This window comes from Kogia breviceps, chromosome 4, assembly GCF_026419965.1.
Source record: "Kogia breviceps isolate mKogBre1 chromosome 4, mKogBre1 haplotype 1, whole genome shotgun sequence".
Taxonomy (NCBI): Eukaryota; Metazoa; Chordata; class Mammalia; order Artiodactyla; family Physeteridae; genus Kogia; species Kogia breviceps.
In genome coordinates this window covers 28826198-28893347 of record NC_081313.1, presented here as the reverse complement: position 1 = coordinate 28893347, position 67150 = coordinate 28826198, and the positions used below count along the sequence as shown (strand labels likewise).

At 37.9% G+C, this 67150-nt stretch overlaps 1 protein-coding gene across 1 annotated transcript; it reads right to left on the bottom strand.

The window, feature by feature from the left end:
* Positions 1 to 7158: 7158 nt before the first annotated feature.
* LOC136794158 (sperm flagellar protein 2-like) lies at positions 7159 to 56969 on the bottom strand. Its single transcript, XM_067033342.1, has 9 exons — positions 56691 to 56969; positions 46076 to 46178; positions 38318 to 38570; positions 34350 to 34490; positions 32793 to 32857; positions 27952 to 28138; positions 19609 to 19797; positions 15285 to 15472; positions 7159 to 9526 (listed from the first exon to the last, which is right to left on the bottom strand). The coding sequence occupies exons 1-9, from the start codon at positions 56746 to 56748 to the stop codon at positions 9337 to 9339; spliced, it is 1374 nt and encodes a 457-aa protein (XP_066889443.1). The 5' UTR covers positions 56749 to 56969; the 3' UTR covers positions 7159 to 9336.
* Positions 56970 to 67150: the final 10181 nt, after the last annotated feature.

Here is a 67150-nt window from a genome sequence, read left to right as displayed (position 1 = left end):
ACTGATGCATTTGGAAAAACAGGACAAATGCCTTTTATCCTAAGACAGAGAAAGAACCTCGTAGGGGATAAAACACACTGTTTTTGACACCTTCTAGTTTCCTTGAGCTTTCCTGAAATGCAATCTTCTTACTTATAGATGAAAAAACCCAACAACAGACAGATTATATTGATGCAATGGCCAAAGGACTTAGGGTGAAAGCTTCTGATAAACCAACTTCAAGAAACAACACAGGTAGCAACTCCACAAATCAAGGCTATGCCCCTTTTAGAGTACAGCTTACCAAGACATTGGAGCTACCTTAATTCTGCTTTTCCCATGGCTGGCTTTCTCTTGGCATACCACTCTGCAGGCAGTGAGGAAGAGATGACCCTTCGTGATACCTGAAATACAACTAAGGCTTGTAGTAGCAGCCTCAGGGGTTGTTGTAACTATCGCCAATCCTTAAGTTCCAGGGGACATTATACTTATATTCATCATGATGGACTTCTCTCTAGCCATTCAAGGCTTCTGAGTCAACAACTTCACCCAATTATTTATTCATCCTCCATTATTTATTGGTCTGAACGCCTGTGAGGGTACCTCAACCTGCCCAGCTTCTCTTGTTGCACAATTTCCACTTGTACTGCATCTTCTAAGACATTTTTTTTAACTCGGTCCTTCCATAAAAAGTACATTTTTGCATTGTTACCTAGTATTTGTATACAGGGATTTATAGAACAGAAAAGAAAAAGTTTTATGAAATGCTCATCCTTACTACCTGGTAATGTGCTTTATTTTCTATTATATTGCATCGCATTGTATTTCTCTTATTTTGTTGTGTTTTCATTTTTTAAAATAAATAATGGCTGTGATCTATAAGTTAATTATATAATCTAGTCTCAATCCATTGTTTGAAAAATAAAAAATAAAGGATCTTTTATTCGACAAGACATCAGGAATCCTCAATTCTGATTTCATGTCTTTAAGTACCACCTTGGATTCATCTCTTAGATATTTGCAAATAGGAAGAGTAAATGCTTAACTTTGTACTAATGATGACTCAAACCAGAGAGGTACAGAGTAGATATTTACTTATCAAATACTTGATAAGTAAATATCAAAATTTGATATTTACTTATCAAATTTTTAACATAATAATACAATTCTCAGTGAAATTTCTCATAATTGGTAATAATTAAAGATCCAGCTCATATTTTTAGATCTTATTTTGTGTGATTTAGATCTTAGTTTAGCTTGCTTATTTTATAGTATCTTAGAAAATAGTTCTTTGTACAATTCCTGTTTTTAAAAGTTTTTCATAATGTAAATCTTTAAAAACTATTACAATTATTTTTATTACTCAAAATGAAATAAAAATTTCAGGGCTGTTGGAAAACAGGCCAACTAATAGCTAAACTGTATCCAAAGGAAAAGTTTTCGTGAGTGGGAGATGAGGGGATTTGTTACCTCAAGACCAAACGCCTTGGGCAGGAAATGATGTCTTAACCAGGTACATTTGCCCAATTGTCCACTTATAATATTTAAATTCACCGGAAAAGCTACATATTTCTCTTTAAAGTTTTTTGGACATACTCAAGGTGATATCTTTAGCAGTTACTGAAAAATTCTGATGAGGCAGGTGACTCTTAGTTAGGACACCCAAAATACTTCCTGAGTTTAGTTTTGTCTACATGCTTGAAATTAAATGAAATCATGGAGAAAATACAAAGATAGGGAGAGAGTACAAGTATAAGCTCACAGTTCATAGGATTAGGTCAGTTTTGAGTTAATACCTTTAAACCAACTGACATCTACTCATATTTCCCAATTCAGTTGAAACTCATCCCTTCTAATGGGTCCCCCTTAACCTCCGTGTTTATCCATACTTAATATCATGCTCTGGAATGATTTTTCTCTCATCCTCACTAAATTGTGAGCACCAAGAGGGAAGGATCTCTATCTTAATCAACTTTATATCCCTAGTTCTCAGAACAGTGCTGGAACATAATAGCTGTTCAATATTTATTGACTGACTGAATGAATGAATCAATTAGCCATATAGGCTCAATATATGTGAACAGAATAAATGAGTAAACGCATGGATATTGCATTTTATTAATTTTTATTAAATACAAAGATGACTTAGTTCTCCAAATAAGATAGGCACAACCCAACCTAAAATCTAGGAACAAGATCAGAAAGTGTCATCCTCACAGATGGAAGTTAGCAAGAATCCACACACTATGTATGAAATTAGCTAACCCTGGAAGTATTTCCAGAAATAACAGCTGTAGTATGATTTTGAAAGAGCTTCTCTATTAAGTCAAGCCATCCATTTTTATGGCAGCAGAAAACATATCAGTTAAAATGTACTAAATTATAAATAATTTATAAATTGGGACTTGTAAGAAGTTCTGCCAGAGATTTTAACAGGGTCCAGAGGGGGTAAGGAGCAGGCTGAGTGAGTGGATAGGTAACGTCTGCTCTATGGCAAACTGTTATGACCTGGTTACTTTCATATTCCTAACTGGATATTTGTCTTGGGTCTCCTAAGCTACGTTGACCCAAAGGTGTACCATATGACTGGCAGATAATAAAAATAAGCTGCAAAAATTCCAGCTCTGTTTGTGGCAATTGCCCAGGGCCTCCTTACTTAACTTCCAAGCCTTTCATCTGAGTCCTGGCCTGTTCCAGTACTGCCTAGCTTCCAACCTGCTGGCTTCGTTTCCACTTTCTAGTCTGTTTCTTACCCAGTCTCAGCTTTGATCATTGACTTGCTCAGAGGACTTGGCTTGATACCAGCTCTGCCTCTTCCTGTGTCTGGCTACTTCAGGTAAATTATCTTGTCCACCTTTGTTCCAGCTCTAAGAACCCAACCCCTGGCTCTAGCTCTCATGGTTGACATTCTGTTGGGGTCTGTCCTGTCTCCTACCAGAAGGAATCAGATATAGAAGCAGATATAGAAGCACATCTATTATTATGGCAACATGGAAAGTCTAGTGGCTATATTCCAGTTACTGTGCTTGGGGAATTTGGTGCTCAGGAAAAAACCAAACTTCACAGGGAAGTACTGAGGTAAAACTTTGTAGCTTTTGGAGCCTCTGTTCTTTGCCTTCTCTTCCCAGGATCTTTGTCCTCCAACCACCCAAAACCCCTGAGAGAATCTGGAGGAACTGCTTAAATGTGTAATTCAGCTGTTAAAATTCCTCACAATTATCCATGGTTCTCAGGAGAAGAAGAAAGGATGGTTGGATATCTTGCCTGATGGGGAGTTCAGCTCATGTAACCTGGCAGCCCTACAGGGCTTCTTGACCACTGTGTGGGACCTGTTTGATAGGCCGGGTACTGGACAGGAGTGGTAGGGTATGGGGTCTTCTGGATGGGAGTATCCCTGGTTCTCAGCCCAACACATCTGCCCAACACCAAAATTCAAAGACTTTCTTGGATCCATTCAAGTTTCTTGTGGTTACCAACCCCCATGTATTCTTGTCATATTTATCTGCCAAGACATAGCTTTAGTGTTCAGATCCCCAGAGCCAGCTCTAAAATACTAGATGGGAAGTCTGAGGAATTGATTGAAGAGAAGCTGGACTTGAGGCATAGAAGCTGGCTTCCACAGTTGTCCAAGTAGGTAAAGGATGAACCAGAAAATCAGTGACAGGAAACCCAGGGAAGACTTGACCACTCTCTGTCTTGCCTGGTCCCAGATGAGAGGGAGCCTGGGAGAGAATTAGATTCTCTCTATTCTATGTGATCTAGAGCAAACAAAAATGAGTGGTGAACGTTTACTCTAGTCTCATTCATATCAGTCACCCGGGGATCTTCTTGTTGGCTATGTCCTTCTTACTCCTCTTTCCATTCCACTTCTATCTGGATGCCAGTTCTTTTTTTTTTTTTTTTTTTTTTTTTTTTGCAGTACGCGGGCCTGTCACTGTTGTGGCCTCTCTTGTTGCAGAGCACTGGCTCCAGACGTGCAGGTTCAGTGGCCATGACTCACGGGCCCAGCTGCTCCGTGGCATGTGGGATCCTCCCGGACCGGGGCACAAACCCGTGTCCCTGCATCAGCAGGCGGACTCTCAACCACTGCACCACCAGGGAAGTCCTGGATGACAGTTCTTTAACTCTGCAAACAATTTTTCAATTCTGGTCTAACGCCTTGAACCTGACATAATTCAACTATTCCTACCACGGTTTTCTAATGAACTCAGCTTGTCTTCAATTCTAGTAATTTGAAGCCAAATACCCTTCCCATGACCCAGGCTTCCCTTCTACTACACAAGACACATACCCGATAGACACAGCCCCAGACCCCTGCCAAGCCTACTCCAACCATCTGAAGTCCTTGGCCCACAACAGTTAGAAGACACCCTTGGGCCTAGGGCAACTATAGCTCCCTTTGAAGACTAATATAGTGACATTTTGTTTTGTGAGTTAGTATCACTATGCTTGATAACCATTCATCAGTATTGTAGGGCATAATGGTGATTCCACCAAGACACAGACACACAGTGAGGTCTAAGCTGAGGAAGCCTTACCATTAGAGGAGAAATTTAGTGAGAGCCTGAGTCAAAAATGTAAGTAAAGGAAGAGGAAAATTATAGCAATGAATGCATAGGACGAACCTGGGAACATTCCTTTCAGTGCCAATCTTCTTTCTTAGCTCCTATTTTGGAGGCTGATAATGGTTTTGTTACCTATCTTGGAAAATGTTTGTATTTTAGCAGATGCCTCTGACGTCTCCATCCATGTCTTTAGCCCACATGATAATGTGAGCCATCAGGTACAATGGCAGGCAGGAGTTTTAAAGCAGAATGGCCTGACGGAAAATCTCAACTCCCTTCATGTTAGCAAGTGCTTACTCCACCTACTTAACAGTAGCATACCTGAAAATAAAAGATATAACCATCATAAATTCACAGTTAAAAAGTAAGTCATTAAGACTTCTTAGCAGGGCACAAAAGAGGCCATGAAAAAAAAAATTTCATTTGAAATTAGGGGTTCCTTGCTTGACTAGTAAGTTTGTACTTTGTGACATTTTATAAGTCTCCTGAATAAGCACATATGTCATAGACTGAATTGTGTCTCTCCAAAATTCATTTATTGAGGCCCTAACCCCCACTGTGATGGTATTTGGAGGTGGGGCCTTTGGGAGGTAGTTAGGTTTAGATGAGGTTATGAGGGTGGAGGCCCCATGACAGGATTAGTGTCCTTTTAAGAAGATGAGAGATCAAAGTTCTCTTTCTTTCTCTTCTTTGTGAGGACATGACAAGAAGGTGGCTGTTTGCAATTCAGGAAGAGAGTCCTCACTGGGGAACCAAATCAGCTGGGACCTTGATCTTGGATTTCCTAGAACTGTGAGAAATAAATTCCTATTGTTGAAGCCACCCAGTCTACAGTATTTTCCTATGGCAGCTTGAGTTAATACAATGGGTATCTTTAAACATACATACACAACAAAAACAACAACGATAACAGCCACACACACACAAAAGATGATCTATTCACATGACCTTAAGACTCATCTACTAAAATCTATCACTGTGCTTGGGTCAGCTATCCAGTGACATCACTTGAGTGATACAGGCTTCAAACTGATATTCTATCCACAGGGAACTGATTAAATACTAAACCATGAAAATTTGGGTCATTCATTGGGAAGCCAGGGAGCAAGGCAAGAGCTAGGCTGGAGAGTCCACTGTCAGAAGTCAAATTTAAAAAGTCACTGGGTCAATGCCAAAGGCTGGGGTCGGAGAGTAAGAAGAAGATAGTATCTGGATAGTGCCTTTAGGTCAAACAAGTCAGATAAGACTTACATAGGAAGACAAACTACCCAAAGGTGCATTTAGTCCCACATTCCTATTCCTCAGTGGAAAAAGACCTCGTGATAATAAATGTCATTCTGTAAATAAATCTGGGGATGGGTAGGTATACATCTGCTGTAGTGACAAGAGTATGAATGTTAAACCATAACATATACAATTACATCTTAAAGTCTAGTTAAGGGAAAATCATAAGCCAAGAGTGCGGCTGATAAAAACGTGCATTTCAACACACGCTGTAGGGTTAGCCCAACAACCACAGCAAACTCAAGTGATCATTAACTTCAGTAGTAATTTTCATTAAAAACAAAAATAACAGCAATTAAAAACTATGACCAGCTTCAGACAACACGGATGATGTGTTGGACATAAAACATCCTTCCTCCAAATTGTAGGAATTCCAACTACAACTTGTTCGTAAGCATGTGCAGTAGAGCCCTGCAAATTGCCAAGTGCTTCGTGGCATGGATTTCTTAGAAAAATCTGCATCAGCAGGAAACCGTGGCCATGAGCTAATTTTAGTTTTTGAACACCCCATTTTAGTAACTCAAATTCATTCAGTAGATAACTGCTAATAAGCAACTTATGTTAAAATAAAATGCTGTGGAATTGTGAGTCATTTGCCAGAAAGAATCATGGAAACGATTTGCATTTGGGGGAGTCTGGGGTTTACCAGGAGGAGTCCACTGCATAACTGAGAACCAGTGGCTGCTATGTGGGGGGCAAGCTGTTAGCTGAACTGGAGCAGCTGGGCTCCTGGCTTAGCCTGCTGCCGGTGGTCCATAGCATTTCGGGACTCCTCCCCACTCTCTATTAAACAACTCCTTGTTATCCCATGGCGGTTGGCTGGGAATCCCAGTAGGGTTTGGCTGCTCCATGATGCTGCTTCTGCCTCCTTCTTAGGAGAGATAAATGATATTTTTGGCCAAACCATTCCTGGGCTACAGCTCTCTCACATGTAGCCAGTCTACAAAGAGAGTATGATGATTAGGAAATAATGTCATATTATTGGCAGCTATATATGACATGGACATGAGCGAAATTTTGGTTTTATGCCAGTTTCTAGGTGTGATATTTAACATTTTTAAACATGATAGCTTATTCTAACAGAGCTTTAAAAGTATGATCCCAAAACCAGGAAGCATCACTTCTACACTGATGGTGGGTATAGGCATTAATAAAATATGCTAAGAATGTAAACTTTTTGAAGATCAATTTCTAAGCTATGTGTTTGATTGACAGATTAAAAATCTGGAGCAAAGTTAGCACTTTGCTAAAACTGTTCCACGTTTATTAAGCCAGATGTGTTGATCCTCTGCCTGTTGTGAAAGACTATTTAAGCCAGATAATATATTTTCCAAGTTGAAACATTTATTTTTTACTTAAATGCAAAACATTTAACAAGTATCTGAAGAGACAAAAGCTTTAATACTAGGGAATGATAATAGGATAGTTTACAGTATATGCTAACACCTGTATGTGGTATATTTTCCATCATGTAGTCAAAATGAACACAGCATATAAACACATATCAGAAATCCTAAGGTAATATTCACTTCTAGGACAACAGCAAAGGCCATAAACAAAATAAACTGCATTATAGACGTCCACGTACTCCTAAAAAGTGTTTATAATTTCTTGCAAAAGAAACGTACCGGCTGCTTCAGGATGTGGGTGAGACAAGCATGTTCCTGTGGTAACAATTTCCCAAACAAGAAAATAGTTAAAAAGACAAATCTTTGCTAAGCTGCAGACTACCAGGTCTCTTGATTTATGAAAGCAACAAGATAGAGCTGGTTAAGAAATAACTCAGAAATAAATATTTCATGAATCAGCAAAATCTGTCAAGTAAAATGACTTTTGAATTTACAATGGAAAGAAATACCTTCACATAGTTTGACACTGTCAAAGCATTTTATTATGTAGCGTTGAACTTTAGATTGACATACTAGATCTAGAATATTCTACGACCATGAAAAATAAATATGCACATATATCCCGTAAGGTTCTGGCCAATCCTTAATAAATAATAATTATTTTAGTGATCCAAATATAGATTCATCCAATTAAAATATGGTGTACGTTTAGTTTCTCATAATCTCATTTTCTTTCCTTCTTTTTAAAATAAGCTTGTCTTCTTCAATAGTTACATATTAGTGCTATTTTACACTTTGCCCTGTTCATTGTCATTCATTCATGTTATTCGTGAATCCTTTCAACAAACATTGAGTATTTGCTAAATAACAGCAGATGATTGGGTCGAATCATCTTTTCTTTTTTAAAAAAAATTTATTTATTTATTTTTGGCTGCATTGGGTCTTCGTTGCTGCGCGTGGGTTTTCTCTAGTTGCGGTGAACCGGGCTACTCTTCATTGCAGTGCGTGAGCTTCTCATTGTGGTGGCTTCTCTTGTTGTGGAGCACGGGCTCTAGGCGCGTGGGCTTCAGAAGTTGTGGCACACGGGCTCAGTAGTTGTGGCTTGTGGACTCTAGAGCGCAGGCTCAGTAGTTGTGGTACACGGGCTTGGTTGTGCTGTGGCATGTGGGATCTTCCCAGGCCAGGGCTCGAACCCATGTCCCCTGCATTGGCAGGCAGATTTTTAACCACTGCGCCACCAGGGAAGTCCCATCTTTTCTTTTTTTCATGTTGAATTTACTACTCTTCTGAAACTCATTCAATAATATTTCTAATAAAAAGTCTCATTCTTCACCCCATTGCTGATGATCTACCCAGAACTTCTATCCCATAGCCATTCATTTCACATCTTTCCCACTAAAAGTGAGATGAAGTGGGTAGAGAGAGCAGGGTGGTGAGGAAAGAAACTGGTACATATTATTTGCATCCAACACTCAGCGCACTTGGTTAAGTGTTTAACACATATTTTCTTCGATAAATTTCACAACAACAAAATAAAGTAGTCATATTATTACCCCCATTTCATATATCGTGAAACTGAGACTCTTAGCACTTAAGTGCCTGGCCACCTAAGGTCTCACAGTTAGCAGTTGGCAGTGCCAATAATGGGACCTTGGCTTGTTTACCCCAAAGGTTTTTCAGCAGCTCTTCTAAGAAGCACAGTTGGCACCCCATACCTTTTAAAAACTCATTGAATAAAATTTTGTTTTCATCTATGCTACTTGGAAAACTCAGACCTCCTTTTCTTGCATTTTCCTCCAAAAACAATATGTATTTAGATAAATTACTAGAAAAATACATTTAACCAGGGGTTTTGAAGCAAAGGTAGACAGCTCACACAAAGAAAATTGCTAATGTATAATTAAAAAACTTTAAAATTCTGAAATCTACCTATTGTATTATGTGTAATGTTTTTTCAGACCACCCTCTAGTATTACTGTAAGTAACAGACAATAGATTATGAATAGGTTAGATATTTAAAAGTTAGTACTATAAATACAAATTAAACCAAGGGAAAATGCAAACATAAAGTGCCCAGTTTTATTAGTAGAGATGAAAAGAAATAATATCACAAAACTAATGCTAAAGCAACACTATTTATTATGTTGCATTCTCTTTAATTATTCCACATCAGTAGGTACCTTATATTCTTCATAATCACTGTTATCTAGCAAGTCTCTTTTCTCCAGTTCTATAAGCTGTTCTGCAGAGAGCTTAGCTGGCAGATGCTTAAGAGATGCTTGCTCATATATGGGCTTTCCATTAAAAAACAGTTCCTTCCAATCATGCATCAACTTATATGGAATCAGGCTACAGCAAAAAAGAAAAAAAAAAGGTCGAGAGGGATCAATGGTTAGTCAAATACACATCTTAAATCTTAGTCTTTCTATTACCATGTTCATTCACCAGGATCCGCTATTTGAGGCCAGAGGTTCCTCTTACTATGACATTTCTAAGAGCCAGTAAAATGGCTGAAACTTAGTAGGTTTGAATGAATAAATGTTACCTAAAGCCATTGGTTGGTTCTTCAAATTTTCTTTGATTGTGCACTGAAAGCACAATATATCTAAAAATACGACTATCACAAAACTTAGGTTCTTTGATTTCTGTCTGTGATGCTAAATGGCTGTGCAAGCTTTGGAAATCAGTTAAATGCTCCAATATCAGTGTCCTCCTATGCAAAATGAACAGACTGAATACTTTCCAAGGCCTCTTTAAGGTGACAGTTGGTTTACATATTTGCAAATAATTTGTAACAGGAGAAAAATCTAATGTTATGGTAGTCTTATTGTCATTGCACGTTTGGTAACCTGTGCAATTATTTTTCAGTACATTTTCTATTTAAGTCAGACGAATGACTTGGTAATCAGGACAGAATGATGGGAAAGTAGTTCCCAGAGGAACAAAATGTGCAAATGAAGGAAAGAGCCTGACATGATTCAGATGCATTTCTCTAAAAATAGTGGGACTACACCTTGAAATTGCAACTTAAAAAGTTGTATTTCATTCTGATACATGCTACAACATGAATGAACCTTGAAGACATTATACTAAATGAAATAAGCCAGACACAAAAGGAAACATATTGTATGATTCCACTTACATGAGGACCCTAAAACAGATAAATTCATAGAGACAGAAAGTAGGACAGAGGTTAGCAGGGCTGGAGGGAAGGGGAATGGGGAGTTATTATTGTATCTAATGGGTACAGCACTTCAGTTTGGGCTGATGAAAAAGTTCTGGAGGTGGATGGTGGGGGATGGGTGCACAGCACTGTGACTGTACCTAATGCCAGCGAACTCATAAATGGTTGAAAACCACTTAAAAACGGTTAAAATGCTGAACTTTATGTTATGTATGTTTCTCCACAATAATAAAGTAGTATTTCAATTAAATGTGAACTTCAAATATAATCATTGTTTTCCATTAATAAAATATTTATATTTGTTAAAGATTACTTTATAGAGACATGAAGTTTCGAAATTAATAGCTTAGGCATAGAAAAATTCTTTTTTTAAAAAAATAAAGCCCTATCTGTTTTTTTTCTGGGTTTTTTGTTTGTTTATTTATTTGTTTGTTTATTTTTGGCTGCGTTGGGTCTGGGTCTTTGTTGCCGCGAGTGGGCTTTCTCTAGTTGTGGTGAGTGGGGGCTACTCTTTGTTGCGGTGAGTGGGCTTCTCACTGTGGCAGCTTCTCTTGTTACAGAGCATAGGCTCTAGAGCGCAGGCTCAGTAGTTGTGGCGCACGGGCTTAGTTGCTCCGTGGCACGTGGGATCCTCCTGGACCAGGGTTCGAACCCGTATCCCCTGCACTGGCAGTCAGATTCTTAACCACTGTGCCACCACGGAAGTCCCACATAGAAAAATGCTAACATCAGAATTATTGAAATGGCATTGGCTCCTCTAGTGAAGTAAATGGTTAACAACTTATATATTGTCCAAAGCTTAATGTTGCAATTACTGAATTAATATTCTATTATCTGAATATCAATTATTTTATTAAGGAGCAGTCTTAACAAAAGTCAGTTCATGTATGTAGGCTGATACCAATAATATCCCTGTGCTTTAGAAAGAAATATCTATTGATAACATCTTGTTTAGGGAAGTACATAGAGAGAATAATGTGAGTTTATCTCGACTGTTAGTAGTGTAGACTAAAAAGATCTTAACATATACGTGTAATCATTGTATTCAGTTGCAAGTAAAAGACACATAATTTCAAAGTAAAAGACCCCTTCAAAGTTTAGGGTATTGGGGCTTCCCTGGTGGTGCAGTGGTTAAGAATCCGCCCGCCAATGCAGGGGACACGGGTTCGAGACCTGGTGTGGGAAGATCTCACATGCTGCGGAGCAACTAGGCCCGTGAGCCACAACTACTGAGCCTGTGCATCTGGAGCCTGTGCTCCACAACAAGAGAGGCCGCGATAGTGAGAGGCCCGCGCACCGCGATGAAGAGTGGCCCCCGCTCGCCGCAACTAGAGAAAGCCCTCTCACAGAAATGAAGACCCAACACAGCCAAAAATAAATAAATTTATAAAGATGGACTATGTAGATTATAAAATGTTTGAAAAAAAAAAGTTTAGGGTATCAATACCTTTGGAACTTTAAAATTTTTTGTATTTTTTCATTAAAATAAAAATGGCTTCATATAACCAATATATTCTCAATATTAATTTTCACGAAGCAGGATTTATAGAGTAATAAAAGGCAGACTATATATGAGTCTGTGAAATATTATATTAGTCAAACTCAATACACACAGGAGGTCCTCAACTTACTAATAAGTTGTGCTCTGTAAGGGGATTTTTAGGTCACCTATTTGACATAGAAATAATACTTCTAGGACAGCTGGTTACCATCTGATTCCTTTCATGCTGGCCCCCAGCCAGTGCTACTGGGACTATCTCCACGACCTCTCCCAACAGAAGCATTCACGGAACTGGGATTTGAGGATTCCTTTTCCCACAGTCTTCTTTCCAGGCCCTCCCAGGCTGGTGTCCTGGGGATCTCTGGCATTCTCTGACTGGCAGCTGCATGACCCTCTGCCGTCGTTGTCACGTGGTGTTCTCCCTGTGTGTCTCCTCTCTACTTCTTATAAGGACACCAGTCATATTTAATTACGGTCCCATCCTACACGAGTATGACCTTATCTTAACTAATCTATCAGTAATGACTATTTCCAAATAAGGTTACACTCTGAGGTATGGGGGATTAGAACTTTAACATATTTTTCTGGGGGGACACGATTCAACCCATATATGAGCATCTATATATTGCCTTTTTAGACACTTACAATTTCAAAGTATTAATAAAAGCTCCTGTAAAAATTTATGATACCTATACCTCTCGAACTTTAACTTTATATACTCAGTTTTTACATTCAGTTTGAGCTCTTCCTCGTTCTTGGTATGATGCATGAGTTGTTACTGAAGTCTGCACATTTGTGGATTATGTTGCAAGACTCTGAATCTTGCATAAACCTTCTGTTCTAGCTGTTTTTTTTTTTTTTTTTTTTTTAACGTTGCTCAGGCAAGGGAAAGAGAAGGGGCCATCGTGTTACTGGCAGGTGTGGACAGAAGTCCTCACGTGGCCTTCCTCACCACCTGAGGGGAGGGCATCCTTGTTACTGCAGGAGAAGTTAGCAGTTCTGGCCCTCCACATGGTCCCCACTGCGGTGCGGGCGGCCGTGTGACCACTGGGCGATGGTGAAACTCTTGACCCTCCCTAGGCTCCTCTAACACCGCCCCAGTAGGGAGGGGAGAAGTGGCCAGTACTGCCAGGTAGGGGTGGAAGTCCATGCTTCCTACTTGGCCTCTGGGACACCACCCTCGTGGTGTCCCAGAGGTCCCTCATTACAGCCTTGTGAGGGTGGAAGACAGGCTCTCTACTTGGCCTTTGCTGGCACAGGTGGGAATGGGGCTACATTTGTGTGTGTGTGTGTGTGTGTAGTATTTGGGGAAGAGTGGTTATTGTCTAAAAGTTTTACATCTTGCTAGGCTGCTCCTTAACTGGTTCTTTGACTAGAGACAGCAGGATTCTGTTGGGGGTATTTTTGTCTACACCACTGGCATGTCTGTTGCCAGAATATTTAGTTCCAATCTGGGATGTGTGAGGACAAGGAGAGCCCAGGAAGCTCACCACTGTATCCTGAGGTCCCCAGCCAGTCTCACTCCTTCTGTCCATCTTCAGAGTCTTCTTATGTTTGTTTCACAAACAATGTTCAGGGCTTTTCATTGTACTTAGTGGGAAGAATAGGGAAAAACGCATTCTGCTCCATTTTCCCAGAGCAGAATGGGATTTGCATTTATGTTTTAATTTGGAATTATGAGCCTTTATTTGTTGAGGGAAATCAATCTGTACTTTTTTCCCCTCTGAATTATCTTGTGTTATGTTTTTATATTTAAATCCACTATATTTATCTTCTGTAATTTAATCTATTTTTTTACCATTATAATGCATTGTATCACCTTTCCTTTTTAACCCTTTTATAGATTACCTTCCTCACAATTTTATTCTTATAATTTCTGAACTTTTGAATTTATATTAATCTGAAAAGTATTTTTAAACATTTACTCTTGAATTCATCTCAATTTTTAGTCTTATTTATTTTCTTTTCTCAATCTTGTACCCGTATAGTTTTATCTTTAAAATGTCCTCATCGGGTCTTCCCTGGTGGCACAGTGGTTGAGAGTCTGTCTGCCGATGCAGGGGACACGGGATCGTGCTCCGGTCCAGGAAGATCCCACATGCCGTGGAGCGGCTGGGCCCGTGAGCTACGGCCGCTGAGCCTGCACTTCTGGAGCCTGTGCTCCGCAACGGGAGAGGCCACAACAGTGAGAGGGCCGCGTAACGCAAAAAAAAAAAAAGTTATTTCATTTAGTAGTTTTTATATGGTGGTGCATCAGAAATATAGCTGTTGAGGTGAGAGCTGTGGAGAAAGCCCCTATCAAGTCCAGGGGTGATGGGATGGTTTACCCATCTTCTATTTCACCCTGAATATCATGTGGCTTTCTTTCTTTTCACTGTGGGTTCTCAAGAAGATCTCAGTCTGGGTAATATTAGAGGTCAAAACTTTAAGTGGAGTGACTTATCCTTGTCCTTGCGGAAATGCTTTCACTGAGATCTGTTGTGATGTCATTCCCCTTCAGCTTCCAGGAAAGGACATCATAAGAAATAGGTCTCTAAAGCCAGATGCCTGAATGCTGAGGTCATTCTCCACCAGACCTACTACACTACTCATTATACCTTAGGTGGGGCCACATGAGAAAATCATTATTCTAAACTGAGGACCAAGAAAAGTTTTGTATTTTGTAAAGAACTAGAATGGAAAACAGAAATCATAGGACAAACTGTGTTGCCCTTTTTGCTTTGGCCACCTGGAAGCTCAGATAAAATTTGCAGCTCAGTTGCAGTATCTGGCAAATCTACTTGTACCGGTATAACTGTGTTTTCATGTATTCCTTGTTTCTAACTTTCTACTTGATTTGAATTTTCTTTTTCTTCTTCTTTTTTTTTTTTTTTGGTCGCACCATGCAGCTTGCGGGATCTCAGTTCCCCAGTCAGAGATTGAACCCAGGCCATGGCAGTGAAAGCCTGGAACCCTAACCACTAGGCAACAAGGGAACTCCCATCCTTTGTTCTAATTTTGGCATATTCTTAATCTTTTTTGTATTGTTAAATGTTTCCTTACAAATAGGTTGACTTTTTAAGAAAGAAAGTGCAATGAAAATCGATTTAATGATTAGTAAAATAATCTTTAAGTAATTCCTGTCTTCTAGGAATTTCCTAGTGTTTCAAATAAATTATCATAGCTGTCTTTGTAAATTATAGAGAAGTTAGACACAAAGTTTAAATGTTAAAAGACATAAATACACCTTAAATCAGGCTAGTCATTGGATGAATTAAGTCTGTAATCAAGGTATCCTGGACCCCACGTCTTAGTCTTCATTTCACAAAACATTGTTATCTCTCTTTACTTATCAACTTAGTGCCTACATCACAATCTTACCCTTTTCTCGTTTGCTGTGGTGTCTCTATTTTATTAACTATTGTAGTAAAAAAAACACTTACTTATTTGTCAACGTTCGATAGTCTGCCACTTTAGTGGACAAATCAAGGATTTGATCCAAAATTTCTGCACATATTGAATAATGTTTTTTGTAATGAGCTTGAACCCTTTCCAAGGCAATCTGCTCATGAATTTCCTTAACTCTGAGGGCTTGTTCTTCAAAATCAATCTTGGCTTGTCTGGCCAAAGCCTAAGAAGCAAAGACATATTTTTAAGTCACTGTAATTGGGCAATGATTCAAGTAGAAATAATGTCATCATTTCAATAGCCAAAAAAAAAAAAAATCTCTAAGTAGAATGAAACTTCCTTTTATATCAGGAAAAAATAAATCATGAGAGAGCACTTTCTCCTTAATACATTAAGTACTGAGTGTGATGGCAAAGACAATATCGGAAATATCCTACCCTTAGCTGATGTTATCAGCAATACCCAGTACAGACAAAAGTGTGCTATGTGGATTAATGATAAGTTGGATCTGAAGTGTTTAAAAAGAAGTCCTGAGTTCATGGACTGCAAATACAGTTGGGGAATCACAGAGAAACAGGCAAGCATAGCTGGCTCCCAAGCATAGCTATCTCCTTTGTACCCATCTCAGGAGGCTTAACCTGACACATCTGCTCTGGCCAATGCCCTATGTCTTTTAATGGGAGACTTCTAGGATACTGATTTATACTTAGAAAATATTTTGGAAATTCCCTGATTATACTGGCTTGAGAATATAACACATTTGCCAACAAATGGTAAATGTGTTCAGACAACAAAACCTTCTGCTCTTACAGCCTTAATAAATAGATAAAATTCATTCACAGAGACGTGTATTTCTGCAGAAAGTAAGAAAATACTTCAAAAGTTTGACATTACCCTCTGTTTGCTTTGCACTATTATTTTGTTTCGGGAACCCACTCTTCACACTGAGTGCAAAGGTCAAACTTGGCATGACCAAACGTTGCTTTTCAAACAGTTATACCAACTCCTTGAGAAATTCTATCCTGTGCTAACGTGCTCCAGAAACAAGAGCTGCCTCCTGAAACTTACCCCAACAAGCATACAATGGCAGTAAACATGGTTCTGGAGAAGCCGTGCTTGAATTCAAGCCTCAGCTTGTACAGGTGTCAAGTACTAGCTGCGGAACCTTGGCCAAATCGGAGCTACCCTATGTCTCCACTTCCTCTCAGTGAAGCGGGGATGGTAAAAAGACTCGGTATGAACAGAAATTAACTGTCAGAGCAAATACCTGTTATCATGATACTATTCACAAGTAACTAAATGCGTGACAATGGGCTGCTACTGTCCACTGAACCAAATGGAAGCTTCATTTGGTTTGTTATTGTTGTTTTATTTTGTTAGTCTGCTTTATTTTTGTTGGGAAAGAAGTTGGTCTGGGTGACCTCTGAGGTCAATTCTGTACATTTGGCACGTTCAGGAATGACACCAGAATTTGTTATTGTTGTATTGTTTTATAGGCCCTGTTTTCACGGGAGAAAGCATCCAGTTTAAGTACAGAGCCTTATGGCATGCTTCATAAAGTGTGAAGAGTTCAGAGGGAAGAGGAATCTGAAAGAGTAGGAGTAGCCAGATGAGAATTTACGAAGCGAGCCAGTGAAATGGGTTGGGACCTTGGTTTACTACTGAGTGCCTGGAAAGCATGTGGAAATATTTAAGACGCCACCAAACCAAAACCTTGACGGGAGCCCAGGAGCACCCCCTGCAGGAATGGAGCAGCTTTCTCACAGTGTTCTCTCCCTCCTTCCCTGCTCCCTCTCTCCTTCCAGGCCTTTCTTCCTTCTTTTTAGCCATGGAGCCTGCGATTTCTACCCTCTCCCCAACCCCTGTGCTAAACCCACCACAATTTCCAGGCCCATTACACCAAAGTGGCTTGTAGCCCTAAATACAGAAAGAAGGAAAAGGAAAAAGAAGTCCGTGGGAGCTAGTAACCCTCAGCGGTGATAAGCCTGGACTTTAGACTCTGAGAACCGCTGTGCTAGGGCCACACCAGCAAGCTGTGCAACTTTGAGCTTTCTAAGTTCCATCTTCCTGACAGATGAAATGTACACAAGAACAGTGTCCACTGCCAAATGGTGCTGTGAGAATTGTAATGCATGTAATGAACGTAGCTCAATGCTGGACTCAGAAGGAATGCTCACGAGTGTTAAATGCTATTGCGATGAATTACTGTGAATAATAGTAGGTGGCACTGAAATTTCAAATCGGCCACTGTTTTAATTAATATAGAATAGATGCCCATTTGCCTTCAAAAACAGAGATCAGCAGATTTAACCTAAAAACCAAACCAAACAAACAAAAACTCCTGATGGTGAAAAACATGAAGTTCTCTTTCCCTTTCTCCCTCTCCTCCTCCCTCCTTACTTAGGAACCAGCCTAAGTAAGGTAATTGTGTAATTTTTTTTCAGGAGCTTCAGAGCCTCACAATTCTGGCCTCTGAGGCTCTAGCAGACCGAGTGTCCCAATCCTCTAAAGTGAGTCCAAGCCCAGGTAAGGAAAGAACAGGTCATGCTTCTCATCACAGTGAGACCAGCCCTGCTCTGAGACTGGTGCTTTACTATTTTGCACTGAATTAACTGGGCTTGTGAAGCAAACATATTTAGCAAACAGGCACTTAGTTCTAATGTAAGCAAATGCCACTCGATCCATTCAAGTTTACTCTTGTCAAAAAAGAGAGATGAAACAATTATCCAGATAATTCGGCTATTAAAGGCACTTGAGATCACGCAGGTCAAATCCATGGCGTGTGGCTCCTCTCTCTCTACTCCTAACGTTTTGGCTATGTCTGTTCTACAGAGGCAAAAGCACCATTTTCCTGACTCTGGAGAATACTGTACTTTCCAAATGACATTTCTCAAAATTGCGTACTTTTGGCAAAAAATGTGTTCCACTTTCATGGAATATCACAGTGGAAACCATGATGCTGATAAATAAAGCATTGCCTTCCTATTTTCTGTAAGGTTTGCTCTTCTGCTCAGCCTGGTTTTATGAATATTTTATGACAGTAAAGACAGGCTATCTAAAATACCACTCACATGAGCTTGATATTTCTTCGGTCGAATCTGGCTTAACAGACTAAATAAATTTGAAACCACCCCAAGAGAAACAAGACAAGAAGTGATTCATATAAATCCCCTGATAAAAGAAATCTATTTTGGTTATTAGAACTGTACATATAAAGATAAGGAAAATGTTAATATAGCAAATAACTAAAAGATTAGATAATTTGATTTTCAGAGTTATAAAGGGCCTAGACACAATGATACCATGGTGGCCAAGAGCATAGCTGGCACACAAATCTTGGCTTCTGTAACCATTCTCAACGACAATGAACTAGGGTACCCTAGAAAAATGGCTTGCTCTAGTTCTGAGGAAGGAATAGTACAGTAAGGGCCTGCGAAATCTTGTTTTACCAGAAAGCAAGGACTTGCTTACTCAAGACTAATCGTGTCTTATAAAAAGGAGGCAGCTTGAAAGTGCCCTCACTGCCTGAAAATAGTATTCACTTAGAATAATGAACAGCAATAACATTCTAGTGAACTTAGTGGACTTTAAAGAAAAAAAGTCCTTTATGCATCTAGAAAACAAGAGAATGACTCAAGGAAACAAAATTTAGATTATCATTCTTTTTTTTTTTTTTGACAACACACTTTATACCTGAAGAAAATGGAATAATGTATTTAAGACATTCAAAGAAAGAAAATGTGCACTAAGGATTTTATATACAACAAAACTGACGAGTATAAAAGGCACATACTGTTATCAATATGCAAGCACTCAGGAAATATTGTTCCCATGAGCTGTTCTTGAGGAATCTACTAGAGAGCTTCAGACAACAGAAATGACCAGAGGGGCTTCCCTGGTGGCGCAGTGGTTGAGAGTCCGCCTGCCGATGCAGGAGACACGGGTTCGTGCCCTGGTCCGGGAGGATCCCACGTGCCGCGGAGCGGCTGAGCCCGTGAGCCATGGCCGCTGAGCCTGCGCGTCCGGAGCCTGTGCTCCGCAGCGGGAGAGGCCACAACAGTGAGAGGCCCGCATACCGCAAAAAAAAAAAGAAATGACCAGAGAGATGTGGACATAAGGACTGACAGTGAGCATTAAATATTTGTAGAATCAAGACTAAGGGGAGAGAGTATAGTATGTAGATGCTATGTGTGCTGTCAGTGCAGTTGTACAAAGATAAAAATGGGGAGATAATAGAGAGATCATACAAAAAATTAACTCATTAAATGATTGGCATCTCAACGCAGCCTTGTTTACCTTGACTTGGTAGGAAGGATCAAGAGTAACCTTAGGAGGATTTTTAAGGGATATATTGTTTACCGCTTCTCGATCGAGAGCATCCTGGAAATCTTTAAGCCGTCTTTCCTCATATTGTTTTTCTCTGAAAATTCTGTTTTGCCGTAAAACTTCCTTTTCGTGCCGAACGTGCATGAGCTGCACGGCGATCCTGCGCTCCTGCTGGGACTGTCTCATCAGCCGGTTGATCAGCTGCTGCTCCCGATAAGCCTCCTGGAAACACCATTGCGAGAGCCAATCATTTGTCAAGGTTATGTCCACATTTCCCACTGGGCTGAGAAGCTTACACGTAAAGCATGTGTAAAAGGCATAGTATTCACCTGCAGAATTGATATTCTGCTATTTGATTTAGATTTGAACATGGCAAAAACTGAGTTATAAAAATGAAAATTTCCACCGACAGTTGTATAATTTGGGTATCCGGAAACACAGGGTTTTGCAACTCCTTATTCTAAATGAATTATTACTTCCTTTAGAATCGGATCAAAAAATAGATTAGGTAATATTTTTCAAGGTTTTATAAACAAAGGGTGTAATTCTCCATTTATAAGCATGTTTTCAGAAACTTGGGATTGTGCTATATGCACTCCTAACATAAACACTGCATTTGTTGTAAAAACAAATGCAGACATCGTCTGGCTGAGGATGGCAGATCTGCTTAGTTCCCAGGGGGGCCATCTCAATTCCTACATGATAGATTGGGCAGATTGCAGAAGAGGCTAAGGGGAAATGACCTACATTGTATCTTAGAAAATCTGAGTGGTTGTAACCTGAGAGAGAAACTAGATGCACTCTCTTGGCTCCCTTGGCTATTTTAAGAGAACCGAAGGGGAACCAGTGAACAGTAGAAGAAGCGTCAAACTGGGAACCAGAGGCCCTTGCCAGTGCAGCCCCAACTGTACCATTAACTGGCGTGCAGCCTTGGGCAAGTAACTCGGATTTTCTGGGCCTGTTTCTTGACAGGGGAAATGAAGGGTAGAAGATGATCTCCAAGGCATCTTCAAGCTCTCTCACTCTGTCTAAACAGAGACACCATGTGGAAGGAGGCCGTAATTAAAGTTCTCCAGGGAGAAGACTTAGAAGAACATCTAACTAAACATCGGGGTTGTCCATTTTACACTCAACAATCGAATTGTTCAGAAAGAAAATCTGGCATCACTAGTGACACTGTTTCAGATTGTGGGAGAAATACTATATATATGTTCAGGATCAAGATACAAATAACAATAACACTCTGTGGAAAATACCAAAACTTGAACTTGGGGATTATATAAAAGTGTAGATTAAATAAAATTCAACTGAAAATAAATATGAATTTTTTTCTATTAATATATCAGATAAGAATAAAATCATGAACAACTTTGAAACATATGTCTCATCTAGTTACAACATTCTAGAAGCTTTAGTATTAATCATTTGTTTCTTTTGAGGTCCAATAATGGAGGTGAGGCAGAATGTAAAAATGGCCACAGAGGGCTTCCCTGGTGGCGCAGTGGTTGAGAATCCGCCTGCCGATGCAGGGGACACGGGTTCGTGCCCCGGTCCGGGAAGATCCCACGTGCCGCGGAGCGGCTGGGCCCGTGAGCCATGGCTGCTGAGCCTGCGCGTCCGGAGCCTGTGCTCCGCAAAGAGTGAGGCCACAACAGTGAGAGGCCCGCGTACCGCAAAAAAAAAAATAAAAAATTAAAAAAAATAAAAATGGCCACAGATTCTTCAGTTTTCTTCATCCACAGCCTCCAATGCTATCCTGCAGATATTCCCATCAAAAAGTAGAATCTATTTCTTCACTCCTTGAATATGGGGTATGGCATGACCTCTGACTTGAGCTCACCAATGGGACATTAGCAAAAATAAAACAAAACAAAACACTTGCAGTCTGACTTTCTTAATTCTCTTGCGACCCCTGCCACTGTCACCACAGTTTCTGCTCAGCTAGAAAATGAGAAACCATAGAGAAAGAGACACCAGCCTTCTCAGCTGGAACTAATGAAACTCTTCCAAGTCAGCCAGCCTCAGCCAACCCACCAGCCGACCAAAGACATCTGAGAGAAGCCAGGTAAGACCAGCAAAAGGCATACATCTGAGCCCAGCCCAAACTGCCTACCATGTTTTGGGGGTGGTTTGGGATACAGAAAGCATAGTCACAGCCATATTTTTTAAAAGTAGGGCCTTGATTTATTATTCCAAGTGAATTCTATATTGAATTTGGAATATAGTCTACATTTGTCTGTGTCTACATGGCAAGGCAATTTGGTTGCTGAGATGAGAGCTGGTCATTCTGACCCTGATGAAGAACTGGGTTGGTCAGATATGTCTTGGTTATTGCTTAGATGACAACACATTATGATTAAAAAGGAAGAGAAAAGAAATTACTGTTGAATGGCTGAGTCAATGCTATGTATATGAAGCTTCAGTATGAAGAACCATCAAGTGTATTAAGACCTGCAACCAAAAGTTGAGTGGAAAAGATTCTTTTTTTGTTCTGTTGTACAAGTAGTTCATATTTTGGAAACATACTTTTTCCCAAAGTTTCATTATAATTTGGGACACATTTTCTCATAGAAAAATACGTTACGGTTAAGTGCTTAGGGCAGCCTACAGATGTCTGTTTAACCCTTAACATAGGTGAAATAGTCTACATCTGCAATGAACAAAATAGAAAATAAGAGAAGTCACATTTCTCTTTTCAGTATATTTAATCATATTTGGGGAAGACTTATAGATACACAATCCAAAACATGCTCAGTTTGACTGCCAAGACCTCTGTCTTTCCCATGAGTTGGAGCTAGGAGCTTACTCTGGTGCATACCATTGCTTTAATTCTCCAAAGATGCCCGAGTGGTTCTCCTGGAGGAATGGGGCATGGCAGGAAAGACGTGGAAGCTAAGTATTCAAAGGTCTTTTAGTTAAGAGATGGGGGAGGTGTCTGGTGTTCAAATGCCAGTTCCAAGGAAATAATCCAGAAAAGGTTCTGGGGAGGTAGAGATACTTGTGCTGGAATGAATCCCAAGAACAAGCTAAGATGCTGGCCAAATGATCACACTACCAGTTGGGAGCCATATAGAGTTCACGGTCTGAAAATCTTCACTTAAATGCCTATGAAGTACTTATACTCAACAAGTCCTAAACTAAACTCACTAACTCCCCTTTAGACCTGGTCCTCCCCCAGTATTTCCCCATCTCCATTGATGACACTATAAAACTATGACTTGGTGACCTAAAATGTTAGGGTCATCCTAAGTCCATTCCTCTTGTCACCCTAATACAATTCTTGAAGAAGTAGTCTATTTTGCCTCCTATGTATGTTTTTAAATCACTGTCTACTCCATTCGGTACCTATTGACACTGCCCACTGACACCCCATAGTGGACCACATCAGCCCCTTCCCTTCCCTTGCCTTCCCCCCAATCCCTCTCCAGAATCTATCCTCTAAAAAAGTTAAAGTGATCCTTCTAACCTTAAGTCTCATCATTTCATTCACATAATGACATCTTTATGGGTAACTAGGCAAGATAGCAATCTGAGCACAGATCTCTGGCTCTCTCTTTATAAGCCCAACTAAAACAAGGGTCTGTAAACTCCAGGGGGAGATTGCAACAACTTGGTGGCTAGAGCAGATATTATAAGGCATTTCTGATAGATTCACTGCAAATGGAGCCAAATCAAAGTATCCAGAGCTGACACAAGATGCATGTCATGCTCCCGAAAAGCAGCAGATACTTGAGGGAAGCAGAGGAAATGCTAACCCTGACAAGTACCATTTTCTCTTTGGAGGAGAGGAGGATGGAAGGGAAGGCAGACCATGGCGCACATTCAACCGCTATGGAGCAGGGGCACTTGGGTCAGCGGCACAGGGAGGTGGGGACACTTAATGGGAAGGGAGCGGTGGGAGTGGAGGTCCCTTGCTGCATGATCCAGCCTGGTTCTAGATGTAGCAGCTTCCCCAACACAGAGAAGAAGCAGCACAGAGATGAGCTCCCTTGGTGGAAATATCATTAGTTGGAGCACCGACTTCCTTCAATGTCTCTTAGGTTGCTGGATCCCTGAACAGATCTCCAGCTAGAGCCTTTAAAAAATCAATGCTAAGAGCATCCTGGTTGAAAGTGAGGAAAGCTAGAAAGAATTCATTCACCCCACTTTCTAGGTAAGTATCAATCATGGATTATAAGCAGAAAAACAGAAAGAGAAAACCGAGCAGCCAACACACAACTGTTTTGTAAAATAAATGAAAGTGTGTTCAAATTCCCATTGCTAATTAACGAAACTTGAAATAGGTAGTTATTCTAAAATCTACTTTTTAACCATCTAATTGTCATAATTTGTAATTCTTTTAATTAAAAGAGTGACTATGAAGCTGACTGAGTAAAAATATATGTGAACCTGAAGTAAGAAATAACCTTTTAGCACAAAGAGATGGCAGAGTTATTCTCTGAATTTTTCACTAGGAAAGGATTGACCACATGGATAAACAGTTTAACTTCTTTATACTTACATGACGCTTGGATCTCCCTTCAGTTAACAGAACCACTGAGCAGACCAGATGTAATCAGGTGAATAAAAGAAGTATCTTCAAATGGTCTTTCACATTTCAGACATACAGATTTTATCCTATTTACTTTAACAACTCAAATCACCTTCCTCCCCAAGTGTGTTCCTCTTACCATCTTCTGTATCACAGCAAATGACTCCTCCATCCACTCAGCTGCCCAAGCCAGACACTGGGCCCCCCATCCCACATTTTCACTCCCCCATGTCTAACGAATCAGTAAGTCCCATTGATTTTACTTCTAAAATAGCTCCTGAAGCCACTTCTCTCCATCACTGCTGCCACTCCCCTAAATTTAAATGGGGATAGTTTCTTACCTGGATTACAGCAACAGCTGTAACTTGGTTAGACCCCCTGTAATCTATTCTTAAAACTAAAGCCAGAACCATATTTCTATAAGGCAAATCTAGCCTTGTCACTCTTGTTCCCCTTTGCACTCAGGATAAAATCTCCTATTTGCCTCTTTATATCTTACAATGCCCATTATGATTTGACCTCCGGTGACTCCTGCCTGATGACATTTAGTTTGCTAAAAGCCCTGAGCCTTTCCATATGATATTCTCTCTGGAGACACAGTTTGCCTTCCACCATTTTGGCTTCTGCTGGAAACTAACCCCCATCACCACCCCCTAAAATCACCCCCACCTTCATTTAGCTAACTCCGACCCTTCCTCATGCTTCTGTGCTATCCTCCTCCAGAAATCATCTCTGAACCAGGCCAGGGCTGGACTTCCCTCCCATGTGTCTCCTGTCCTTCCCATCACCCTCATGGCACCTCCACACTCCGATGTAGTTGCTTGTTTACAGATCCTCTCCCAAACAGCAAGGTCTGTGAGAGCAGTTTTCCCATTATTCTTGTTCACTTGTATCCCGGGAGTAGGACAAGTCCCCAGAGCACAGAGGAGGTTCAGTAAATATGTGTTCAACATAAGAGTTGATCAGTGATTCTCAATCTATAGCTGCATCAAATCACCTAGCGAGCCTGTTAACACAGATGATGGGACCTAATTATTCACATTCCTAAAAGTTTCCTGCTGATGCGCATGTTGTTGGTCCAAGAAGCACACTTTGAGAACCACTGGAGTAGATCAAACTGAGAGGACTAACTAATTTTCCATGTTTTCATTTAAAAGTTCCCTTTTTGATAATATCAATTGATACAGAAAAAACATTTGAAACATTTCAGTATCCTTCCATGATAAAAATTCTCAACAAATTAGGTAGAGAAGGAATGTAACTCAACATAATAAAGGTCATATATGATAAGCTCACAGTTAGCATCATACCTAAAGGTATGATGCTAAAAGCTTTTAGATTTTCACCATTCCTCTAACATCAAAAATAAGACAAGTATGCCTACTCTCACCACTTCTATTGGTACTGGAAGTCATAACCAGGGAAACTGGCAAGATAGAGAAAGAAAAGGCATCCAAATCTGAAAGGAAGAGGTAAAACGTCTCTGTTTGCAGATGACATGATCTTACATATAGAAAACTCTAAAGACTGACTAAAAAAAAAATGTTAGAACCAAAAAACAAATTCAGTAGTTTCAGTATACAAAATAAACGTATAAAAATCATTTGCATTCCTACACTACAATGAACTCTCTGAAATGAAATTAAGAAAACAATCCCATTTACAATAGCATCAAAAATAATAAAATATTTAAGAATAAATTCAACCAAGGAGGCAAAAGATCCACACTGAAAACTATAAAACATTAATTAAAGGAATTGAAGAAGACACAAATAAATGGAAAAGATATCCTATATTCCTGGATTGGAAGAATTAATAATGTTAAAATGTCCATAGTACCTAAAGTGATCTACAGATTCAATGCAATTCCTATCAAAATTCCAATGGCATTTTTTTACAGAAATATAAAAACAATACTAAAATTCATATGGAGCCACAAAAGACTCCAAACAGCCAAAGCAATCTTGAATAAGAAGAACAGAACTGTAGGCATCACACTTCCTGATTTCAAAATATATTACAGAGATGCAGTATTCAAAACAGTATGGTACTGACATAAAAACAGACATATAGACCAGTGAAAGAGAAGAGAGAGCCCAGAAATAAATCCACATATGTACAGTCAATTGATCTTCAATAAAGGTGCCAAGGCTATACAATGGGGAAAGGACAGTCTCTACAACAAATGATGCTGGGAAAACTGGATATCCACATGCAGGAGAATGATACTGTACCCTTATCTCACACCATATATAAAAATCAATTCAAAATGGATTAGAGACTTACACATAAGACCTAAAACTATAAAACTACTAGAAACAAATATAGGGAAAAACATTTCTTGACACTAGTCTAGGCAATTATTTTTTTAACATGACCCCAAAAGTACAGGCAACAAAAGTAAAAATAGACAAGTGGGATTTGATCTAGCTAAAAATTCTACACAGAAAAGGAGACAATCGAAAGAGTGAAGAGGCAACCCACAAAATGGGGGAAATTACTATTTGCGAACCATACATTTTGGTTAATATCCAAAATATGTAAGGAATTCAAATAACTCAATAGCCAAACACCAAATAACCCAATTTAAAAAATGGTCAAAGGACCTGAACAGACATTTCCCAAAAGAAGACAAACAAATGGCCAACAGGTATTTGAAAAGATGATCAACGGTACTAATCATCAGAGAACTGCAAATCAAAACCGAATAAGCTATCACCTCACATCTGTTAGAATGGCTATTATCAAAAAATATAAAATAAAAGCAAGAGATAACAAGTGTTGGCAAGAATGTGGTGAAAAGGGAACACTTGTAAACTGTTGATGGGCATGTAAGTTGGTACAGCCACTATGGAAAACTGTATAGTGTTTACTTGAAAAGTTAGAAATAGAACTACCATATGACCTAGCAATCCTAATTTCGGGTACATATCCAAAGGAAATGAAATCAGTATCTCAGAGAGATGTTTACACCCCCATGTTCACTGCAGCGCTATTCACAGTGGCCATGATATAGAAACAACCTAAGTGTCCATTGATGGATGAATGGATAAAGAAAATGTGAAACACAAACATACATACATATGTGTGTGTATATATATGGAATACTGTCAGCCTTAAAAAAGAAGAAAATCCTGTCAGTTGTGACAACATGTTTGAACTTGGAGGACATTATGTTAAATGAAATAAGCAGACATAGAAAGACAAATACTGCATGATCTCACTTAAATGTGGAATCTAAAAAAGTTGAACTTATAAAAATAGATCTTAAGTATTCTCACCAAATACACACACAAAAATGGTAACTGTTTTTTTTTTTTTTTTTGGTGAGGTGATGGGTGTGTTAATTAGTTTGATTATGGTAATCGTTTCACAATGTATTCATATATCAAAACATCACATTATACATCTTAAATATATATAATTTTTATTTGTCAATTATACCTAATAAAACTGGGATGAAAAGTTTCCTTTTACCTCTAAATGTAACAATAGATATACACGGTTGACATAGATTTTAGATTCCTATTTTGTCAGTATTTTTTATTGTGGTAAAATATGCATACCATAAAATTTACCATTTCAATTCATTTTTAAGTGTACAGTTCAATGTACAATTAAGTAAATTCACAATGCTGTATAACCATTACAAGATTTTAGATTTTTTAGTAAATGTTTTATGTAGATTTGTTTTCTGAATATTATTTGCTGTTATGATGTGAGGATGTGACATTGATTCACAGTAGCACAAAATACGTACATAAGATACACATATGTGTGTATAAAAGACTACATTTTGTAAAATCTTCCAGCACTATTATTCAATTAACAATTAAATATCTTACCTCTTGTGCTTCGTGGGCTATTAACTGGTCCATTAAGAGTCTCCGCCGTCTTTTCTCCCTTTGCTCTCGTGCAAAAGCATCTTCTTTGAGGCGCTTTTGGATTTTTTTAATGTAGTCATCATCCGAATAAGTGTTTAACAAATCAGCGGTTGTCTGGACTGTTGTATCTAAAGAAGTCTTGGATGCACTAAGGACAACAGTTATTATTTAAATTTTAAAAAATAACTCAATCACACACCACTACTTGTGACTGTGGAGGAAGACTTCTGGAGATGGCTCTCTTGAGTGCTCTGTTCATTTATTAATACAAGCATCGAAGCAAATATTAGAACTTCAGTGTGAGATCCACAGCTTATCAACAGATTCCTTTTGCCTCACCCCATTTCTGGACTCTGTATCTGTGAGGTCCTTAGCATAGCCTTCTTTCTAGGCCTGGCACCTACTTACTTACTCTTTTACTTCTCATGACCTTCACTGTGCCCAGAGATTCTGGATTTCTCTCCTTCTTCTTCCTGCTGGCTCTAGGCCTCCTGCCTCCCCTGCTTGGAGTCAAGAGTAAGGCAATATTGATAACCCAAGTGTCAGGGAAGGCATACTTCTACAAGAGTCGGCCAGGTACACTAATGTGAGGACCCTGAGAGTACTTCCATGGATGGTTCTGTCCATTACAACTCTCCTCTCACCTATGTGAATGCAAGTTGCTCTATGAGATCCCAGTAACTTTCCGACTCCTTAGGGCAGCAGCCCAGCTCTTACTAGAAGCTCAGCAGTGGAGAGTTGACTTGCACCACAGGTCTGACCTAGCCTCTTGCCTAAGTCCTGGAGACCCAAGTGAGAAGATCTACCTTGGAGCTCTTGTCCTACCTCATGTCCAGAACTTATAGATCGGGAAGAGTTGGTGGTCTCACCAACAGAAAGCAAACACACTGAATTTAGTGAGGCAAATGGTGGCTTAGTACAGAATTTATAGATCCATTCAAAAGTTGCCTTTAAAAGTAAAAGATACATTTTTATGTACATAGGATCAAATAATCAATTCTCATCTGCATACTCTTAAAAAAATAAAAAGAATACAACAGTACAATGGTATAAGATATAACGTTACTTGCCAAGAAATAATGAATTTTAATATTATGAATAACTATTATTCTTAATGTCATAAGTTATTGATGTATTCAGTTTAAAATATAACTTATAATCTTATTCAAAAGACAAGGACACATGATTATGGTATGTAGGGATTAATCAGTCATCAATTCTCATATAGACAGAAGTGTTCTTATAAAAGCATAGCTAATTCATGTTTAATGAATAATCACACATGTTGTTTTTAATCTGAGGCCATGCAGTTTCATTAAATCAAAGATCAAAATCATTTACATAGTTGAATTAAAATTCTTAAATTATAATTAGTTCTGTTTAATAATCACATATTTATGGTACGGATATTTTATTATAGTTCATTATTTGTACATTTGCCGCTTCCAGTTGAACTCTGAGTGCAGAAGAAAAGTATCCTAGTTTACTCTCCTGTGTCCCTGTGCCTCCTAGTCCTGACATGTAGCTAATGTCTGCCAAATTTCAAATAATATGCTAAGAAGCACTATACAAGTGTAACATAACGTAAGAAATCACACATTGAAATTCTGGTTATTTTATCAGCAGGGGCTCAACCTTCTATTGTATTCTGTCACTGAGAGTCACTGAGCAGAAATTGTGTAGCTAACAAAGCCTCAGTAAGATCAAAGACAAATTTTAACCCTATTTATTTATTAAGATTTAGTGCAATTAAGTATTTATGAAAATTGTGTCACATAACTTTTTCAGATCCTTCATCAAAATCCTTACTATATTTTTACTTAAATGTGTTTAAAAGATTTTGCCTCAGATTGAGCACGGATTAACAGCTCTCTCAACACTGTATTTATGCCACCAACAATAAATATACTTAAGATACTGGTTCTCCTTTGTTCATCAATCAGTCTGTCCAACCATCCATATGTACACCCATCTGCTGTCTTATGCCAATTAAGGCCTGAAGAAAGCTATGTGATATTTACTTGAATAAATATTCATTTTACTGAGATGTGGGTTTCTTGAGGGTAATAATTATGTTTTCTTTATATCTGTTTGCTTGCCAGTCCTCCATTGAGTTAATAATTGTACATATATGAATTATTAGTGATAGGAACCTTGGCCAAATTTGTGTGTGTGTATATATATATATATATATATATATATATATATATATATATATAAGCAGTTGCTAGAAGGAGACTAAGATAAATCAATGAATCCCAATGTCAGATTACAGCAGCCAATAGCCTCACCTAAAGAAACAAATAGCAGATGGCATTTATTATTTGTCTTAAAAAATAAAGAAATAGTTCATGTGGGGAAAAAGCAGCAGTAGTTGTTCTGGCATTGCTCTCACTGACACATCATTTCATTCTTTCACAAAAGAGAAAAGATAGACTTTGAAGTGACATTCCTGGGAAAGTCTTTCATGAGCAGGCTGTGAAAGGGGCAGCTGTAGAAATTGCTCCTAAGGTCAACCCAAGAGATGAATTCAGTGCTCTCTGTCATCAAGTAGTGTGAAGTTTCTGGAAAAGCCCAGAACATGCTTGATTCTAAGCTAAGGATTCAGAATGCACTAAAGAAGCAGTGGTCAATAACAGAGATTAAGAAAGACCATATTGTACCATAGCTCTTTTTTCTTTAAAAGTTTGCTCTAGACCAGTGCTTCTCAACATTTTTTGTTTGGGGGTCCATCAGAAAAATTGTCCTTTGTGAAGTGTGCTGGAAGGGATTTGGGGTCACAGATGGGGCTGCTCACAGCCACAGGTGACTGGTCCAGGGACTCTAGCTGCCCCAGGCCCTATCCTGCTGCTTTGAGAAGTGAGGATGTCCTTATCTCATGGGCCCGCAGTGGTAAATCTCTGGCAAGACCGAGTGGAGGCTTCTGCAGAGAAAGGACTTGTGATAGACACTGCTATTTCCCTCCCTTTCCCCTCAAAACAGAGCCACGGTTTTATTCAGGAAAACAACTTACCCAGCTAAAGTCTATAATTCCCAGCCTCCCATTCTGCTAGGCATGGCCATGTGACTGAATTCTGACTAATAAGGCATAAGCAGAAATGTTATATTGGGCTTCTGGGAAGGCTCGTATAAGGAGCGATTTCAGACTGGATATCCACTTTTTGCCTCTCCTCCTTCCTAATATTGTAACATGGGCCAAATGGCCGGAGCCTCGGAAGCTATCTCTTATTTGCGAATGTGACTTTGAAGACAGAAACCACACATGACAGTGGAACTAAAAGGAAGGCTCAGCCCTTGTTGACCTTGGAGCAGCAACACATGCCCTGGGCTGCTGACCTTCTGATTCTATTAATATTATAGGAGATAAAAGTAAAATATCCATCTAATTTGACCCACTCTGGTTTTGGGGTTTCTAAGCTAACTGATAGAGAGGCCTAGGTTCAGGTTGGGTTGGGAAAGCAATGAGGATCAGGGTGAACGTTCATACAGGAAGGATCTTTAAAACATTGAACCACGGACAGGGCAAGGGCACTCATGAATCAAAATGAAGGCTGGTACAGGGACTGGGAGATGCTGTTTTGTTTGGTGTTGATTCTGGTTGCTAAACTGTGTGGAAATCGAGGCGTCCCAAGAAAGGGGTGGGCTGAGGGGCTGCAGAGAATACCATTCACGAAAAGCAACAGACTGTTTCAATATTTTAAGATAGTCATTTTGGTGGACACCGTCTGTTTATCACTCTGGAGCATGTGGCCGGTGAGATGAGTGAAAGAGTTGGAAGAAGTGGAGTGGTTTCATGGGCCAAGGTCAAGGGTGGGCGTGGCAGGGGTCAGGTGGCAGCTGCATGGGGGAGTAGACTTGGGCTGTGGTTATTTTAGAGTGAGGTGAGCACTGATGAATAAGGGGGGGGGAGCTCAGAGTAGGGTATCAGGAGTTTCTGCAGAGGGAAGGGGGAAAGGCAATTAATATATACATTCTTCATTCTGCTCCACTTTCCTTTCACACTTGACTTCCTCACCACTTCTCCTTCTAGCTTATTCTTATTCCTCCTCATTTGACTCTATTCCCTCTCCTCAAAAATATTAATATGGAACTGAAGTATATAATTCATGTATATTTTTCTTCTTTAAGAGATTTATTCCCTATTCTATAAAACATAAATGAGTAGAGTTTAGATAGTTTCCATGAAAGAAATGCAGAGAAATTCAAGCTGTTCCTATATGTGTAGTCCCTAATCAACTATTTTCTGTGAGTCAGTGACCCCTAATAGGAAACAAAAGGGGAGAAGATCTTTATCTTTAGGAAAAAGAAGCCCATTAAACCAGGCACTTTCTGTAAAGAACTCATTGAACTGTTTTAGTGACATTCAGTCAACAAACTCATTCAACAACTTTTTACTGCTGGTCCCTGTGCTAAATGCTGAGGATGCAACATAACAGCAACCAAACTAGAGTCTTATAATGGCTTTTTTGTGACAAATGTAAATTAATAGTAACTTGAAAAAATGTTAGTGAGTGTTTAAAAAAATATGTGTGAACTTACAAGGGTAAGTATAACATAGAAACATAAATTAACCTCACATCTCATAATAGCCACTTTCCCTTTTGATCTTTACGAAAATTGTTAATGAACAACTCATCTGAATTTTAGCTCATTTATCTTCCTTAACATACGCTCTTAATGAAGATGCTACAAGGTGAAAACATCTTTGGAACAGCTATTTCAGGTAAACTATTTCTAAATATTCAAAAGTTAAAGTAGAACAGAATGCAGTTTTGTGATTACTGAGATAATTTGCATCCCACCTTTCTTTTGCTTGGAGATTCTTTTTTATTAATGCTTCAAACTTCTTAATCTCATTGGCCACATCCTTTAAAGGAAATTCATTATCAGTTTTTCACCTCTAAAAAAACATTGAAAATTTTCATTCACCACATTCATTCAAACTTATAAAGTGACATGCATTACTAATTCAAGCTAATTAGGAAGCAAGATCTGAAAAGTTACATTCTAGAATATTTTTCTATTCTGATTTGTTACTTTTAGACTAGGCTAAATATATCTAAAAGAAGGTGAAAATTGCCTAACCTGAATCATTCAGTTCACAAGTCTAGCTCTGACAGTACATCAAAAGGCATTTAATGAGAATAAAGATTATCAAACAGTAAGGATGTGCATTGTTAATTACAATTCTTTTAAATGAGAATAAACATTTTTTGGACATAAATATTTCTTTCAAATCATCTTGAGTGTTTTAAACATTTAAGGTTGTGCAACCTTACTTACACTATTAATTTGCTCTCTGAAAATTAATTTTAGCTAATCCTCTGCCTACTGTAAATCCTTATTAATAAGCTGTAATCAACTCAGGGAAACATGAGAATTAAATACCTTTACTAAAATGGGGTCAGAAAAAACGCCTCTGTGGGTAGTACTTCTTAGAATCTAACTATAGGATTTTTTAATATAAAAAATGTGAATTAATATAAAATGCAATGGATTAGAAATCAAGAGACCTCTCAATCTCTGCTTTAACAGCATTGTGTACTTGGGTAAAACATGTCACTTTTCTGAGTCTCATTTTCCTTATCTAAAAAATGGGGAAAATAATATCCTACTTAGAGAATTATTTACAAATTAAAGATGATGTGAAATGCCCAACCCACAGCCTGGCATATAGCAGATGATTAATAAATGGTAGTTATTAATCTTTTTTCTTAAGGGAGAGAATATTCCTAACAATCATTATAGTAGTATACAGTGTAGATTGCAGGAATGAGTATCAAAATGTAGTATTGTTCCCTTGTGAAATATAAGGAGATTATATCCTATTGGAATGATTGACAGCTGGTATGTTCTAGTAAAATATCAATAGTGTAAGTCTCTTAAATTTAAATATGATGAGAGCAAGCAAGTTGCTTAACATTCCTAGGATTCATAGAAAGACAGTGCAGCACGGGGAGGGGGTATTGAGGAAAAGCAAATAGTAGGAATGGCACATGCGTGGTATGGGTACCTGGACTGGCCCCTGTTGTACCCATGGGTATCATGACCCATTACAACAGCACCCACTCTGGCATAGTTTGTTAGTGACCACAGAATCCACAACACAGGAGCCACACAGGTTCTGTCATTTAATAGCATTTGCCATCCCTGTCCTAAAGCTACATTCTCTGTTTCTGAACAAATAACTATAAAATGGATTGGTTATGCATATGGTGGAGGAGTTTTAAATGAGAAGGGACAATACCAGAAATAATTTGAAAAGGAAGTAGGGAGTTCAGGGAAGTCTCTATGTTTTAGGGAAAGATCATCCTTTCATTAAGATAAACACAACACATTATTAAAGGGTTATCACTTACCTCTGCCTCTTTTTTCTTTCTCAACATTTTTTGAGTGTCAAGTGCTTTCACAATACGGTTTGATGCGGGTTTAGGAATCTGTATGACAGCTGCTTGGATTTTAGCCATTATTTCATTTTGTCGTCTTCTGCTCAAGTGTTGCTAAATATCCCATACACATTAGTTTAGTTATTCAGTTCATTAGAATAATATGCAATGTTATACACTCACAGGTACACAGATACACAAATTTTCCATTGAAAGTTTTGGAACTCAGCAATTAACCAATGGACTGGGTGTTACAACTGTGTAATGTTAGGAAGCAAGTGTCAATATAACTTATTTTGAAAAGTATGATATTGAAACACAATTTTGGAATCCCCAAATTATGCCGATCAAATGTGTGTAGTTTCATTCTGGGTAGCAACCCTCCCCCATATCACTAAAGCATCTGAAGCATTCATTTCTACCAGACAACTTAAAAAAAGGTCAAGTTGTCTCACTGTTCCAAAGAATGGCAGTTCTAGTTTTTAGCCGCAGGGAGATGCGACCATCAGCAAAGGTGGAGACAGAGAAAGGGGAAAAGTGAGGGAGAGAAAGGTGAGAACAGGCAGAGCATGAGTCATGTACCAGGAACTGGCACCTCGGGCTGGATTCATGCTTATGCAATGCGTAATATAGACATAAGTGGCAAACAATATACTATGCACTAATGAGTTTCTGGAAAAATTGTTCTATAAAACCTTTTAGATTTTAAAAGATCTTTGTTCTTCCTGGAGTGTTTGAAATTTTTCAAGTTTCTCAAAATGCATGTGGACAAGATTTCGTTCATGTGTTTATACTTTTCTTGAAACCTATGTGTAACCTGCATCAGATTGAAATCAGTTTGACGTGGTATCAGGTTTCTATGTCTCTAAATGAAGAACGCATTTCAAGAAGATTCCATTATTAGAGAAAAAAGAGTATATTGTCATTATAAGCACACATAAAATTTGCCTTCAAAATAAAATTTCTATGAATTACTACTGCTGATGGCTAAAGCAAATTCAAGTCCCATACCAATCACTCACACCCTTAATTGATGTAAGGACAATAAAAATGCATGATTTGAATGCTTTCTTACAAAAGTCTCATATATGCTTTTATAATTAAACTTTTTGCCCTGAGTTTAATTTTCAATGAATGGTATTTGTATCTTTACAAATACATTTTCATAAAAATAATTTATAAAACCAATTTCAATATAAAAGAGATAATATAAGAAGCTAGATTCTTTCCATTACTTAAGCCACTTCCTAGTAAAAAGTGAAGAAATAATGAAAACTTCCAGGCCACTGGCAATGAGGGTACAATAGTAAAAGAAAAGGAACTCTCAGTGATGATTGTGAAGTGGGACACAGAGCAATGGCTAACGTATGTAACTAAAACTTCTATATTCGAAAGTAATCTACTTAGAAGCTGTTGACTTCCTAAAAAAATTTTTTTAATGGCAGCATTGCTCAAACCATTCTTGGTTCTTCTTTTCTAAAACTGCCTCAGTAGATACTGACACTTACTCAGAAGATCAGTTAAGGCCCTGTGAGCTGTCTTTAAGCACTTACACACACCCGTGCTCTTTTCCCTGTTAAAAATGTCCTGGCCTCCATCTTCACAGTGGCAATGAACATGTAAGGTCCTTCAACATCCTACCACCCCACTTCAACATATATATATATATTTTTTTCCTTCAACTTAATTCTCTTTCCCCCCAGCCCAGGAAATATCCATTGAGTCATCAAATAGCCTGCTGTTAAATGTGTGGAGTCAGAGTGCCTAGGTTTGAGGTTTAGCTCTACTACCTACTAGCTTCATGAAGTTGAGCAAGTTACCTAATCTCTCTCAGTTTCATCATCTATACAATGGGAATAATAAAAGTACCTATCTCATAAGATGGTTGTGAAGGTCAAATGAGATAATATACATAAAGCACCTGGAACAGTCTGGCATCTCACTATGTATGTTCAATAAATCTTTTTCATCATTATTGATATTAATATGTAATAGACACCTGCATCTTCTTCCACTTATATCAAAGAAAAAGGCATCTCTACTTTTTTCATAAGATATCTCCTCCTTCATCTGAACCATTGATTCATTCTTCCTCTTTTCTTCCCCAGAGGGTCTCCTTCCACTTGGGTCCTCACACGACTCATCACCTGCCACCGATTCTTTTTCTCAACTGCCAAGTTGTCCCAGTCTCCATGTCCATTAAATGAACAAATAATCTCACACTTCTGTTGAGCTTCTCTCCTGCAGCTACTGTTATTCTCTCTTCTCCTTTATCTCCATGTGTCTTGAAAGAATAGTCTATAATCCATTCTTCCTCATCTCCACTGCAATCCACACCACTCTGCTGAAACATTTTTCTCTCCCCAAAATGTAAGCTCTAAGAGAATTGGGGTTTTTCCTGTACTACTCACTGTGTGAGTGCCTGGCATAAAGTAGGAGCCCAACAGATCTTTGTTCAATAAATGAGTAATTGACTTTGGAAGGTCACCGTGGCCAACATTAAACCCAATGGTTTTTTGTCTGGCCTCAGCTCCACAGCGCTTGTAGCACTTCTTTACATTGACTGTTTTATACTTTACAAAGAATTTTCTTATATACTGTTTTTCTTGAAGTTACCGAAAAACCTAACTCTCAGGCAGGTAGAGATAAACTTCCTTGTTTTTACAGTTGGAAAAAGAGACTGAGATTGTTCCAGGGACTGACCCAAAGTTAACCAGCTTGCATGTGAAGGAAGCAGGATGAGATACTAAGTTATTGACTTTCAGCCTAATCTAATTTCTAACTCTCTGTGGGGGCTGAGTTCATTCTGCTACCAGACTCATAAGGATGTCCACCAAGAGTAGACAAATCTAAAAGTGGAAGTAGCTCTTACATTTATTGTCATTGCTGCTTAATAAATTAAATTTTAAAATTTAATTATTTTCATTCATTTTTGTTCATTACATCAGTACAGTACTCCCCATTATCCTACAGACCTGGAAAAGTTAATGGCCTTCACCTATCATAAGGAAACAGCACAGGAACTACAGAGATTTGTCAACTAAAGAGTTGTATCAAATAATTAAGAGACATTTAATGAGTATTTGCAATGTTGAAAGCATTGTACTAGGCATATTTCTTGAACTTGAGGAACTAAAAATCTTGTGAGGCCATATGACAGATAAATAATGAAAGTTAGTCAATACTATCAGCAAGAGGAGGTTAACACCAAAGAGTAACAATTACCCGTGCCCTATGAGCTCCGCAGAATGTGTCCATGTATACTGGGAAGGTCGCACAGAGTAGACGGAGGAAAGTTTGGGGGAAGCGGAGAGAGGAGAGGGGTGAGCTTGGGTGGTAGAGAGGGAAGAGCAGAAATATACAAGTCCTATTCAAGGACAGGCTGCCAATCAATGTAGAAGAAAGACTTTATGTTGAGGGTTATGAAGAAATAAAGTTAGAAAGACAGAATGAGACTCTTCAGTGAAAGAACTTGGATGCTAGTCTACTTTGGTGACAAGATTATTTGTAAATTAGCAGGTTTCTGAGCAGAAGAAACCAACAACAGTGGAATTGAGGGCAGATTCACCTAGTGGTTGATTAACCTCCAGTAGAAAGCCTGAAGATCGGAAGCCGCATTTACTGCAGTAGCTCAGCAGGAGGTCTGAGCAGATAGGATAGGGGTAGAAATGGAAAGAGAGGAGCAGGCATAAAACGCACTGGGAATTAGGAGCAAACAATTGATAAGTTATTGGCAATTGGTGGATAGGATGGAGAGAGGCAAAAAAAATGGATAAATGAATTGAAAATATTAACATAAAATAAAACCCAAATATGGCCAATAACATGCATCAGGGACATATATGCCCGATGGGGCTTCTTTGAGAATGCAACATCACTGCTGTGTCCCTTTATCAAGCTTTATATTGTGATATGCTTATAATGTTTCTTTATGTACTTACATCTCGAAAAGTCTCGCTTTTCACGCTTTGAACTTTTGTATTTGTCAGGGGTTGCATGGTTTGCATTTCCACTCCAGTCAGCACACCTTTCTTTTTTCTCTGGAGAGCAATGTACAATTGATATAAGAGTTTCGTGGCCGCCCCAGGCTTTTCTGTGATTATATTGTGGGCCACATTTTGATCAAACTGCACACCCAGAAGATGAAGTGTGGGCTCCAAGCGAGAAAAATTATTAAGTTTGGCACTTGAAATCCTAGGCATTAAAATATTTTACATAATTAGACACTGAAATACAGCAAACAACAAATATCAGAGGTATTACCATGATCCCATATTATGAATTATCCCATGTTCTTTTAAATATATCAGTCCTCTCTAAAACCACTTAATCTTGTAGATACATTGAGATTTTGTGTATTGTCCTAAATCCATGCATTTATTTCTCTTGAATGGCTAAACTAAAACCCATTAATTTCATATACTCTTCTACTTAAATAGATGCTAGAATTTCTGCAGGAAGTCAGTACAAAAGCATAACTAAATGCCTTCTTCTAAATGGAAAAACTTAACTATCGTTTTGAAAAATATTTTACTCAGAAGACAAAATTGCAATTTAAATGTCCATTTCTTTAAGTGATGTCATTACTAGAACCTGAAAATAACCTTATTTTCAGTTGCAGTGACAATTCTCACAGTAATCCCCTCAGGCATTATCAGAAATATTTAATTAAATAACATTAGCTATACAACTAAATTACTTATATAATCTTCACTGTACACTTCATATTACTTCTTCAAGAATCGCTAAAGACTTTCTAAAATAGATGTATTATTGAATCACCTATTATCAAATTAGGCTCACATTTTAGAAGAAATTCATTAATTCGTTTATTAATTTACTCTCTCAACTATACCAATAATTTGTTTAATTTAATAAGTTTTTATAAATGTATTAAAGTCTTACAAAGATAAGACACCCTGCCCTTTAGGAGTTCATAGTGGGAAAACAGATGAATAACAAGTAGTGATAAACTGATGTAACTGTTGTGATAGATGTCTCAAATGACCTAGGGCTGTCAATAAGCCTATGAATCCAGTGGCAGAAAGAAAGCAAAAGATGTTAGATGCATTTTCAACTTTTGTGCCTCTCTGTGATCAAACTGCATTTAAGTGTCAATTTTAACCACTGGTCTATTTTCTCCTTACTTTAACTTCCAAAAACTCAGTGACGTTCTTTGATGGAAAAAAATACACTGAATATACTTAAATATAAGTCAAAGTCACATCATCTCCCTGAAAAAAGATGAAACTTTAGAACAGAGGGAGTTGGTGGAATTTCTAATATTATAGGGTTACTCACTCAATAACTTCATTTTGGACTACAATATTATTTGGGGAAGATACAATGACCTTTAATGACCTCAAATTAATGTTTAGAAGCTGAAAGAGATCACTTAGCACTTCTTTTTAAAATGTATTTAATGAATTTATTTTTTTTTTGTCTGCATTGGGTCTTTGTTGCTGCGTGCGGGCTTTCTCTAGCTGCAGCGAGCAGGGGCTACTACTCTTCATTGAGGTGTGTGGTCTTCTCTTGCTGTGGAGCACAGGCTCTAGGCATGCAAGCTTCAATAGTTGTTGCACGTGGGCTCAGTAGTTGTGGCTCGTGGACTCTGGAGTACAGGCTCAGTAGTTATGGCACACAGGCTTAGTTGCTCCGTGGCATGTGGGATCCTCCCGGACCAGGGATCGAACCCGTGTTCCCCGAACTGGCAAGCGGATTCTTAACCACTGAGCCACCAGGGAAGCCCAATTAGCACTTCTTAAACTTTATATACTGTTCCTAGTATATTATTTCTCAAGAGATAGCTCTCAAGCAGTGGTTCTAAACCTTTTTTTCTTTTCAATCACATATACCATCCTTTGGAAATCTGATGAGAGCTATGAAACCTTTTCCACAGGAAAGAAAACACACATTCATGCATATACACAAAATGTGTATACCATTTGCGGGTATTTGTGAACCTCCTAAAATCTAGTCTAAAAGTGCCTGTTAGCTGCCAAGGAGGTGGATCTGGGGAAATATATGAATGATTTCTAAATATAAATAAGAAGCCAGTATCATGGAATGGCCAATGTCAACAATTATAGTGACACAAGACACTGAATTCCTTTTCCAGTTCTGTGGTGTAACTTATTGTCCTATTTCCTCTATTTGGTTAAGTATATTTAGTACGGCATACCACATCAACCAAACTTTGAATAAAATATTTTAAATTGATAAAGAGAAACAGATCTTGAGGGGATAAGAAGAGATAAGGAATGCTACAAGGTAATCTTATCAACAAAAAGGGTAAAACATTTTTTTAGGTCTTCTCATGTCATGTCCAGTTTTGCAATTTGTTCCCCCACAAATGACCTTACAGTTTGAGATAACAAACACTGGACTAAAATGATTAGGGTACAGCAGACCATGTTTTGAAGAGTCTTATTGTGACAGAGGATGGTCAAATCAAAGACCTGTGTTCACATTCCTTGGACGGGCACCTGGCATCCCCTTTTGATCTTCCATCACAGTTCATCCTTTCATGTCTTTCCTATCCTAGGAGTCCTGTATGCCTTGTCCACTACACTTACTTGGAAAGATATGGCCTGACAACCACTTTTCAGAGATTTTGCCTGGGTCATAACCTTGGGCTTCAGAGAGCCCTGTACCCAATAAAAGTGAAGAACACTTCCCCTCCTCTTTCTTGTATTACACAACCCTCAGAATGCAGTGTAGCCTGCTAACACTAGGGTTCAGTGACACAGTAGGCTTTAAAATGCCTTTCACGGTCTGGCCAAAGTGTCCAGGTGTAATAGTATTTCCCTCTGGAAGCTTGCTTTTAATATATACTCTAAATTTCCAACTAAAATTTTGGGAATATAACTGGTGTGTAAATTGATGGAGTCCACTCTTGTTATAGTATATGCTCAATCAGTATAACATGATAATCAACAGTTGTTTTTGAACCCAGAGAATCTACTGGGACATCTTTGCTCTGAAGACATAGCATAGGATGTAAATGATGACCCCTGAGGGGATAAGGAATGTATTCTGGAAAAAGTCTTCTCCCTCTCTACTTGCAGTCCTTATTTGCCAAAGGATTACCAATCTCCTCTCCTCCTTGACACCTGGTGAGGGAATACATCGCACAAGGTTATTAGAAGCTGCCCTCCCAGGGATATCTATGTTCCTTTATTTTTTATTCTTTTAACTAATCTGCTCATTTTTCACCCTCTGAGATGGACTAAAGATCCCAAAACAGAATTTTCAGAGTTAGATGAGTTATTCTTAGGATTAAGTAATTCCCAAAGCAAATAACTTCAAATTATTAGTAACATAGATTTAGTTTACTGTTAACATTTTAGACTAAAGACCTCAGAAAATATTACATAAAAAATCCCCAAATCATGAGCTCTAGCACTAGCTAGCTGTCTAAAAAACAGGCTTTACAAAGAAGGGTCCTTTTCCCCACTAAATACACTATTACAAAGGTCATATCCACAGATTTACTAATTCTTGCCTTCTTTAAAATACCATGTGCCCTGGAAAAAATGTGGGTTGTTCCAGGAACTAAAGATGGATAGTATTTGGTTGTCAGGACAAGTAGGTCCCTCTCCCCATGTTAAGAAAGGTAATGACTCAGTGGAACAGAAAGTGAGTGCTTTGCAGTGAGTGAAAGGCAGGACTGCTATACATGATAATACTCAGGGCACACTCCTGTGCAGGGGTGGGGCAATACCTGGCATGAGGTTGTTTTATCCAAAAAGGGGCTTCTTTTTCTTTGCACAGAGGTCTCTCTGTTCACTAAGACCTGTGTCTTCACGGTTACCTCCATCCATAAGGGGTCCCTATTTCCATTTCACACAAAGGCCTTCCATGGCCTGGCTAACAAGAGCCTACTTAGTACACATGAAATACTGCATGCATGATCTGATCAGTATGGTTCTTTAAGTTTTCTGTACCGAACCAGATATACTTTCTGAAGTCATTCATTTATTTCATAGAGAAACATTATTGTGTGTCTGCTATGGTCCAGGGACAATGCCTGGAGCACAGAGAATAAACATACTATGCAACTTTGAGCAACTTTGCAATCTAGTTAAGGAGTAAACATTCATATATTCATTATCAAACATTATTTGGGCTCCTTCACGTGGCAGTAACTCTGATAAGAACTGACATATAAATAAACAATTATAACTTAATGTGATAAAAAAAAAGGGATGTCCAAAGTGTTATTAAAACAAAGAGAAAAAAAAAAACAAAGAGGAAAAGAAAATTAAATCTGCTAGGGGACCAAACACAGTTTAGAGAAGGGGTGGATTTTTAGCTGGATCTTAAGGATGAATAAAAGTTTCTCATGGTGGAAATGAAGGACGAATGTTAATATGCAAAGTTGCAAGGCATAACAAAAACACATGACATGTTTGTGAACCAAAGCAGTTTATGTTAGGGCTCCAGACCCGTGGAAAATGTGGCTGGAAAGGTGGATGAGGGTCACACAGGGAAGCATTTTGTAAGACAGGCCTTGAGAAACAGAAACTGGAATATCTAAAGTTTCTTAAGCTGATGGGGAAACCACACTTAAACATGTGGGTGTAGAGCTCTATCTGCCTACGGAGAAGTTCAAACAAGGTGTCTAAATGCAGGATTTATCAGGATATGCAGCCATTCATTAATTCAAAAAACATTAACTGAAAGCTAAACATGTGCCAGGCCTGTGATGGCCCTGGGGATGCAAAGAAAAATAACTCATACCCATAACTTTAAGGCACTTGAATGACAATGTGCAACGTGAAAGAGACACAAAAAAAGAAACTGACAACAAAGTGACCAGTGTTATAATAAGTAAATGTACACGATAACTTTATAACTTCCATAAAGGGATAATAAGCAACAACAACAAAAAAGGATTGGACACCTGGTTACATGCAGACCATCACAAATCAATCTGGTCATATGAGAACTTGTGAGAAAGCAAAAGGAAAAAAGAAGGGCATAGACACTAACTTACCTACCCTGGAAATCTTATACCTTAGAGGCTGATCCTGGCTTCCATTGGAGGGGAGGAAATTAAGGTAGAAGCAGAGTGGGCACAGGGCTAGGAGCTCAGGCAGAGGAGGCAGTTGGGGCTAAGCTGTGAAGCACCTTGTATCCCTTGCCCTTGAGGAAGAGATGTGAGACATGGGGTGTAGGGTATGGATTAGAATGTCACCTAGTACCCTAGAAGCTTAAGAAGTTGTCTGGGATTAGCAACAGAGGCTTATTTGGTATGAAAATTTATTTCCAATCCATGTCTCCTCTTGTATTATACTATTATTACCCGTACAACTAGCATAATCTGGATTGTGAAAGAATGACTCACCTCTAGAATGGAGGTACCAGATTCTTTTGCCTTAAAGTCTTGCAACATAGGTACTGCTCAATGGAAGCCTACCATTCCAAGCAACCAAAAACTAAGAAATACTTGAGTGGGAAATATCAGGTTAAAACATGGAGATGGAGCAGGATGTCAGAAATGGTAGAGCAAGGACCTCCAAAAATCCATTCCTCCATAAAGGCAATAATAAAACTGACGAAAATTATGAAAATCAACTTTTTCATAACTCCAGAAATTATCCAAATGCTTATAAGAATCTAAGAAGCATTTATTTAAGAAAAAACTTAATCTCAGTTAAAACAGAGAGCTTTTGATCGTTTCAACTTGCACTATTCCCATTCCCTTCTCCCCAGCTCTACAATAGCCTTGGAACAATAGAAACTGTAAAAACCAGCAGCCTAGCAGCCATCAGAGAGGACAAACAGGTTTAAACCTTCTCAAAAAGTCCTATCCTCAGGACATTGTTATTATTTGATATTTTTTAGAGCTCAATCATTGAAAAAAGACTTATTCCCAGGGTATTAGTGAAAAACAATCAGTGGCAATTGTTTAAGATCACAGCTACCTAAGGCAGTGATACCACTGGAGTAAATAAGAGCCTACCCAAAAACTTACGAGGAAGATATAAGAATAAAATATCCATTGGGTGTTCTGAAAAGCTCTGACATATTCCTGGAGATCTAGAGGGCCATATGCATGTGTAGGAATGTTTGGATAAGCAGAAAAGACAGAAGGAGGCCCAAATCTCTTACCTCTGGCTGATCTTGAGGTCCTGTACAAGCAGGAAGTAAAGGCTAAGGCAGGGTTGTAAACTGTGAAAGCATTGGAGACACCTCAACAAACTCACAGTCTCTCAGTCAGGAAAGATTTATCAGTTCAAGATATTTTAAAATATCTCTATTCATTTGCTGAGCTCTGTTCATTTGCTCTATTCACTAAGCTAACCAAGCAGAGTCTTCAGCTGCTGTACACAACAAGGAATACAGACTTTCCAAAATTAGTCCAAGAGAGTCATTAAACAAACAAGAAGCAGCAGCAACAACAACAAACCATGGGAAGGTGGGATAATCTGAGTGAACTCATATTATTTTAAATGTCTATTTTCAACAATTATGAGACACACAGAGAAAAAGGAAAGTATGGTCCATATATAGGGGGAAAAAAAGTCAATAGAAACTCTCTGAGGAAGCCCAGATGCTGAATTTATTAGACAAAGATCTTCAGTCAGCTATTATAAATGTTAAAAGAACTAAAACAATCCATTTTTTAACCATTAAAAAAAAGAAAGTATGAGAACAACATCTCAACAAAAATAGAATATCAATAAGAAAATCGAAATTATAAAAATAAGAACCAAGTGGAATTCTAAGGATGAAAAGTACAATAACTGAAATGTAAAAATTCAATAGAATAGCTCAACAGGAGGTTTGAGTTGTCAGAAGAAAGAATTGGTACACTCATAGATAGATCAATTGAAATTATTTATAGGAGAAGCAGAAAGGAAAAAGAATGAAGAAAAATGAACAGAATCTCAAAACACATAAACTCATTCTAATCATGAGAAAAAATATCAGACAAATTCCAACTGAGGAACAATGTACAAAATACCTGACCAGTTATTAATTTTTCTAAACTGTAAAGATTATCAAAAACAAGGAAAGTCTGAGAAAGTATGTCAGCCAAGAAGAATCTAAGGAGACATGGCTATAAAATATAATGTGGTATCCTGGTGAGATACTGGAACAAAAAAGACATTAGATAAAAATTATAACAAATCTTTGGTACAAAATGTACCATATGAATATAAGATGGTAGCAGTAGGGGAAACTGGATGTGAACCATATGGGAACTCTCTGTACTATCTTTGCAATTTTTCTGTAAATCTAAAACTGTTCAAAATAAGAAGTTTATTTTTAAAAATCAACAAAGCCTCAGAGACCTGTGGGATACTTTCAAGTATACCAACATACGCATAGTGGGAGTCCCAGAAGGAGAAGAGAGAGAGAAAGAAATGGGCAGAAAGAACTTTTGGAGAAATGATGGGTGAAAGCTTCATAAATTTGATAAAACACAGGAATGCAGGAATACAGAAAATATTAAAATGGGGCCCATCTAGAGATGAGGGCTTGCTGCAACTTTATACATTTCTCTCCTTTGTACTCCTGGGACAATGAAGTATGTATATGTGAGGAAGCAGCAATTTCCATACCAATGGATGCTTGTCTGGTTTAGGGGAATCTTGTGGTAAATGATTCTTCAATGTTAACTTTGGGCTAAAACCATCCCAATGCCAAAGGAATTGACCTTTTTTAAAGTAAGGAATAATCTCACTAACCTGCTTTCTGAAAATTCTGCAAAATCACCCTGAAGTGCAAACTTGTGCAAAACTTCTCCAATTAGATAGCCATTGGAAAATGCCTTCGCAAATGACTTGGGACCTGAATTTTAGAACGTAGAGATTAAAAAAATAAATATAATGTTGTACGTAGAGTTTATACATTTTCATTATGTACACATACAGTAAAACTTCATAATTTAACTTGAACTCAAAATGCCATGAAAATACTTCTAAAAACATCTTGTAATAACCAAATGAAAATATTGAAGTTTGACAGTAGACATCTTATAAAGGCCCCTGAATAAATGTAGATCAGTAGTTGATAACATATGACATTTTGAAGGAAAAGACAACTTTTGATCAAACCAAACACAACACAACCAATAAAACATATAACCTTAGATCTAAAAACAAACCCTCAATATATTTTATAAAATTATACTCTAATACCTTAGTTATCAGTAAAACCTGTGGATGGTGATTTCATATTCTGGCCAGGTAAGGTACAATCTAACTTCTTTAAACCTCGAAACTTAATTTTAACCATTTTGCAATGGAAATTTTACAGAAATCATCTGCACCTTCTTAAATAAAGCCTGCTGAACATAATCAAGCTTTTCCTTGTTGGCTCCAGGGTTTACTCCAGTCTAGTTCGTGTTCTGTGCAATGATGGAGACAGCCCAGAGGAAGACAGACTTTGGAGCCAGAGATATCTATGCAGGAATCTTGGCTCTGCCTTTTACTAGCTGTGCAACCTCTCCCAAGCTGCTTAAGCTTCCTGAGTTTCTGTCCCCTCATCATATCTATATCTATCTTGGAGAGCTATTTTAAAGATTAAAGGTAATGTATGAGAATTCCTTGGTACCATGCCTGCCACATAGTATACACATAATGATGAGTGCAGAAAAAGAAATGAAGTGTTAAACAGAATTTGCTTTCTTTAAAAATGTCCTTAGTTTGGGGTCCCTTGCATTTTTCTTATGAAGTGAAGGATATAGGGTTACCTGGTATTCAAGAATGATATACAAAATCGATACATAAAATAAATTATATTATCATAGGACAAAGCCATCATCTCTCAAATGACTTCAAAATCATCCAAAAATCTTCAATGTATTTCTATCAGAGTCCTTTAGGCAATAGCAATACTAAACATCTATAAAATATTATATATTATCACAGTGTCGCAAACTCATTCATACTGAATTATCCTCTTTTATCTATTTGACTATTAATAAGGTGGCTATCTGAAAATGAAGAAACAATAATTTCTTCATGATTTGTAGAACTGATGCTTGGTGCGTGGTTGCAGGGAGGTGAGTTGAGTTGCTCCATAAAGGCCACTGTACACAGACCTCACTCAGAAGACTTCACATTATCATAAGACTCTTGCATATTTGACACCAGCCCACAATTTTGCCCAAAGCTTTTTTAATATCTGTTCTCAAAGTATTTTATACTCAATAATACCCCAATTCTTAGGTTAAATCAATATAATTATAAAGCAGTTTAAAAAGATGTCAACTATTTTCACTGATTCTGTTTACTTGGGGTGAGCCCCTAAGCTATCTAGCACTAGAATCTATTGACTGCCTTCTGGAATCATACAGCCGTAGTCTTGGAAGCAACTGGAACCCAAATAGCTCCTTTTGCCCCCAAAAGGCAGAGGTGTGCCATTTCCTCCTGCTGAGTCACTGCAGATTTCTCCTTTCCTCGGAGACTCACCACTGCTGGCCTCCAATGCTGTTCCCTGGTTTTCGGCTGCTACCACTGTCCTCACTGTGCCATCTGGGTTGCTCTGGCTGTGCCTTGCACCTCTTCTGTCTGTTGCTTTCTCCTTTCTGCGTCTTTCCTTTTTCTCTTCTATATCCCTTCCCTATTCTTAGCTTTCTGAAGTGCCCCTGGACATACAGTCATTGTCAGACTATGGATTCCTACTAAGAATCTAAAGACTATTATTTTGTATTCAGGGGCTACTGCTATGTCGCCATTGGGTGGTCTCGTTCCCCCACACTCAATGGATTTTGCACTTTGCCTATTGTTCCTGCTGACTGAAGACCTGAAATCTAGCCTGTGAATAACTGGGGAATAACTGTATCCTAGTCCATCACTCTCAATGTATCAGGCAAATGGTCTGTAGCAAACTCTTTGCTACAAAAAGTCACTAGAAAAATAAAATCATAATTTACTTCCTTTGAAGTGGCAGAACTTATTAAAAGGCAATTCTGATACGGTTAAAATAGGGGCATTTTGGATATAAAGGTCAGAGAAGAACAGTAAACACATTATTTCACTGTCAAGTAGTTTACTATAAATAAGTATGAAAGCATGTGTCTGCAGCTCTGTGTGTATTAGACACTTTCAGAATTTTTTCATATTTTTTTTGCAACACAGGAACACAGAAGAGAATAATGAGTGAAGAGCTATAGCAAACAGCAAAAGTAACAGAGAGAAAACACATAGAGAAAATGAAAGAGGAGAAAAAAGAAGAATACATGCAAGAAATCAGATGAAGAAAAAGCAGATAAGCCAGGAATATGTAGATTAAAAAGTATGGAAAGGAAGATAAGAAGCCAGAGAGAGAAAGAGAAATGGAGAGAGGCGAGGGGAGGGAAACAGTAAGGAAAAAAGAAAACTCAAAAGAAAGATTATTATTTTCCCTTTGTTTTATCAAATTTTCCTTCCCAGTAAATGTTCCGGAATACCATGACTAACTTCATGATGGCCACCTCTATAAGTTAATTTGCACTCACAACTGGTATTACCTACAGGAAAGAAGAGGTGGGTTGACTCTAGGATAAGGAGCAATGCAGAATATGAGAAATACATGAACCACGGGAGCCCAGTGACGTTCTTCACCCTGAGCTCTAAAATGATGTACATCTGGGAAACGTTGTTCAGCAGCCACTCAGCCATGCCTCCAGTCTTCCAAGCCTCAGATCTGATCCCCATCACCAGTGATTTGCTGAAATCTTTGATGTGGGCCTTTGTCTACCTTAGGCTGGGACAGAGGGCAAAATGGTCTATGTGTTTCTCCACCTGAGCCAGCTGGAGAAAGCACAAAAGAAGATAAGCCTTCTACATTCCAAATGGTAATGAGGAGAGCACAGGCTCTGGAGAAATATTCTCTAGTCTGACTCTTTGACCATTTATAAGCCCCGGGACTTTGGATAGTTACACAGCCTCAGTGTCCTGTCTTTAAAAGAGAGAGAGTGATGGGTTCTACCACCTGAGAGCTGGTTTGAGAATTAAATGAGATAATTGCATGTAAAGTGCATAGTATAATTCCTGGTATATAGTAAGTGCTCAGTGATCATTTTATTGTTATTATTACTGCTTCCTAATCTAAGACAACAGGTTATATCAATTACACAATTTTTTTTTTTTTTTTTTTTTTTTGCGGTACGCGGGCCTCTCACTGTTGTGGCCTCTCCCATTGCGGAGCACAGGCTCCGAACGCGCAGGCTCAGCGGCCATGGCTCACGGGCCCAGCCGCTCCGCGGCACTTGGGATCCTCCCGGACCGGGGCACGAGCCCGTGTCCCCTGCATCGGCAGGCGGACTCTCAAACACTGCGCCACCAGGGAAGCCCAATTACACAATTGTTAAGCTCAGTAATAGATCCTCAGTGACTACAGTACAAACATCTTTATTTAAAGGTAACTCAGTACTCCGAGAACAAATATTTGACCCTAACCTTATATTCAGATACAGGCCTACTCTTGGGGCCAGATAAGCTATAACACTCTTGCCAGTCTGGGGAAGCACATGTAATCAGACATAGTTGATTTTTACAGCAAACCATCTGAATAGGAGAAATAAAGACAAGACGTAGCCTCACAGCATTTCTGGTCAAGTTTTGCCACCAAATGACTAAACAGATTTGGGGCTTTGGGGATTGTAGACAAGGGGCTATAGACCTACACATTCTATGCTAAGTGTCCTTTGCTCCTCCTTCACTAGAAGATCAAAGACCTAGCCTAGGTTATCAACCACATTTTAAAAGCCAAGCAAATTTACTTTCATTTGAGAGAGAGAAAAGCAGCTGCTGGTGGCTGGGTACTGGCCTGGCCCAATTAGGCCCTGGTGTTGCTAGGAGTTGGCCCAGCACTCACAGCTAGACCTCGGCCTTCTCCTGCTGGACATAATCAATTTCACATCACACCAACACTAGACAAGGCTACTCAGTGACCCTGATGGATTAAGACAAAAACAAAATCTCTCTGTAATCATGCCTGAACTCAGACCGAAACAGTATTGACCAAAACACAAAAAATGATCAGATATCATCCCCCTATTCTGACTGATATGAGTGGCTGCTGCTTTTTCTTTTTCCTTGCTTTGCTCTCCCCACTTCCTAGATAAGTTTTATTAAGATATCCAATCATAGAGTTGTCTATGCTCCCTTTACAGGTTCCAATTCAGAGCAAAGCGCTGCTTCCTTGAGCCCTTCCCAAAAAACACCTAACACAAACCCAAATGCTATAAGGCCTTTCTAACATCGTCTTCTTGAGATGCCCCACAGTTCCTCATGGTATGTGTTGCAACAAGTCAGTAAACTCAATTTTGTTCAACTACAGGTGTATCCTGTGCTCTTTGGCTGGAGAACATTGACAATTTCTTTTCTTCCAGTACCAGAACAGGATGATCAATTTTTATAATTTTATCCTTTGAAGACTTCATCATAATTCTCAAGATTTACTATCTGAAACAAAATCTCAATTGCTATATTATATAACCTTCTTTAATGGTTAAAATTTGGGGTGGCATTCTTGGAACTTCATATCTTACAATTTTGACATTGATTTATACAACACTCTTCTGTTATTAGATTTGCTGTCTCCATTTCCAGTCAACAGAGGCCAAATTTCAACAAGGAAAATGCTGCTGAACTAACCAGGAAATATCAAATAATTTGTTACATTACATGACAAACCATGTATTTCCTAATGACCCTGAAAGGCTAAAGTATGAGAAAATGTGTGGTTTAATAATACCTGGGGGAAAGAGGAATGAACTAAAAGCATACTCAGAATCTGCTACTAACTTTCCACTACCTAGTTGTATAACCCTAAACAAATCTCTACACGTATCTGATTTGATTTCTCATGTGCCAAAGAAGAATTAAATGATGCCTAAGATTCTTTTTCAGATTTAAAATTTTATGTCTCTATGATATGGTAAGGTCACAGGCTAATAAAAGGTCACTACAATACATTATAAAATACGGTATATAAATAAATATTCAATAGGATTTTTTGATATCTCTATTTTTTTCTTAAAATAAAATTTGGTACTTTTGAAAAAGTGTGGACATAAGACTTTAGTTAATGTACAAGGGAACCCAGATTAAGTATAGTTAGTGCACAAGGGGTTAGTTAGTCAGTGCACAAGGGGGTCCAAATTAAGGATGTCCCTAAAATTTGGGACATCAGTAGAAAATATCACTCTCTAAAACAAACACTACTGAGATTTAATACAAAAGGACTTAGCCACCTATAGAAACCCACTTATTAAAAAAAAACCCAATTAACAAGGAATATAGGCCATCTCTTAAAAATCACAATAATTTATCTATTTAAACTTTTTATGCATCATGTAAATGATAATCTTGAAATGTATTAGTTAAACTTATTCAGAATAGAGATATGCTGCAATGGAAGAAAAATACACAAATATCATAATTTTAGAAGCTTTTGTAGTAGTAGTAACACTGGAAAATATCATTGAACAGTATGATTTCCCCAAACACTGGGGGGGAAAGAGGAGGAGGGAATCTGACTTTAATCTAATCTAACTTAATCTAATCGAATCTAACCACTCAATGATATCTAGATAAAATGCCTCTAGAGCAGAAAAGTAAAACACATCAAGTATTAGCTTGATTTGAGGATTCTTTTGGTAATGTCTAATTTCTAACTGTCAAGGAGCAAACTGATCTATGCATTTGGTCTCCTCCTGAGTGTACCAGCCCACCAAGACTTGCATTACGTTCCATTGCCAGTATACGTTATTCCGCTGTCCTTTTGCACATGATGAATTGGTACTGTAGCTGATAAAATCAGCAGAATGTAATTTCTGTTAGCATGTGACAACTCCTAAGAAGTTGCTTTAAGTAATAAAGCAGAGCTTCTGAAATCACAAAAATGAGGATCAAAGCACCCAGGGTGACCTTTTCGAGATGAACAAATCCATAGGGTTCAGTCAAAAACAATACTTTACCCTATTTTTGTTTCACTCATACATTCTCATGTAATAAACAATTATTTACTAAGTGCCTATTATGTGACAGACACTATAACAGACATACTTCTAAAGTGAGAGGCAGAAAAGTGGTTGAAGTAATATTTGAGTATCTAGCTCTAGTATAGATAAAAGGCACTGTGGTAGATATTTTCCATTTGCAATCTCATTAGATACCCTCCCAAATATATAGCAATTATTATTATTACTTCTCAGGGTATAAAATTGGGACTAGAGATCATTATTTATAATCTGGCTACTACAAAATCAAGACTTAGGGATGCTAAACTTTCTTAACTCAGTTTTCTCTTTATTGGTTCCTTGTTACTATTGATAACAATGTTTAAGACATTGAAACAATAAAAATATGCATAATAAGGTATTTACAATTTTCAATATAGCTCCATCCGGAATCTAAAATAATATGGACTGTCTTATACATCCATTTTTACAAAGAATCTGTTCAGTACACGGAATTCAAATGCTTCTACTCATTTGTGGAGAATGTTTAGTTAAGACATTCTGATGCCAGTTTCCTCTTACAGTGTATTCACAGGCGTTTTGTAAAACAGAGGCAGTTCTTACTCTTGAAAATAACTGAGAGTTTGTAAAGAATTTTACAGCAGATCTCTTAGTAACATTATTCTATATTGCTTATTTTTGTTATAAAAATAATTGCTTGAATTTCAGATGGATTTTGTGTTGAACAGCTTTTTGTATTTTAAGACATTTCATTAACATATACGTCTAAGCATTATTTTCCAGGACATACGGTTTTGTTCAACTTAACTCACTGGAGATCCTTAGCTTTAGTAACATAGATCTGAATCTTCCGTTGTTGACACTAATCAAGCCTCTGGTGACTCCCAGAAACCTCATTAAGTGGAGGGAGACTATTCTCAATTAAGGATCACTGAAATTCATTTTCTTACTGCTGATATTCAGGGAGTCCAGACAACACAAAAGTCAACATGAGATGCTTTATCCAAATTGACTTCTATCTTTCAGAATAATCCAGAAATCAATCGGCTTTAGCTACCTCTCCAATGACAGCAATGCATTCACTTGGCATTCTCATTCTGTTTTCTTTGTCCCAGCAAGAAACATATGGACCGAACCACTTTTTAAAAACACGAATAAATCCACCTTTGCCATTTAAGCATCTAGGAATTAGGTTATGCCCTGTGAAGTTACAACATGCCTGGGTGGTTGAATTTCTGTACTGCTTGGGATTTCAAATTGAACAATAATCCTCATTAAAAGGAGTTCAAATGAATACACTTGGGAGGGTAAATTTTTAAAAAAATATATTCCCTAAGCATAAACTCTAATATATAATACAGTGCCTAAGAGCACTAGTCAAAGATCTAGCTTCAAATTCTAGTTCTAGGACCTACTAGATGGGTGACCCTGAACAAATTACCAAGCCTCTTTTACTCATCCGTACAACTGGGACAGTGTCTCTTAGAGCTTTTTTAAAGATTAAAAAAGAAAACCTATATAAAAGGGTTAGCACAGCGTCTGGTGTAAGTACCTAAGTGCTCAAGAAGGGATAACTTTTATTATTCTTCCATTTATAAACTTTATTAGAGAAAATAACTCTTATGTAACCCTCCAATACTTTAAGATACTATATTTCAACCAAAATGTTAAACCTCTTTTTCTCCTATTTCATCATGTGATGTTTGATCTACTTCTTTGATTTTATATTTCTAAGGCTATATTGTATTTTCCTTTCAAATTATAAAGGCAATACAAGCAAAAAGCCAAATAACACAGATGCATAAAAAAAAAGCCAGCTTCTTTCCCAGGGTAACCAATACCGATACACTGGTTTATATCCTTCTATACTTCTCTCTATGCTTACACAAACCACAAAATGAAGAGTCCCATGTATGTCAACAGCCCAGTATATGCCTCTCCACACTTTTCTCTCACACATCCTCATGCAACAATGAAATTATACTGGTTACAATAAGCTATAACTTTTGTGTTTTACTTGAGCATTCTTTAGGTCAAAAGTTATAGCAACTAACTCATTTGTTCTAACAACTGCATAACAATCCATAGTGTCATCTATCCAAATATTCTGCTACTGAAGGGTATTCAAACTGTTTCCATTTTTTTTCTTTTTGCCCCTACAATCCATGTAGCAATAAACATCCTTGTTCAAATGTCCTTACATATTGGTGATTTTATTTTTGTATGATAGTTTCTGTAAAGTAAGACTTGGCATTACTATGTCTCAGGGACTATTCTAAATGTTTTACATTTATTATCTCATTTAGTCTTGACACAACTCAATGCGATATTATTATTACCCCTATTGTGAATATCGTAAAATTTAAGTAAATAAATTGCCCAAGGTCACTAGCTAGTAAGTGTGAATAAGTGCTTTCAACCTAAACAGTCTGGCCTCCAAATCCTTGCTCTTAACAGGACCCTTATCCAGCAATTACCCAATTACTTTCCCCAGAGGTTGTACCCACTTAACAGTCCTTCCATGAGAGTTCCTCTAAACCATTCTAAGCCTTCCATTGTACACCATAGGATGGCTTATCTAATGACAGAAATCAACTGGCAGTGTGCTTCTTAGGTGCACAAATCCTATCTTGTTTGTTTCCAAACACAGTTGAATGTGTGCCCTATAGTCAGAAAAGCCTTTTACAATATGGAATTTGGCTACTTAGGGGATCGTCTCTCTCTTTTTAGGCTCCTCTTAGCAATTGGGATCAAAAAATGAATATGTATTGCTAGTGAATGGGCTGCAGAATACTACAGCTGTCTCTGCTAACAGCTTCCAGCGTTAAGCTTCGGGAAAGCAAACACTGGGAATTTTCCATTTATAGTTTATGTTATTTAAATTCTTACTTAAAAAGTTTCCAGTCTTTTAATATTCACCGAATGAAGTAATTCTTCCTCCTCCTCTCAAAACCAAAATTCCCAACCTGATTACAATTAGAATGGCATACTACTGTTTTTATATATTTCTTATGCATTTTATTTACTTTTCTCAAAAGTGTTTCAATATACAACAGAGTCTTAGGGACTTGAGCAAAGGGTGCGGTTTTTATTAATAAAATAAATAAACCAAATTAAACTCAGCAATTTGTAACTGCTTTTCTTCGGAAGAGTATATCTTAAGGGCATGTTATTACATTTTGGCTCCTATGGTGAGAAAGAAATATGAAAAGAAAAATGCTAAACGCCATCCTGAGATCAGCATCGTATTTTAGGTGAGGAACAGTCAGAGACACATGGGATGATCATAGAATCCTTGGGAAAAAAATTACTGCGGTTCCCAGGGCATGTGCCGGTGGTGGTTTGGCAAAGAAAAAATCCGGGTTTTATGCCTCAAGAAAGGCAACTGGAGAAGCTCCAAAGTTAAAGATCTTAAACGCTGATAACAAATACTGTGTGGCTGCAGAAACACTACTGATCTAGCAAATTCTGTGGATGACTTAAGACTTAAGGTTGAGTTGGCACGATTGCCCCTCTGGTAGCAAGCTGGCATTATGCAAGGATGCTTCTGAGAAAAACAGACTGAAATGATTCGGTCTGAAAACCTCTTGCTTTGAGCAAAAACCGTACCAGCTGGAAAATGAACTGCTTAAGAGACAGCAGAAAGAAGTTGAATGGGGGTGTAGTGCTATTCTGGAATTTGGGCTGTCACAGAAGGTGCCAACGTGTAAAACTGCCTCTGTGGTTGTGAGATTTAGAAACTTGGGGCGGCAACTTCATGGCTCGGGTAAAATCAGGTTAGTGAAGAAGGTCAGCTTTGGGAAGAGTGAAAAGTGGTCAGAAGCAGTCAATGTGTACATTTGAGCTAAGACTGCTGAAATTTGTAAAAGTTAACATATTCTGCATTAATTCATTTCACACACCCTCCTCTCCTGCGAGGCAGTTAGGTATGGCAAGTACGAATGGATCTATTTTATCCTGGAGGAAACACACTGGGAAAAGGAGAAGGTGTTGTAGCTTGTCCTGGGGCACACATTTAGTAGCGCGGTAGCTGGCTCTCAGGCTTCATATCTCGTTGGCTTAGTAGCACACCACGCTTGAGTGTGAAAGGAGCAATGTCAGGGCCAGACGATAGAGTCCAGAAAATTCTTCTCTCCAAAGGAGCAAGGGAGCCCTCCCTGAAGCCTCTGATGGCTGAGCACCACGGTAGGTCACAACCTGCAGGGTTGAGACCACCGTGATGATGGATAACTGAGCGGCAGAGCGGAGACGGGAGAAGCCCTGCAGCGGCTGAGGTGAGCCAGAGCCGGCAGCTAGCGCCTGCCCCGCCACCTTCCATCAGCGCGCCGCGCTCCAGGCTCCGCGGCCCGCTCGCTCCCGGCCCGCTCGCCCCAGGCTGTGACACTCACTCACGGTCTGGGACACCTTCAACTCCTGGTTGAGCCACTGGCACAGGATTTCCGACATGGCTCGGCCTGCGCCTCCCACCGCAGGCAGGTGCCAGGAACGCGCGGGAAACCCAGTCCGCCCGCCCGCGTCCTCCTGTTGCCAAGGGCGACCCGTTGCTAAGGAAGCGTCTCCAGGCCAGAGCTAAGGGAGAAGGCTGGGAGAAGAAGGGCGCCAGAGCCCAGCCGAGGAGGACAGAAAATCGTGACTTGCCCCCTGCTGGCGGGTAAGACTTGGGTGTGCGCAAGCGCAGTGGGCTTCGAAGGCCTGGAGACGGCGGTGCGGACCTTCAAGAGCGCTGTTAGCTGGAGTGGGGTGCGGAGGGGCGAAGCAGGGAAGCTAGTGGACTGAGCAAGGGGTTCTTGGACAAGCAGAAAAAGAAAGAAAGGGTCTTGATTGAAAGGGAATTCTTTTCTTCCTGTTTGTCTCTTAAAGAAACCTATGGAAGGTCCTACTCTAATGGCCAGTTTTAATTGCTCCATTGTATGGGCTACACAGACAGGGACAGAATAGGTCTTACTCATCTTTTAATCCCAGAACTGGTATAGGTCCTGACCCTCAGCAAGCGTTCAAGTTTTGTCGGTGGTGGTGACAGAACTAACATTTAGGGTAATTCACATCTTTATGTTGTTTTGAGAGGTGAATATTTAATGAGCTTCTTTTCTGGTCAGTTTTGCCTTCCAGGTAATATTTTAAATTGTATTTTGAGAAAGACTCTCACTTTGCCCAAACCCGAGTCAGCCTCCTCTGAGCCCTCTTCCCTCTGAGGTCCCACCTTGAACTCTGTCCTTGGCCCCTTTGTCAAGTTTTAGCAAAAATCCTGCTGGATCAGTTTAGTGAACATCCCCCACCCATATCTGATCGAATACCTCATCCCTCACCCTTGATACCTGATCATTCTGGCCTGTCTTCAGCACGGATCCTGTCAAGTCAGTTTAGCCTTTAGCCCTGCTGTTTCCTCTTAGTAGTTTTCCACCCATAGACCCAACCCTGCTCCTTGGCTGTAAATCCCCACTTTTCCTTGTATTCAGAATTGAGCCCCAACTCTATCCCCTACTGCAAAACCTCACCACAATAGTCCCTTGAATAAAGTCTTCCTTATGGTCTTTAACAATGGTAAGAAAAATTTTCCTTTAATAACTTCTACAAGTTTAGGTAGAATAATGGGAAAAATTATATACATATATAATAGTATATATATGTATGTCACAAATATAAGGAATTTTCCCCACAAAAGCTTGGATACATCAAATTATGATTCTTTTAAACTATAAGAATAATAACAGTAATGTCCTAATAGAAGAAATGTCTTTTAAGATTAATCTGAAATTGATCCATGTGTCCTGATTGGATAAAAGTTTAGTGCTATTTCACTGTTGGCTTTACTTAACTTTGAAATCTCCTATCCCATGAGTTTCCTCACACCCAACATAGCAGGCATAACTAAATACAATGGGAATTCTGAGGGAGATTTATTGCCAACAGAATCGGAGCCTGATGCATGTGATATGTCTCACATTAGAGTTATCCAAATTCGGAAGACTATAAGATTCTAAACAGCCTCTACAGCTTGGGGGAATATATCTAATAAACCTTTATCCATTGGAAATAAGTCATCCCTGAAAATGCTTCTAAGGAATGAATACCTGCCTGGAAATGACCTCCAAGACACTCTTGCTGCTTGTCATCGCAGTAGTATATTTAAACCGAAGACTAGTGTTACACATTTATTAAGAAGTTCCAAGCTTTAATTTCAGTCTATAAAGCCTGGGGGATAGAAACCAGTGTTTTCTAGATTGCTGAGAAAATTGCTTTTGGGGAAGGATGCAGATGAGGTGTGCATCGAATTCCACAGCTGCACCAGAAGAGAATATACCTGAGCTCATAAACCATCCATAGATATGTGCTATTATTCCCACGTCAGAGCAAAATATTTCTGTGCCCATCTGTAGGAGCTGTTTGGTTGTTGTTTGTTTCAAAGAGTTATTTGTAGTGTTTGTCTTTGGAACCCAGCTGCCAGTCTGCCAATGTGGTTTTTTGGAAAAGAAATGTTTATACAGAATTTAGATAAATGAAGAACGGACACTACAGAATTAAGGCAAAGTCTTTCATTTCACAAAAAGAGCATGGTAATTTTTTTCAGTTCCTAAAGCATCCCACTTGAAAGTGATCTGACATTAAAATATTAATGGAAAATTTGAGCTATTACTGAAATACATGCATTTTACTGTGTGTTTTTTCTTGAAATTGGTAGTTTAGTTATTATTCCAAGTTTACCATTAAATCTATTGTCTTTCCATTGAAATCCCAGCTCTGGGCAAGGTTTCTGGCACTGCTCATGTTGGTGTTTTGCATTAATATGATATGTGACTTGTTCGTTTCCCCATGTGGATTCAGTTGGGAGAGGAGATGATTAAAGAAATGGACAGTTTCCCATCTGTTCCTGAGATGACATCCTTATTGTTTTTTAAATTAAATTTTTAGTGTATCTGGATCTTGCATTTAATCATAACTATCACAGCAATTTTTAAAATTTATTTTTTAAACCATTACCTGTCATTTATTTATAAATCCTTATTTATTCTTTGTAAATAGTCAAGGATGGAATACAAAGAGTTATTTTGAGACCACAAGTTGGCTTGAAAAGTCCTGCTGTGTACCGAAATGAAATACACCTTATTCTTTTAAAAATAATTATAACATTTTTTCATAAATAGAATTTTACACTATCAATAAAACCCAAGCTTTGGAATCAGACACACCTGGCTCCAGATGTTTGCTTTCGATCCAACTAGTTTTTTGACTTTGGAAAAACTACTTAACTTCTGAGGCTCAGTTCGTTATCTGTAGAACAAGGACATCAATATTTGTTTGACAGAGTTATGAGGATTAAATGAGAAATTGCACATATTAATGTCTGACTCATGGTAGATGCTAAACATTTCTTTCCTTTTCTCCTGAGGCTATATGAATTTTTCCATTACATTGCTGTTTGGCTTAGTTTTGAGTAGTTTAGATTTGCTTATAATATTTCAATAAGTTTTTGAGACATTTATCTCATAAATCTGCTTTGATTTTATTTATTACCAATTCAATATTTATACATACATAAGTATATATACATAGACAGATTTTTAGAAAATCTTATTTGGTCTTCTACATATGTCTTGCATGCATTTCTTCATTTCTCTCTCATCACCTTAGATCATTCTCTCATTCCCTCTTCTCGACATGTTTTACAATGTCCTTGCTCACTTTATATTCATTAATTCAACAGATGTTTCCCCTAGTGCCCACAATTAGCAGCCAAGCCAGATTTCCCTCTCTCGTCTCCTCTAGTCACTCTCTGCAACAAGTCCAGTTCATATTCCTTCTCTATTCTTCAACTCAGACACTTTCGTGAATTTCACGAGAGCAGCATTTACTGACTGTGGGTTTTGACCTCTTAAAAGAATATGTAATTCCTATAGTGGATCATGTCAGAGTTCTTTAAAAATGAAACAGTGAAGAATACAATGGAACAGAAAATATCAGAGGGCATTTCATGTAGGGAGGGTGAAGGTAGGGTGGGGCTGGAAACATTTTTGGAGCCACTGTCCTGGAGGAAAAAGACCCCATTGGGGGTTCTTTACAATCTAGCTTCAATCCAAACTTAACTGTAAGCCACAAATTCCCTTTGTACAACTTGCTCACATTTCTTTACTATATCCCACTTTTCCCATCTCTACATCCTCTCTTTGTTAAAAAGGCAGCTTCCTCTCTCAGCCAATTCTACCTGTCCTTCAGGGACCAGCTCATCAGTTACCACCTTCACAAAACCTCCTATTCTCTCCATCATCCTAATCCCTTCTCAATTCTGAAAGCTCAGAATAAGTGCTTTCCTTTCAACTTTCATCCAAGACACCTAACTCTTACCAACTACACATAACTTGGCCAACAACTCAGTTTTGCAATCTTCTAATGTCTTTCTCAACACATTTTCAAACAAGTATTGATTTAGTTTCATATTATTTGTGGCAAATAACTATAATGCTGTGAGAATTTAATTCTGTTTCAAAATTCTTGAGGTCTTTTCTATTGAAGCAGATATGACCTTTTCTTTTATGTGTCGTATTTTCCAGGCCACATGATTTGTCTTATATATGGGTTGTGCCTTTCTCAGGCAAACACTTAAATTTTCAATCTTAGAGAGCAATCAGATTTGAAACAATATCAAGTTAAAAACAAAAAAAATAAGACAAATAACTTGGTACCGTATGAGAAAAAATGAGTCATATGTTCTATGACTGAGATAAGCCAAAGTTCATTTGTCAGAATTCTTGCTTTAATTTCTTATTTTCCCATATTGAAGTTTTCAGAGAAACTAAAACACGTTTAGTATCTTAAATTTAGAGCCATGAATTCATTTCTTACTTTTTCCTTCCCCAGAAAAAAAAAATAACCATTGCCAGTAAAACCTCTTAATTTTGCTGAATCTGATCAAATTATTCTTATTGCAACATTGCACTTGTTCACATAGGCCCACATCCTTATCTCTCTCATGGAATATGCTTTAGAGCAAACCGGATCTCTACATATGCCAAGTTTGACAACTAACTCCACTATAGTTTCTTTATAAATGAATAATTTCCAGAGAATTACAGTTTTGATTGAGTAATTCTTGAAAGTCATTATCCTCTATACTTCTACTCTTTTTAAAAAAATTCATTTATTTATTTATTTATTTATATTTGGCTGTGTTGGGTTTTCACTGCTGTGTGTGGGCTTCCTCTAGTTGCAGTGATCGGGGCTACTCTTCGTTGCAGGCTCTCATTGTAGTGGCTTTTCTTGTTGCAGAGCACAGGCTCTAGGTGCACGAACTTCAGTAGTTGTGGTGCACAGGCTCTAGGGCATGCAGGCTTCAGTAGTTGTGGCACGTGGGCTCAGTAGTTATGGTTTGCAGGCTCTATAGTGCAGGATCAGTAGTTGTGGCACACGGGCTTGGTTGCTCCGTGGCATGTGGGATCTTCTTGGACCAAGGATTGAACCCGTGTCCCCTGCATTGGCAGGCAAATTCTTAACCACTGCACCACCAGGGAAGTCCCTATACTTCTACTCTTGATGGAATCTTTTAAAATTATGCTTCCAATTTTCCATATGAAGATAAAGACTTATCCTGTTATTTCTGAATACTTCTGGCAGTCTAATTTTCCTTCATCATGCTATTCCTTCCTTATACATTACAAAACTGCAGTGGTGCCCCATCCCCTGTTAAAAGTATATGCCAGACTTTCCAGACACTCCAGAATCTCTAATTCCACACATTCCATCATGAATAACAATATACTATACCAATTCCTGACTCTTCTTCCTGACCAATTGCACCAAAGCCTACTCTTTCATTCAAGTCAGATTTCCTTCTTAAAATTATTATTGACAGCCCCAATTGGTAACCTTTTCCTCTCAATTCCAGTGGGATAAAATGTACCAGTAGGATCTCGGAGATCTGAATACATGTATTGCTTTTCATTTTCAGATATACAGAACCTAGAAAAAATTTTCACAGACCCAAATCTAGAACTGTCAAAATGCTCACTCAGTAAATATTGTGGGGTGAATCTATGTATGCCAACGGATGTTTAACGTATACCACTCATTTTAGCACCTATATTTATGTTGTATAATTTGGTTTTGTTCTGTGTCACAGGCTAGGTCCCATTCCTCTGTACTTAGGAGAATGATGATCACAAAGGGACATGTGAACACAGGAACTGCTTCTTCCCATATTCTGCTTCTGGTTATGACCATGATGGAATTAAGAGTATCATGCTTCCCATCCACTGTAATCAATTATAAAACTAGAAAAATATATAAAGCAAGTTTTCAGGCAGTGGACATATAGTGCACAGTCTCTCCAGATTTCTTCCTGGGGGATATTTCCTGACTGTAACTTGAAGAAATGGACACTAAACAGAGGGAAAATGTCTCACTAGGTGGAGGAAACAGAGATTGGAGTTTCAGTCTGAAGAAGCAGCTGGAATTTATAGGATAGAATAATGGAGTAGAAGAAGCTATGTACAGAAGTAGCTCTAGAAATTAGCTCAGTGTCTCCTTGGATCTGGTCCAAAACAAGCCTTCCCATGCACAGGGGGATTGGGAGCTGATTGGACATTCTGGAAGTTGCACACTTCTGGAAGTGACTGGAGTTTCAACCTGCCAAAGTGGAGAAACCTCACTAAAGAGTCTGAGAATTAAGGTGAGAACCCAGAAAGAAAAGATGTCTTTCATTGTAGGGATACTTTAACCATAACATAAGAGTTAACAAAGCCTAAAAAGAAATTCTAGTAAGATAAAGTTGATTATCCAATAAATTAACTGACAACCAGAAAACAAAAACTTAATCTTTACAGGAAGACAACGAATTTTAGAGTTTCAAAAATGTAGCATTTTTTATATCAAGCAAACAGTCAAGAAGCAGAAAAATGTAACCCATAATCAGAAAAAAAAATCAAAAGAAACAGACTCAGAAATGACCCAGATGTTGGAATTAGCAGACAAAGACAATAAACAACTGTACAAAATATAAATATTTTAAGGATGTAAATGAAAATATGAATGTGATATGTAAACAGAAACAGAAGCCAAGCAGTGCCATGGAAATTAGTTTTTAAAAAACTAGATGGAAGTTCTACATCTGAAAAATCTTTCTTCTAAAATGTGAAATGTATTGGATGGACTTAACGGTAGATTGGAGACTTTAGAAGAAAATATAAATGAACTTGAAGTAACTATCCAAACTAAGCACAAAGAGTAAAATGTCTGAAAAAAAAATAAACAGAGCTCCAGTGACCTATGGAAAAATATCAAAAATTCTAATATGTGTGACTGTAGATTCAAAAGAAGAGAAAAGAGATATTGGCGCAGAAAAAAAAAATCCTTCAACATACAATGGCCATTTTCTGAAATTGATTAAAAATATATGTACATATGCAATTATAATATACATATGATTTCACAAACAGGAAAAACACAAAGAAAAACTATACAAAGGCTTATTGTCAAATGTCAAATTGTCAAATTGCATAAAGATAAAGAATAAGAGAAAACATTAAAGTACATAGAGAAGAAAAAAATATTACATACACTAGAGGAAAGCAATGAGAAGAATGACAACTGATGGGATTAAAGAAATGCAAACCAGGAGACAATAGAATATCCTTAGAATAGTGAAAGAAAAACCCTTCAAGCCATAATTCCATATCCAGCAAAAATAATCCCTCAACAATGAATGCAAAATTAAGACATTTTCAGATTAAAAAGCTGAGGAAATTTGATATCAGCAGACCTGCACTGTAAGGATGTTAAAGGAAATTCTTCAGGCTTAAGGAAAATGGTACCTCATGGAAACTCATATCTATCTACATAAAGGAAGGAAGAACACTGGAAATGGGGAATGTATTGGTTAATAAATATGAAAGACTTTTTTCTTGTCTCCTATTTTTTAAAGGCAATCAATGAATGCAGGTACAATAACAATGTATTTTGGTGTTTATAACATATATAGAAGTAAATATATATGCCACCAATATGGCACAATGAAAGAAAGGGGAGTAAGTAGAACTATATTATTGTAAAGTTCTTAACAATAACTTAAGGTACTGTATAATATAAATTAAGGTGTATATTAATAAATTCTGGTTACATATTTAATCCCTAAAGCAACCCACTAAATGTTTTAATGATATAGCTAAAAAGCTGGTAGAGAAAATTTAGGAAAACTAAGCAAATACTTAAGTCAACAGCTTGTAGGAAAAGAGGGAAAAAGGAATAAGAAAAAATGGGACAATTATAAAATAAGTAGCAATATAATAGACTTAAACCCAAATGCATCAATAATTCCATTGTACATGAACTAAGCAATTAAAATACATAGATCATCAAATTTGATTTTTTTAAAAAACAAGACCCAAATGTATATTGTTTAAAAGAAATGCACTTTCAATATAGAGATCCAGATAAGTTAAAAGTAAAATTGTGGAGAAACACTTTATTATGTTAACATCATTCCTGAGAAAGCTAAAGTGGAATCAATTTCTGATAAAGTAGACTTCAAGACAGAAATATTGCTAAAGTTAAAGAGATATACTTCATAAGATTTTAAAAGTTAATTAATCAAAAATATATATAATAATCCCAAATACCTAAATGTAAGGCCAGATACTATAAAACTCTTAGAGGAAAACATAGACATAACACTCTCTGACATATACCGCAGCAATATTTTTGGTGATCCACCTCCTAGAGTAATTAAAATAAAAACAGAAATAAACAAACGGGACCTAATCAGACTTAAAATCTTTTGCACAGCAAAGGAAACCATAAACAAAATGAAACGACAACCCACAGAATGGGAGAAAATATTTGCAAATGAAGTGACTGACAAGGGATTAATCTCCAAAATACATAAACAGCTCATACAGCTCAATGTCAAAAAAATAAACAACCCAATTGAAAAATGGGCGGAAGGTCTAAATAGACATTTCTCCAAAGTAGACATACAGATGGCCAGAAAGCACATGGAGAGATGCTGACCATTGTTAATTATTAGAGAAATGCAAATCAAAACTACAATGAATTATCACCTTTCTCTGGTCAGAATGGCCATCATCAAAAAAATCTACAAACAATAAATGCTGGAGAGGGTGTGGAGAAAAGGGAACCCTCCTGCACTTTTGGTGGGAATGTATACCACCATTATGGAAAACAGTATGGAGGTTTCTTAAAAAACTAAATATAGAACTGCCATATGACCCAGTAATCCCACTCCTGGGCCTATATCTGGAGAAAACGATAATTCGAAAGGATACATGCAACCCACTGTTCATTGCAGCACTATTTACAATAGCCAAGACATGGAAGCAACCTAAATGTCCATCGACAGAGGAGTGGATAAAGATGTGGTACATATATACAATGAAATATTACTCAGTCATAAAAAAGAATGAAATAATGCCATTTACAGCAACATGGATGGACCTAGAGATTGTCATACTGAGTGAAGTAAGTCAGACAGAGAAAGACAGATATCATATGATATCACATATGTAGAATCTAAAAAAAATGCTACAATTGAACTTATTTACAAAACAGAAATAGAGTCACAGAGGTAGAAAACAAACTTATGGCTAACGGGGGAAAAGGGGGAGGGTAAATTGAGAGATTGGGATTGACATATACACACTACTATATATAAAATAGCTAACTAATAAGAACCTACTGTATAGCACAGGGAACTCTACTCAGTATTCTGTAATGACCTATATGAGAAAAGAATCTAAGAAAGAGTGGATATACGTATGACTGATTCACTTTGCTGTACACCTGAAACTAACAAAACATTATATATCAACTATAGTCCAATAAAAATTAAATATATATATAATAATCCTATTTGTCACACAACTAATAATAGAAGCAAAACTGGCAGAACTAAAGGAAAATTAAAATTATATAAAATTAAAATGAAAAGTATATAAAATTATATTTGAGACTTTGAAAATTTACTCTTAATCAATAAAGTAGATAAAATATTCTTTAAGGATATAGAAAACCTGAAAAAACACTATATCAATCAAATTAGCATAATTGATATTTATAAAACAATATACCTAACAATCTACATTCACTGCTTATTTTGAAACGAAAGAGTCATTGAAGGCTGATTAACTACATGGTAGTACAGCTAGAACTAGAGGCAGTATAGATTAGGTTGACTCTCTGATGACTTCAAATATCACATGGAGAAAGTTACTTTTAATTTTTCTTCTCACTATGAATCTGTTTTTTCATCACAATGCATTAGGTTCTACACAGTTAAGCTCTCATTGATTTTTCAAACTTCATCTGTTCACATTTTTTATTGGTACCTTTCAAATATGTTATCAAAAATTACCATTTCACAATCATTTCCCTAGATTACTAGAAGAAAAGTTTATTGAATTATGTGATATTTTTAGGTCAAAAGAAATCACAATACTAATTTTATAGCAAATATGGGATTAGAGGGAAAGAAATATGATATCTTGGCAGCAATTCAGTCATATATGTACTTCATGAAATAAGATATAACCATACTATAGCTACATTCCCTCTTGATTATTTATTTACTTTTTAGCTTTTTGTTTGTTTGTTTGTTTTTGGTTTTTTGTGAAGGGAACTTCTCTGAATGGACAGAGCAATACCATTAAAAAAGTTCTTTGGAATGGTTTATAAAACCAGAATAATAATTCCCTTTCATCTAGCAAGAATGAAGGAAGGATGTGTGCTCCATGCTCCAAGTGTGATAATGATTTCCAGACTCTTGGATTTTACCAGCTGGTAATATTTCAAAAGCAAATTTGAAAGCCAATGTCAGGTTGACAATTTTCTTTCTTTTTTTTTTTTT

Excerpts from the sequence above, each read along its gene's own strand:
- LOC136794158 (XM_067033342.1), bottom strand. The coding sequence starts at position 56,748 with ATGTCGGAAATCCTGTGCCAGTGGCTCAACCAGGAGTTGAAGGTGTCC. Across the intron at positions 19,798-27,951 it reads TAGCCCACGAAGCACAAGAG|GAGGCTTATCGGGAGCAGCA; the intron begins GTAAGATATTTA and ends TGGTGTTTCCAG. Across the intron at positions 15,473-19,608 it reads ATGCTCTCGATCGAGAAGCG|GCTTTGGCCAGACAAGCCAA; the intron begins GTAAACAATATA and ends TTTGCTTCTTAG.